Raw genomic sequence first — 50,951 nt, forward strand, 5'->3', positions numbered from 1 at the left:
TAATTTCTCGAGTGAATTGGAATTATTTAGAAATGATCACATGGCGTGGCAATGAATCTCGATTAATAGTGACACCATGGAGACACAGGAATCAGATATTGTGACCCCAAATTAAACTTTTCAGTTTCCATGCAATCTGCCGTATCGTCTTTTGAGAAGCTATGGATCATGCCAGAATCTGTTGGGATTTTATTTATGGTATTGGGAAATGGGTTAAGATTCTTGGGACATCCGGCGTGGGAGATCTCTCTATTGCCCAAAATGGAAAACGGAATCAAGCACAAAACTGTGGGATTGTTTTTACCATTCTTGTGATGCAAAAGGTTGGGAGGATTTTCACAAATTTAAAGTGGTGAATGGATGCACTCGTGACTTTAATCATGCATAACCAAGTCGGTGGTGCACCGACGTTGTGCGAGTAATATATACATGAATATTATGTATTGCACATATTTTTTTTCTCAAGTTTAGTCATGATATGATATAACATTAGATTTAGATAATGAATTTTTTTATATATATTAAAAATATGAAATTTAACAACGTTTTATAATATGAATAAAATAAAAATTTATAATTTAATAAATAAAACACCATCATTTAAAAAAAAAAAGTTAATTGAAGAAAAATTATACATTATAACCAAATGTGATGATTAATTTTGGAAGTAATAGACTTCACTTAATTTAGTTAAGTATTATTAGGGTCTCTCTTAATTAATAGCTAGCATAGATGTTTATGATTTTTTTTGAAATATTTTTATTTTACTGAAAAAATAAACAGTCAAAATAACTGAAAATAGAAAATCTCCATATTTTTGCTTCTACAATTAGCTCGTATATATTTTTTACATCATAAACTAATTTTTTTCTATTCGTATTATGAAGAATTTGACCACTTTTCCTTTTTAATTTATTCACCATCAGTAGACATTATTAATCTTCTTTTTTATTATTGTTATTATTATTGTATGGACTTTTGTATCTGGGATTTATATTTACCAAAATTATTTATCGGGAGTCATAATTCCAAATCATAAGAGCGACCCAACGATATTATTTGGGTCACGGTGCAGTTTAAATTATTTGAGCTACATTATATCATTATCATCAGTTAAATGTTTTGGATAAGATAAATAATTGATTTTATAATCATATCAAAGTAAAATCAATGTTTAATTCTGAGTTGATGCGATTATTGGAATTAATATATAATTGATATGATAATAAAGCGGTCAAACTAAATAAATAGGCACTTTATTTTTCCAAATACAAAATGTTGTTATTTTTCTAATATATATATAAAAGCAACGAACTAAAATTCACATTTCAATCACTTTAAAAAAATTATAACTTTAATTTTTCAGCTTCACGAAACAAACATGTAATTCCTGTTTATAAAATTTAATGAGAAAATAAACCTTTTGTTCTACTAATTTGTACCATAAAAAATGTTTCATTTTGAGTTTTGCTCCATTAAAAACTCAAATTTTGGTGTGTCAGTTTATTTTTAAAAAAAAATTGGACAATAAAACCGTCGTCATGAGCGACGGCTTTTTAGAAACCGTCGCTGATTTGCTGACACGCGGGTCTCACGTGTTTTGAATTATTTTAATTATATTTTATATTTTATGAACGCCCCTTTGTCCGATTTTTTTTTAATAAAATTGGAAAAAACCTTCGCTATTTGCGACGGATTTCCACAAACTATGTCATTATAATTTAAAGTAAGAATAAAATAAATGAGTGGACAGCAAGACCTACAAATAATGATTGTGAATGTTAAAATGAATGTAGGAGAATAAATGTGTTAATATAATGTGTATGTGACATGTGAACCTTACGATTTTTTATGAAGTAATGGGTGTTATAACACTCATCAATGCGGGTGCTCTTATGATTATTTAAATATATAAACTAATAACAAAATCTAGATTTTAAAAAGTTAAAATAAAAAATAATGATTAAAGTAAAGATGGTTTGACAGAAGTTTGGATATGTATACTATAATGTGACATTTCACAATATAATTAGACCGCGCGTGGGCTACATCTTCTCAGCTCCCACCAGTGTCGAGGTTTTTAACCAGAAAATAGATGAAAACCAAAAAAAAAACACAGGTTTTGTTTTTCTAATTCTGTAACAATTTCTTGAGCTACTTTAGTCTTTAGATCATCAACGACTTGAAGTTTTCCCGTAAAATTTATCAGAGTAACCTCAGACCCTGAAGTTTTGGCCATGAAAGTCTGCCCGAACTGCCAATTGGCCGGAGCCAAGTTCATGGAGGTCGACGTGCGGCGGTCGCTGGCCGTGACTCGGAAAGATAAGGCCTGGCCCACGAGGTTGGAGTTCGACTGCCAATTCTGGCCCCAGTTGCGGCTCATGTCCATCCACTGGGTCCGGTGCCTTTGACGCTGACCGCGGACGATGTCTCCGGCGCGGCGACGTTGGTCACCAGAACCCAGGTTGAAGAAACGGAAGCCGTTGATCGTGAATCTGATCCCTCCTTGCTTTCTGCAAGGCACCCTGTGATTCAAGAACAGTCACCAAATTAGCTTAATCTGTCATGATTTCGGAATGAAATCCTGATCTATTTTATACACATATTCGATATTTACTTGTCGAACAACATAAAAAATAAGGACGAGTATATGATATCATGCATATTTAAGCAAAAATATATAGAGAGAGAGCTGATTTTGTTATTATGTTCTTTTGGCATTATTTCACATATTTTACTGATCTAATTTTATATGAAGTAGTTAAAAATTTTCATATGGGTGCTGAAAATTGATAGCTAAGTACATTTGGTATATAAAATAATTTATAACTACGATTTTTTGAAAGAAAGTCATTATTCTTATACTGAAATATTAAATATTTATTCCCCTGTTTTCTAGTTTAATCTGAATAATTAAAATAACATTTTGAATTTGAGAAAAAACTAATTTTGGAATTTTTTTTTGAGGATTATAAGAGCTCATAATAGAAAAATGTTATGTCATGGTAGAGAAGTTCAATGATAAACACACATTTTTAAACAAAAAAATTCCATTAGCGATCTTTAGCAACTCCAGTCTTCAGCATATATAAACATGAGATACTATTTGTTACCGGTGGAAGTGGACGGGAACGATTCCGGCGCGGTACTGCGCGATTTTGAGGAACATGGGCATGGCGAGATCGAAATGTGTCCTAGGAGGATTGCACCATCCGCCATTATCATTGGGCAGCGCGAAGTTCGGCGGGCAGAGAATTGGTGGCTGTCACGGAAAATGGACGGGTTCCCGGGGTTGCACCACCTTGGGGCCTGGGCTGCGTCGCATTTTATCTCGAAACACGCCCCGCAACTCAGCCCATTGTTGAACAGCGCGGTGCTTAGTGCCGCCGTGTTCACGCCGTACCCTTGGCTGTACAATTTCCGTACCCACAAGCACCACCTAAACAACCAACACATTATTAAAAAAAGGCACAAGCTAGAGGTAATTGAACCATTTAATGTGAAGGAGAGGTACCCATTGTGCCGGAGGCGTCACTGCCGCCGTAGAACGTTGCATGGGCAGATTGCCAAGGGCCGGCGGCGTAGACGCCGGGATTCTGGCCTGAACAGATGCAAAAAAACAGAGGGTACTGGAAATACAGAGTAGCAGCTTGAATCCAGCAGCCATTTGGATTGGTGAATCTGTGGTTGGAGTGAGGAGTGGGGGAGGGAGATGAAGGGATACTTATGGAGGTTGGGGGGCTACTGGTACTGGTAAAGTTGCCCAAAGGGTAGGAGCCCCGTAATTATCCCCCCACCCCCAATTAATGCGCCTATTTTTACTATTTTCTTCAACCATTCTCCATGTGTATTTTATTAAAGTTCAATTTTATTTTAATACTTGGTGATGAAATTGTGTTTTCGTACTTCTTTATTGTTTATCAAGTAAATAAATAATAAAATAAAAAACACAATAACTTTGTCATTTTTAACTTAGTTCAATCCAAATAAAATCTACGTTTATAGATCACGTCCAGGTAAAATAAATTTAATAAATCTCAAATATTATAATCATACAAAAACTTAAACAATATTAAATTACTTTAATTTTTTTTATGACGTCTTTATAATAAATAAGTTCAATAGATTTTACTTGACGAATACTATTCAATTTTGACTCCAATTTCACTCGATATTCATTTGACACTATGGATTGTTTTCTCTCGAAAACGATATGAGCTTCTTCCAAGAAATGATTTCACGAAGCTTTGAATATGCATGTGATATTAACAATTAAAACTCTCAAAAGCAAAAAATTTCACTGTTTATTGCGACACAAAATGTTCATGTTTACTTTTTTTTCTCAGCATAATATATAGACTATTCATGTCCTGTATTTTCTATAAAATCTCTTCAATAAGTCATCATTATCAACATGCAAAATTTTAAAATATTAGCACAAACTTAACCACTTTTCCATTACACATTCATCAATTCTTCTTAAATATGGGATATGTCAATCGAAACAATCAATATCAAATCTCATAATATGAGAAAGAAAATATTCAAATAAAACACAATAAAATATTATCTCAATCTTCTAAAATAAAATTACTAGAATATCCAAAAAATTAAATAAGACAATTATCCAATTTTCAAAACAAGCCAATAAAAAAATTTCAATTAACGGGTAATTTTAAATATATTTTAAAAACAAATTCATTTTAATAATAATAATAATAATAATAATAAAATAAATACATTTTTCTCTATAAATTGATTTCATTGCGTTTTTTATCCTATAAATTAATATAGCTTTTGACATAATGGTAAATGTTTGATCTTAGCAAGAGCAGGTCTATTGTGAGACAGTCTCACGAATTTTTATATGTGAGACGGGTCAACTATACCGATATTCACAATAAAAAACAATAATCTTAGTATAAAAAGTAATAATTTTTCATTGATGACACAAATAAGAGATATGTATCACAAAATACGACCTGAGACCGTCTCACAAAAAGTTTTTGCCTTGGTATCAAAACAAAGAGTAGGTCTCTTGTTAGATGGTCTCATGAATCTCTATCTGTGAGACGGGTCAACCCTATTCATAATAAAAAGTAATAATCTTAACATAAAAAGTAATATTTTTTCATGGATGACCCAAATAAAAGATTTGTCTCATAAAATATGACTCGTGAGACCATCTCACACAAGTTTTTGCCCAAAACGAAATCATGAGTTCAAGTCTCCCAAAAAGCATATTTCTATATTTCTTGGGGCGAGAGAATGTTGGGTTAAGCGTGCATGAATTACAGTAATATTAAGATGAGTGATCTCTTGAGAAGTTCTCGTGCGTTAAGCTGCTGACGTTGCGCTGTTTGATCTGCTTTGCTAGATAGGTCGTAAAAAAGTGACACCAGATCTTAACAGTATAATACTAACTTTGCTGAGAACATGGCCGAGGCTATGGAAATGGTAAGACTCATCTCTACGGAATATGAGACAACACCAGCATAAAAAGATGAACCTTCACGGACTCATGGCCCGAATAGCCCGACCCATTATACACAAGTAAGATCACTATACGCTGATACAAATATAATGAAATAAAGTTGCGTTTTGACTAATAATTATATCTTTGATCCTGACATTAAATATCGGTTTTAATAGATTATCTTTGTTTTTTAAAGTTTTATTCTATTTTTCATATATATTGGATATTGCTGATGTAGCGTCATCTTTGTTTTTATTTATTTATTTTAGTTTTAGTCTATTTTTCTTATGCATTGAATATTGTTGATGTGCGTCGAGTATTAATTAATGTTTTATCCGATGTCATTTCAATACTCCAATAAAAAATATCAAAATTATAACACAAATAATGACATCATCATACTAACACTATCATTAAACTGTTTAAAATATTAAACTTGAAATATTATTTATTTAAAGGACCAATTTTACAATTTTTCCTAATTTTATATTTATTCATATATCGATTGAATGATACGATAATTAACTTATACGAAGTAAAACACATCATAACATAAACGTAGTTTTTTTTTTTTTTTTTTTGGTTGAAAAAATAGAGAATATATAACCATTAAATGTAAATTACCGTTTGAGACCAATTTGTCGTGCTGGTTTTATAATTGGCGAACCTAACCCTTAGGCCAGAGAGTGAATTATTATTTGGTCACAAAGGCGAAAATGCATTCAATTTGACTCTTAATAAATTAAAATTGTACAATCGAATATAATCTTTTGAAAAAAAAAAACATAAATAATTCGCATAGCATATATTACATGTTCCAAGTCAATTTGACGACGTATTTTAGTAGTAGAATTTTAGTTTATATTTTTTTCACACTCAATATTTTAACCACTGTACATTGGAAAAACCTGAATTCTATTTCAGGGTATAGAATCTTAAACTTTATGCTTTCATTCATCACTCTATTCCCTTCCATTACATTTTTCTAAATATATAATTTTACGTATATATTTATGTATATACATATACATCCCTTAAAATGAACCGAAATCTCTTATTCATCTGTGTATAAATTCTTAACTTGAAGGATTAGGATCGGAGATGATAACAAGAACGTTCTATGAATGTTTTTTTTTTTATTTTGATAATGTACGTTGTTAAATTTCAATTTTGGTCTTTTATTGATGACAAGATGTCGACATGGCGTTACGAATGTAGTGTTATGTCAACATTCTAAATAAAAAGAACTAAACTTGCCAACAACTGAAAGATATAGGATTAAAATTGAATTCGACTATATATATTGAATTATCAAATAGCAAGAAGTATACGTATACATATAAGTATTATGTGCATCATAAATTTAAGCTTGAGAAGGGATAAAGTCTTGTGAGAGATTTAAGCAAATTATTTCTCAAAATTCACCGGGTTGTCGCGCTTGTTATACGTGGCAGTTGAGAGCATTTATATACCGTTATAACTTATAAAAGGCATAAATTACATAATAAACGCATAAATAAACAAAATAATGAGCTTTATGTCAGCTAGATTATTTAAAATCAAATTGGTTGAGCTTGTCCCTAATTTTTTTATAGAAGTAATCATTTAAGTTATAATTTACAGTATATTATTAAAAAATTTAAATTAAAATTCTAAAAATTCAAAATGTGAGTTTCATAAAATTTATCCTTAAAAAAATATTTTAGAGCTCTTTCAATTTAAAAATATTGAATTCTTATCTAAACTCACCTCCATCTTATTTCCACCAAGCTAGTGATAGTAAAGACTAAGGATACTAATTAGATGATCGTGTAACATGAATATTGTAGTGTATATAAAGATGGATTGGTGTACGGTGTACATCATTAGTACAAGCTACAGTTATATGTAAAATAACAAACGTTCGATCCAACATCTCCTTAAAAAATATTTAAAACTAAGGATTTTTATGTATAAGTTGAGTAATTAAGAAAAAGAAATTACAAATTTTATAATATGACAAGATTATTCATGATTATGTGCTCGATTTTTTATGATAAAGGTCAAACTTAATGTATTTTTATATAATTCTATTAATTTTAATCATAAATTTTTTAAGAATATATTTCCATTATTGACGCATATAAGCATTCGTTTATATTCATTTTATTTTATTAATGTAAATAGACATATCATTTTACCTTATATTAAGATTTAAAAATTATCATATTTCATATTACATCATATTTATATAATCATATTTATCCTCATGCACCATTAGGTTCACCGTTTGAACTTTGGGATATTTTGTTATTTAGAATTGTATATTCAATCTTGAAAATTTAATTACTTTATAAATTTAAAATTTATTGATTAATTAATTAGAGTAGAACTCTTGTGAGACGATCTCACGAATCTTTATCTGTGAGATGGGTCAACCCTATCGATATTCATAATAAAAGTAATACCCAAATAAGAGACTCGTCTCACAAAATACAACCCGTGAGATCGTCTCACACAAGTTTTTGTCAATTATTTATGCATGTTGAATAGACATGAAGATTGAAATTTTGATTTTGTTAAATTGAATTGTGATTTTCATATATTAAACATATTTACTTTTTAAATAAGTAAATTTATTTCGAAGTGAAGATGCTATTATGTTAAATAATTACTAGTTCAAAAAAATTAAATATATATATATATATTATATGTATATATATATTCATAAAAGTACAAAATTTGCATCATCAATAAATTTTTTTGCAAATATCTATCAAAATCTTAAAAAAATCTACAACAGTCTATGAAATTCTGTTTAAAAATCTGTGAGATTCTATGAGAGTTAATAAAAATCTTCCAAATTTACATATATATATATATATATAATTTAAAAAAATCATTAAAAGTCATTAAATATCTACATTTAATACATCAGAGAGTTTCAAGTTCCTGCCTCGAATTAACCTATCGGCGTTATTAATTATACCAGAAAAAAATAATATTAGCAATACGTTATTAATTATACCAGAAAATTAATATCAGAAATAAATATTACAATAATAATTTAGACAAGAAAATTTAATCAGGGCCTGGATAGCGGTGAATTCATTTTCACTGTGCTTCGGAGACTACTTAAAAGAGCCCCGCCTCGGGATAAAGAGAGAATATGGTACCACAAGCATAGAAAAAGAAAAATGAGTGAATTCCACGTCTTGCTATTCCACGGTACATTTCCAGCCTATAGTATCTAATTTGTATATTTGATTGGTGCATTTGAACTGTGGATTAATCAAATTTGGTACCAAATCTTAGTCTCCGCCCACAGAATTACCATACTTTAATCCTATATATATATATATATATATATATATATATATATATACACTTCCAAATTTTATCGACCTAGAGCTCTAGGTTCAAAAAATTTACGAAGACAAACAATATTTTTTTTGAATTTATATATATATATATACTCAACCATATTAAAGAATTATTTTATTTTATTTTTTTAAAAATGGAGTGAAAATGACGTCTATCGACACTGATAAAAAAAGTTTTCAAAAGAGTAATAAATAGCATTAATTAGGCAAAAGTCTCTTTCATTTCCAAATACTAATGCATCAATTTTTAACGATTATTATTCCTGAACCATTAATTCTGAAAATCAAGTTATTAAACCACAATAAAGGTAGATTAGCATTTGTTAAAAAATATAATATATAAAAATTCATTCATACTCTGCGTAAAGAAAGAGCTCGTGGTCGTATTTTAGAGTGCGACAAAAATGCCTCTTTCTTTTAATAAAAACTTACTTGACGTTATTCATTAATCAAACAAATATCATCCTCGCAATTGTATTTTTCATATGTAATTTATTTTATACAGTATTTCTTTCGGAAAAAAAAACCCCACCCTGAATATTAGTAGACAATTATAAGAAAATTAATAAAATCTAAAATTCAAAAAAATAATTAAACAAAATTAAATTTGTATAAATTGCATTGGCGATTCAATTTTCCTAAGAACTTGTTTCACTATTAAATGCATTCTAGTATGATATTAACAAAATAGTGTTAAAATTTCATAACATAGACAATGTATATGCATTATTTGGTCACTTCAACAAATTATATGGAACACTCCTATTTTGTTGCAATGTCATTTGGAGAAAATTGAGATTATGTAAGACAAACTGATCATTTTGTTTATCTATTCATAATAATATGAACAATATCACATAAGCTTCAAATTTCAGTATTAACATATGATATTTATTATTTTATTGGCAATTTATTATTTTATTTATTTTATCGAAAGAACGATCGAAATATGATATTTAGATTACTATAAACTTGAAAAAAAATCGAGTCATATCATTACCATTTAGTAAAGTCTAAGCAAGTGTTCAATTTGCAATATTGTGAAATTATTAATATATAAGCTAGAAGCGCGATTAAGACGTAATACTAGAACTATTATATATTTTAAAATTTTCGATATTCTTTGTTGTTATCAGGTATATTTTAATAAAGGAAACTCATTAACGATATAAAAAATAAAAATTATGATTTCAGCTATAAGAAATATATGTTTGAAATTGAGATACCATAAACAACATGTTACGGTCAAGCCCATTTGTGATATTGTCCGCTTTGGCCCGAAACCTCACGACTTTAAAACGCATTACAAGGGTTACTACACGCTCATTTAAATGTCCAGCATATCTCCCGTTGTATAGCGATGTGAGATTTCGCCTAAGAGCATTCTCACCCCCTTTCGAGACTCAGTGTTCTCGCTGAGGTTTGCACATCATCCCAAACTCACGGGAAATCGCTCTGATACCAAAGCGGACAATATCACAAGTGGGCTGAGCCGTGACATTTGATATCAGAGCCAGTGTGTGACACCGCACGATGTGACACGTTTTAAAGCCGTGAGACCTCGGGCCAAAGCGGACAATATCACAAGTGGGCTGGACCATGACATTTGGTATGAGAGTCAGTGTGTGGCACCGCATGATGTGACACATTTTAAAACGTGAGATCTCGGATCAAGACGGACAATATCGCAAGTGAGCTGGGCCGTGACACAACACATGCAAATGAGACATGATCAACTCAATAACATGTACATGGATTAATTGTAACCTACGGATAATGAACACACAACCTCCCTTGCTGTTGTATCATTTTGAAATATGACATGAGAAATGTTTTAATAATTTAACAAATTCTTGTATTTTATAATATATTATCGTTATAAATACTAATAACTAATTTAATTGATTAAATCTATAAAGAAATTAATTTCTACCTTATAGGCACCGACATTATTATATATAGTCACATTATACTTCCAAGTTCCAAAGTCCATGTGCACTGAAATGGCCGGAAATAAGTAGTTCGATAATTCAAAATCCAACCACATTTCCTTTTTTAAAAAGTACTAAATAATAATAATAATAATAATAATAATAATAATAAAGAAATAAAGAAGCAGCACACGCCCACAGGCCACATGTGAGTAGAATTATTGATTTCGTATCTTTCATTGGCCACTCTTCGATTTCATCAACCAATATGTACACCCCCACCCATCTCCATGTGCTTTGTCCAGTTTTCCCTCATAAAAAACAATTTATACTTTTAGTTTTTTTTTTTAAGACAAATATTCTCTAGAATTTGGTTACTAATTTATGATGCACATATATTGTATTAAACTTTAAACAAAACAATCGAGATACTTTTTACATTTTGGAAAAAAACTAAACATAAAATTACGCCAACTCATAGTTTCCGCTGCTATAACGAGAGCTGGTGTTTCTTGACCGTTGAATATGAATAAAATCGAGTTTAATTGTTTTAAACCATTCAAATTTAGTTTGGCATCTATATTCATTCCTCAAATAATAATTTTTATTTTTATTAGAAAAAAATAAAACTATGGGAATCTATCCGGTTGAAAGTCTATGATTTGATTTTTAATGAAAAGTAGGGATGGATTGGTGTGGCCCTTTTAAATGGGTAGGCTGAATCTCAAACTAGAAAAACTAATATTTCGCATATGTATATATATATATATACATGGAAAATAATAGATGATTAACACATTTAACCAAACCACTAGGCCATGGGACCAATGCCAACACATGAAATGTAAAGTTTCCCACCAATATTACCTCTAATCCCCTCCTCCTCTACTACACGTGTACCCATGCAACGTGATCACATTTATGTATATAATTATTATAATACTATAATATTCATAAAAGCGTGGGAATTATATTGGAGATATTTCTCTAAACACCTAACTTTGAGTTGGTTGCTCGTTCAATTTTCAGTTAAACTGATTAGACAACTTTAATATCATAAATGTCACACATAGTATATGATAGACAATGTAAATATTATGCTTACTTGACTTTCGACCAACAGTTAAAAGTGAGCCAAATCCAATGAATAGTTTTATCTATGCTACGCCGAGTGGATTACATCAGATAGAATATTGTCGTTGCTAGTTTGACAACAAAAACAATTCGATCGCCTAGAAGTTGAGTGAACTCCTTGTAAAATTTGATATGTCCACATGATCTAATAGTTTCAAGATTGAATGTGAACGAATCGTTAGGTGAAACATCGAATAATCTCTCGTATAGTACAGATAAAGTCAGATAGTTGAATCTTCAATACATGATTTAGACTTTGATAAAATTTGATCGACCGATATGACCATGGTTTTTGAGAAAGATAGAATTGAATCAATTTTCATACTTTGAGTTGGTTTGGTATTCAATTTTCATTTAAACTGAACATAACTTTAAAATAAAATTTGAATCACCCAATGATACTTTTTTTTTTTTTGGGTATAAAACATGCATAATGATATTTGAATTTGAAATGCACTCCTTGTAATCTATTTATCCAAAACAATTCAATCATTCTATGAATTATGGCATAATCTGTAAATTCAGGTGTTTAGAGGTTGCTATTTATTTGATAAAATTCGTTCTAGTCATGAATCATCAATCTATGTATGAAAATAACACAAATGTACTTCTTAGTTCTTGCCACATATTATCTATGATATTGTATAGTGACTCGACACATGTCGAATTATATGTAGCTTTACAAAAGTATGTAATAATCTTTGAGTTTATCATTCTTGTAAGAGAGCTTGCAAGTGGGGTGTCTTTGAGCCCTCGAGACGACAAAATGCGATCTTTCAACGACAGAGCTGTGTGCATAGACCTTGTATCTGAGTCGCAGTTGGGTTCATGAGTGAATACGTCTGGTTTTTACCACTGTTTGAGCACATTAAAGTATACTGGTTCCCAGCTTGCTCCGCCTGAAAAACAATATAGGTTCAAGCAATGAACAAAAAAAACTATCAGGGAATGTTTCCAAATCTTACGACAGGCTGATAGCTACGTTTAATCCATGTTGGGACATTATTGACTGAGAAATTATGTTTCATATTCTTCACCTGACAGGAGATCGGGGATGTGTTGCAGCTCCACTTCGAAGTAGGAACACAACTAAGATAATGACACCACGAACAATTATCATTTAAGTCCACCCCTCGGAGAAGCAAAACAAGCCCAACAGTAAACCTATTAGAGTCGCATCAAAAAGACATTATTGAGGATCAATTTATACAAAGGGTGACATCGGTTTGATTATTACTGTCGATAATTTATTGCTAAGGTTATGTTTACACATAAAGACATGGATGGAAGAGTCGAATGCTTACCCTACAATGAGAAGAACTAAAGAAAGCAACCAAAGTACACACTGATACATCTTGAATTTAGGGGTACCCATCGAGGGGTATCCAGCAGGCGCATATCTCTGGTTAACCCATCCGAACTGGGGACGGATCAAAAACACAAAACCAAGAAGAAAACCGGATAAAAATCCTCCAATATGTGCGAAGTTATCCACGTGTGGGAGGATTCCAACGGCTAGGTTGATAGCTATAATTATCACAAGGGTCACTAGTGCGGCTACCTGAAGAAGAGGATTCATGCAATTCCATGTTTAAGTCAGAAACTGCTGGTCAAGGTAAACCACTTTGAGAGATGTAAAGAACTCAAGGTACAGGATACCTTGTTAGCATATATGGACCAATTGGTTATCAGCTCGGAAAGCATTCCTCCCAATAATCCAAATAGTGCACCAGAAGCACCGACTGATATGTTAGACTGAATAAAGAGAGCAGATAACAAACTTCCTCCAAACCCAGAAATGAGATAAAGCAGACCTACCCGTACTGTAAACCATAATGTATATGTTAGTAATAAGCCAACATCATGTTTTGAATAACGGGCATAACACAATTAAATGCCATGATAAAATGTTGCGTACCACATCCAAATTCTTGCTCAAGTCGAATTCCAATAACTAACAGACTCAACATGTTGGCAAGTAAGTGAAAAACTCCACCATGTAACCACATACAAGTGATGAGGCGCCATCCTTCATGTCCATGGACAACTTTATCTACGCGCAGAGCGCCCATCTTCTCCAACCTAAAGGAAAAAAAATGAATTGAATGGTGTTATAGATGCCATAACCATCAATCCCATACAGCATCATGATACTTTGTCGCGCCAGGGGGAGGAGACGGAACCGTAAAATTCCTAAGCCTCAGATAAAGATAAACCATGATTCATTGTGCAGAGTGGATATCAACATCAAATTTTCCAGTCTTATTAATAATACCGATTCATCTCACTCTTGATGTTTACTCTAAAAATGCATAGATCGAACAAAATCTTTCAGTCTAAAAAAATATCAGTAAAATTTGGACTAAAGTTACCCTTTCGAACTTATAATCTAAAATAACATTCGTCAAGACATATAATCCAATAACAACAAAGGGTCGACACTGGAGATCACAAAACTCCCCCAATATCAATCTTCAAACCTTCATTAAACCTAGAAAGAATTGGATAGAAAAAGTGCTTACGCTGAAGAAGAAGGCCCCAGGAGGGGATTTTCCTTGAAGGGCTGAAAAGAAAACCTTCCCAAGAAGCCAGCAACACAGGAAAGAGAATTCTTGGGGCAATTGTTCACATACATCGTTATGACAAACATCAGAGTGTTAGCCACTATAAACAAAGGTATCAACCAGGGAAACCGTTTCTTGAAATGCTTCACTTCTCTGTAAACAACGGCATTGGCACTCGCCGCCGCGGCGGGCTCGGGAGATTCCACCGACACAGGGTGGATCATGTTGCTCCCCGTCCGCGAGTGGACCCGGATTTGGATGCCATCTTCAACCGTGGCCATTGAAGATATATAACAATAAAGATAGAATCTTTTTGGTGGGTTTGATCTGATTTTGTTGGAAAAGTGAAGATGGTAGGCAGGGATTAGATGGCACGGTGGTTACGGTGGGTGCGGCGGCGGAGGGAGGCGAGTAGGTCGACAGCTAAACAATGTCCGAACCAAAAAAAACTCGTAATTCAAAGCACACGCTGGAATACTTTGGGGAATTCAGCTGGCCCGCATGCTTGGACTTTGAACATAAATCACGTAATCTTGTGGAAGTTAAATTACAAGTTCAACAATCCCTAAAGGTCAAGAAATAATTAAATTAGAATGAATAAATTACAATAAAAGTTACATTTAATATCTTTGTTTAACGGATGAGAACGTGTGTGACTTAACTTATTTCAAATAGTTAATAAAATTTTGTGTCATAAACTGGTTTGTAGGCTTTTGAGTTTTTATTAAAAATAAATTGTTAATACATATGGGATAATGAAGTTTAAAAATGTTATATATTTTATATTATAAGGTTATTTAATTCAAAAATAATTTAAAAAAGATATGATATTATGAAAATAATGATTTCGGACATATTGTGGGTTATGTGTCATTAAACTATGAAATCGCATATTTTGGCATTTCAAAATATTAAAAAAGATTTAAACATTAAATTAGGGTGACCCATTTTTGAAAAACTAGTTATATATAAGCACTTTTACCATTCTTTTTCGAACATTTTTAGATCTTATTATATATTTTTAAGCTTAGCCCAACTTCTTCTTTAACTCAGCTTGATTTAGATGCAAACATATTTAAAACTCAAAAAAAAAAATGCAAAAATTAATTCGGTAGATTTTAGGTGTCGCATTTTTTAGTTAAAACGTGGTTCAACTCAAATTGGTTAAATCGTGCCAATTAATAGTACACGTGTGCAAATAGCTCTATTCGAGTTAAAAACACGATTTAACTCAGATTTGTAGTTAAATATAACTTAATTTGATTTAAATATATAACTATAATATCTAATTTATTATTAACTTTAAAAATTCGAGTTAAATGGATGCCACTTACAAAGAAATATAGAATTTAAATCGACGTTTTTCATGATATAATAATATTATTACAATTTCAATTATACAAATAATAAAATTAAGTAGTTAGCAAAAAATTCTATAATAATTAATTAGTAGATATAATGAGTAATATAAGGAAACAATTAGATGTTTAATAATACAAGTGTTGAACATGTGGGGGCATTTTGGTCAATAACTTTGAAATTTTTTAATTTTTAAAGGAGCTTCGATTTAACACAACATTTCAAAACCAACATTTTTTGGAAAACGATGTTATTTCTCTCTTTCATCACCTTAATGAAATTGTGAAACGAACACTTCATTTTTTTAACAAAAAAAATTGATAAAGAATCATTCCAACAACTAAGTGCTGTATTTTTCATTTGCCGTACACAAAATTAAAAAAATGAAATATATTCGAGTTCTTGGCTATAGTGGCTTTTAAAGCATAGAAGGATACCAGCCTGATCACCAAGAAACAGTCCGGCCACACCAAAAGAAAGTCAATAATACACTACTACATCTCAGCGTGTCTCAAATTTTTAGGAAATATACGAAACACTAGCACCGATTGCCTCGAATTCGGCTCTTATAAATCAGAAACGCGTAGTGATCTGGGAAAAAAGACTCTTGAAGTCTGTGGTTGGTGTGCCGGAACCTTCAGGCTTCGATGCAAGGTCGAAAGCCTTGAATTTAGCCTCCTCGATGTTTAGCGCCTGTCCACAAGTTTGTACGTTACTTGCCAAGACTAGGTTATGGTGCATCTCGAAAGAAATAATGGCGAAAACAGTTTGTTGTAGATACCTGAATGCAGACTTCTGCAACGTCAGCTCGAGCAATCGTTCTTGTTTCTGTCTGAAGAAGTTCGTCATCCTTTCCAACAATTAACTCTCGTAAACCACCATCTTTATCCTGCAAGCCACCAGCCCTAGCCAACACGAGATGGCACCGACAAAAAAAAGCAAAGATATAATCACGCATCTATAACAAATAAATTGCTAAAAGTTCTACATGCAGTATCTTTCGAGTCGTAGAAGCACAAAATTTGGACATACCTAATTATGGTACATGGGACACCTGAGTCAGCCAAGTATTGCTCGGCCTTTCTTTTCCAAACCTGTGATCAAAACAGTATTTAGTTTCCTATCAGTATATTAATGAGAAGGAAAAATACTTGTGTCTTCAAGTGATGTTTCTTCGTCAAAAAGCGAGGTGAAGGAAAAACAAAAATGAGATGAACATGTTCAAACCAAGATGTTTCCATTTCCCAAACTATTTAATGGGTGGTTTGGATCAGTTCCTCCCATAGATCCCACCAACACAATTTGCTTTACCCCGGCAGCTTTGGCTGTACAATGTATGTAACAAATATTTTTAGAATCAACACAGGAAGAAGCTAAATAATATGAAAATTCAGTATTAGACTACTAGTTCTTACCGGCATCTATTTGGTTCTTTTGCCCAAACCAGTCAACCTGAAATCGGAAAAATAAAGGTCAGAAAGGTTACACATAAAGAAACCTCAAACACAGGGCTGAACCACAGGCCATAGTTGAAACCTGTTCCGGGAATGCTCCATCTTCAAAACAAAATTCAGGCCTTCCACCTGTAGCTGGGTCAAACCCTGGTTTCATCTTTGGAACTGCACTTGTGAGTATGATAAGAGCATCAATACCTTGTAGTGCAGGAACAATGCTTTCCATGTCTCTTATATCCCCAATATAAACATCATCGCCTCCACCAATTTTTTCCTTGCTATCTGGAGTTCTTACCAAACCTCTAGCAATGTATTGATCTCTTCTCTCTTTCAGTTTCTTGTAAACAATTTGGCCTAATGAAAAGAGAATGTCAGAAAAGGTCTTCGACTCGTGCTATTATAGAGTTTCATACCATAGAAAGTAGAAACAATATTAACCTATACAGAGATCAATAACTCGAGTGCTCGTAACTAGACCAGACCACGGTTCCAAAATCGATGATTACGATTCTGGAACTGGCTGTTCCATTTCCAATAAAAGGTGGAACCGGATCTGGAACCGGATCACTCAAGTATGATTTTGGCTCTGGTTCCTACTGGTTTTGGTTTCGGTTCCTAGTGGTTTCTGGTTCCGGTTTACAGTTGTAAGAGAACCGTGGTCGGGTCTACTCGTAAACAGAAACAATTTAGTAGTCAAAGCATTAAAACAAGGACAAATGATTAGAAACTGAGAGCTAAAGCATTAACATGGACTTGTCATTATTCTAGAGTCTAGACCATGGGCAACCCGAAGTTGAAGCATTAACAAGGAAAAAGGCCGAGTGTAATACTTATGTTCGATGTTGGTCTGTGAAGAGGATTTAACGAGGTTTATAAAAATGTATCACAAATTCTTTTAGCAATTTAGACGTGCAGTAACGACGAATACACATCAATTTCTTGCTGAATAAATTATGTATAGCGTCCGACCTGGTGCTTGGGGGTGCCATAAAGGACAACAGAGAGAGAAACTAGCTAAGAGATTATGATCAAACAATGACTCCAAAGGCTAAGGATCCACACAAGGTTTTGTCAATGACATACGAGAATATAGCTATCAAGTTCCGGACTTTACGACTATGTATAATGGACTGCTCTAACAAGATGTATGATGGACTGCTCTAACAAGTATTTCATATCCATTCTCACCTCGCCAAAGCGATAGATCCAAAAAACTGGAAAAGGTTACTGCATTTTCTTGCTAAATTTGATGTCCTTCATTACATTACAATAGATGGGAAAAGAAAAAAAATGACAAACTTTGATGGAGCATGATACTGATCTCACCCAAGTTTCTACTTTTTCCATATCACACAGACCATGAAGTAAAATGCAAAGACCTCAGCTCAAGAATCAAATCGCATAAATACAAAAGACACTCATCGGCCGTTACCATCCAAAACAAAACGCTAGATAGTGTTCAAGAAAGAATTTATTTACCAGTTCTACCACCGGCACCAGTAACAAGAACAGTTCCTTTGCCCGAAGCAGACATAGCAACCACAGAAATTCTCCCTTTTCTAGGAATCAAGAATGGGACTCCCGAAGAAATGGACGACTCTGGGAGTATATTTGAACTGAAGGCGATTCTATTGACTAAATTGGAGCCCCAACATTTATGGGTCGTTGCTGAACACAAAGGGGTGAAAGAGATACGTATCATCGAAGCCCACTCAGACGGATTCGTGTCCGCTCGTCGGCGGATGGGGAAACTCGTTTGTCCAAATGAACAGGTAGCCGCTCAAGCGTAATGACAGATGTTCGCTTACCAAAGGGTGGACTCTTTATCTTTTTTATCCTTTTTCGCCAGTCACCTTATCCCTTTGCACCAGGACAGAATGATCGCCCAGCTTCATAATCCAATTCCGAATTATATGTATGCTTTCTTCTTCCTTTTTTTTTTTTTTTTAAATAGAGTTTGATATTTTCATTTTAAAAAAAATCTATTTGAATCATTTAATGGTAAAAAAAATTAAAATTATAATCTTATAGTTTACTTCAAAAATTGCCACTAAATTCATATTCTTAGAGGCGCACATTGATCACCGAATACCGAACAAATAACACGAAGTAAAAAATAAAAATTGTCAAAAATAATACGAAATCACATGTTTTGATATTAAAAAAAATATAAAATAGCAAAATACAGTGTCAAAAGACAAATCGAAGCCTTTACGCCTAATAACTTACAACTACAACATATTTTGGCCACGTTTGGTAGGAGTGACTATCGGAGGACTAAGGAAGAAACAATTGTTTATCCGTTGTTTGCCTGGATTTTTAGTTGAGAACTGATATCTTCCAGCCCGTGATACGGACACTGTATGGCCACGAAAAGAAGAGAAAGTAATCCCAACTATTTGGTGGTATACCCAATCCTGACATAACATGAACAGTGTTCCATATTTAAGCTTCACCTCCCCAATTTACCCTTTATCCCACCAACATAAAAAATCAACCTCTTCTCATCTCTCTTCACTGGCTGCGTCTCGTGGTGCTGAAGGTGTCGATACTGTTCGAGGAAGTAATTTTCTGTCGTCTGCAGCTTTCTTGTAAGCTTCCGTCTGCTGAAGTTTCGTCTCATTTCTTTGTAATTGCGAGGGTATGAAAGCTTGTGCTATGCTATGCAAGTGAGGTTGTGTTATTTGTGAAGTTCCACAATTTTTTTTAAACAACGATTTCTGTCTTCTTTTATGCCAGTGGGAAGAAATTAATTTCATCTCTTGTCTTTACCAATCTGCACGTAATTGTTATTGGTAAGTCTAATTTTTTCGTAGTTAGATAGATAATTTTTAAATAAACATTTCATAACACAAAATGATTGGAATCTCTGAGAACTGATAATTGAAAACGATGCACGACAAAGAATCCGTTAAAGAAGAAAAAATAATCGGCAATAAAATGACAACTGTAATTGGGGGAATAAAAATGAAATTTAAAAGTTTACCATTTCGTCTGCAAGAAAGTCACCTTCTCAGTCCATAAGTTTCTGCGAACCCACGGTGATGAAATCAGATATGGGGAAGAGAGTGTTCCACCAACAGCGGACGTAAAGGTGAGAATTTGGTTTGACGAAGCAAATGTCGTGGGTCAAATTGGTACATCAGATTTCAACGTGAAAAATACTTAACTTATCCATCTCCAAAAAAGTGTACCAAACAAGAAGCATAATTATCTCAGTTAGTAGGGGTATATTGGTCATGACAATAAAAGTTACCAAATTAATCCAGCATTTTAAATTTGTACCAAACACCATGTTATTAATCCCAACACACTATTAATCCTTATATCTCAATTTTTAGTCACTCTATTTATTAATCATTTACTTATCCTATCACACGTACCAAACGCAGCCTTTATGGTGCATAATCTCGTAAACATCGGACTACTAGCCTCGACTTTACTACATTACATGGACTGCCACGAACATATATAGATATTATTTTGTACGTATATATATCCTAACGTAAAAATCGAATAATACTACATTATTTCAAATGGAGCCTAGAAATGAGTAATTTGGAGACCAAGGAAAAGAATTGGACGAAGCTGGTGAAGAAGCACAAGATGAAGAGCTAGCAGTGGAACCGTTGGATTTACTAATAAATGGCTTTCTGATCATCAACGGCACCATATCTTCAAGCAGGCCTTGTGGGCTCTTCAATTGGTCCTCAAATTCCTTGTCCATTGGGCTTGGATAGATGTTGTTAAGCCCATTTTCAGTTCCCGTATCTTGGGCTATTCGATCTGCGTTATGGGCTTTATATTGGGCTTCTGGCATGCGCCCTTTGTGTTTTTTAGTGGGCGGGTCGGGCTGATCCAGATGACTGTTGATTAAGGAAAATGGGTAAGGAAAGTGGAGATGGAGGCCTTCATATGTGATAATATGGGTATCCGGCTCGTCGATGGACCGCTCCACTTGTTTTTTGACACTACATCTCGGGTTCGTGCACCGGTAGTAGCTTCTGAGAAATTATAAATTTAAACTTCTGAGAAATTATAAATTTAAATTAATCTAAATTAAGATAATAATTCTATTTTACTAAACACTTTATTAGAGAAGCTGCATATATGATACCGCGCTATATATTTCAAAGAACGGTCAATATATAAAGAAAATTAACTATTCTCAATTGTATGACGATTAATATAATAATACTACATTGGTTTATATTGAATGTTTAAAGTGGTTTATTAAAAGGGATTACAAAATATTTCTATTGCCGTCAAATTGCAGCGATTTTTCGTAAAACATGGACGAATATGAATTATGTACAACGAGAGCTCAATATATAGGCGTGAGTGTTGGTTAATGTTTTTCGACATAGGAAAATCATGATAGAAAAACTTAATCTATATAAGAATTATATAAAAAGAATCAACTGTAGCTTGCATGATAAATATGTAAGCACTTTGTCGTTACTCAGTTCATGCCATATATAGCATCATTTATTATAAGCTCCCAAAAAGAAGTAAATTTCATATAATATATAAGTTCAAATTTTTTCAAAAAATAAGTGGCATGGAAATCAAGTTTTCACCTGGGATTTGGACTATTTTTGATGGATTTCTGGCCATATTTCCTCCATTTATACCCATCATCTGCCATTACATTACCACAGTTCTTGATTCGCAAAGTATACTTGTGGTTGTCATGATTGGCCTTGTTCATATAATCTCTTTCCAACATTGAAATTCTGCCCAAAAAAACAAACAGACAAACAGAACAACATCACAATATAACTATCCCTTATGTTCCAAGATTAAAAGAAAAAAATACGTCTTGTATCCAAACCTGCATTCCTCCGACAATTTATAATCTTGGTGCTGAAAACCGTGGATTCCATGGTTCGTGTATGATAAAGAACTCTCGATATCTTCGATAGTTGGACCCGAATACCCCATCGACCCAAGGAGACAGGACTCCAATACCGAAGGGCTGTGATTCGATCCCAACACGCCGTGATCATGATGAAGCTGAGGCAAAAAAAACGGAGATTCGTTGTCGAGAAGTTCTTCGACTAGCTCATCTGCAGGACCTTGAGTCAGTTTTATCAGTTCATCCATTATGGCTTTTCTTTTTGTGTTATTCTATGACAATATTTTGAGGTTATTCTTGCATGTAATATAGCATAGAGTTGCAAGGATAAAACTTTAGGTTAAAGTGGAGCAGATGAAGAGGTAGCAAGGTTTAATGTTAATTTGTGACTTGAAAGTTATAGCATAAGCTTTAGTTGGTATGTGGTTGCTAATTATACTGAATAAATTTGGAGATAAGGTGTTGTGTCTATTCATTTTAATTTATGGACCCTATATTTTAAAAAGATTTTGGGAGTGTATTTTACTAGGTTGACTTTTGAAAATTCCCTCTTTGTCAAGTGTCAACGCACCACAATATCCTCAAGTTTTTCTGTAGTTTGGTGCATAATTTAATACTTGATTGAAGAGTTTTTGTTGGGTATAATAATAATCCATACTTGTTAGAGCAATCGAAACATGTTTTTTTGTACTATTTTACGATTTAAAATATTTGAGTTGTATCATTACCACCTGCTATAGTTTTTAGTAAAGCGACAAACGCTGGACCTACAATTTTGCTTTTATCTCTATATTCGTGTGTGTGTATTTATAATTGAGGGGAAAATTAAAACAAAGAAAATAAAGTTGTGGTCTACTAATTTTTCTGTTTTGAGTTTTGATATACTAAATTTTCAAAGTTTTGTGATGGACTAACTTAGATTTTTTTTTCCTTTCGGTCCTATTTCATGAGGTAGCAGATTACCGGAAAATCCTGACATGACATAAAAAAAAATTTGACGCCGGCATATGAAATCACTGACTAATTTAATTTGACGTCAATAATTAAAGCAAAATTAAAAGTTAGTATATCAAACCAAACTTTTAACACTTAATGAACCAAAATAAAAATTGGATAAACCAATGGATTTAAAAACTTATTTTCCCGTTAAAATATCATCCGTTAAGTTGGCTAAAATAGGGGTTTGGTCATCGTAACATAATAAATTAATTGTTTTTGCACTTAATCTTTTTTTTCACTATAGTTATGATATGATGCTAGATATTGCTGACATGATACTAGATAGTGGAAAAAATTTCTAATGTCGTATCAGAACTCCAACAAAAAGGAAAAAGTGCTGCAAAACTTGTTTATCATACTAAAATCAAATATCATCAATCAAAGTCAGGAATGAATGCCTATATAGACTAATTTAGGTAATGATTTTTTAATTTTCTTATAGTTGTGGTTAATGTTATAGACAATATTTAAAGAAAACCATGAGTGAAGGATAGATTTTTTTTGGTTAAAAAAATTTATTGCAGATGGAGAGACATTGTAGATGATCAATCACAATTGAAATTGCAGTATCCATCTTTGTATTGGTTGTATTTTTTGGTGTTTTCCCTCAGCTGTTTCTTTGTCCTGTCATAATATTTTGACAAGGTGGGATTATATTAAGGTGGACCAAATATTTTATTTATTTATTTAATTCATTCTTTTTTTGAGTTGAATAATTATTATTTTTAGGTGGACCAAGCTCACCTAAACCGTAGATCTTGATCAAAGAGACAGCTGCTAAATAGGTAATTATGGTGATTTTTTTTATCTATTATTTCTCTCTTAATTTTTTGGAATAACTCTCTTAACTCAAGGAATAATTTTAGGGCAGTTGAGCTTGATTTTTAAGTGAAGCAACTATTAACAAACTCGATACTGCCATGATTAAATAAGAAAGTTCCAAATTTAGGAAATGTATTTGTTTATGTATTCAAAACATGCTTAGATTGTTTATCTCTTTTTTCTTAATACATTTTCATGTCACTTTCATATTTTCTCACCCAATTATTTTTTAGATCAAATTTTTATCATTCATAAAAATAACTTTATTATTATATATATTGTTTTTATCATAGCAAACAAATGTATAATTGCGGATTATACAATTGTAAGTTTTCTGAGTTTTTTTCCTAATAACTTCGATTATTTTTTGTTTTGGTTATTTTTCGCTTGAAACCACTAAATCCTCAAATATTATTTCTTTAGAAACGATATTATCTACATGACGTATATGACCAAAACTTGGAATTGTTATATTATCTTTATTCTGGTCACATGGGCAGCGTAAAAGAATATATGTGTCAAATATGCAATATTATGGGTTTAGAGATTTATGTAAAAATGACCATAACAAAAATCAATCAAAATTATTAGATGAAAACCAAAATTTGACGAATTATATAATTAAATTTGAATGTATGTCAAAAAATTTATTTTTATTGCACGGATAATCACAGCCTAAGTATATAAAAACATAATTTAAAAATTAGAAATGTGGAGTGCGTGTAGGAGGCGAGGGGTCAATAATTAAAACCTACCATTCCAATTGCTTCCAACACAGGGAAGACTTAATTTGTCTGTTGCATAAGAATTTATATGTAAAAAAAATATCGGGGGTTGACTTTTTAACAAGAGTCCGATAAAAATTAAATTCAGTGTGACCCAATAAAAGGACAAAGTGGCTGCAATTAATGAATGGCTGTCTAACTCGGCTAGTGATGTGGGGGAGAAAGAAGCAAAAAAGTCAACAACCTCTCTGACCAAATCCTTTTTTGTAAAAGTCAAAACCCTCCGGGTAACACGTGTAAACTGTGGGAGAGGTTGGCCCACACGTGTTGGGCATACGTACATACGCGTGGTGAACGAACCCATTCGGAGTGTAAAAGAGACGTGGGAGGCATGGATTTCGGACCATGTTGATCGGATTTTATTTTAACTCATCAAGGAGACATTTTGGTATTTTGATTATATTTTATTTTTCTTTTTTATAATTTTTATGATATTCGATTATTGATTCTTCATTTTAAAAAAAAAATTCAAGTTAAACTCAAATATATTACAAAGGAGTGAACCATCTGCTCCTTTGAGACATTTTTGTAACCATTTCTATCATATTTGATTTTTTGGTTCTTATTTTATTATAAAAAAATTCAAGTTATTGGACCATATAAAATCAATCCTACTGTGCAAGAAGCCATCGAGAAGAAAATATACAAGCATTATTTACGCTTTGTTGGATAAATGAATAAAGGAAGAGTGTTGAAAAGAAAAGAGAGTGTGACTTGTCCCACATCAGAAAAAGAGACAAGTTGAGTCTTCCTTATAAACTCTAAGTTTGAGTTAGGGGTTAGGGCCCCAAGAGGTACCAGAAATTTTTTAAAGGGGAAGACGCTAATGTGCTATGTCTTGGTGAAACACACACGCACGCTCAGCCCGGCCCGGTGCGGTCTTTGACAAGGGATAATCTTTTTGGAGAATAAATTTTTCAATCACTGGAGCCGCAAATTGATGCGCTTGAACAGAGGTACGTGCGCACGCGCACCTGTTGTTGTAACTCGGCCATCGGTCAGAACAGGACGCGCGCGCCTTACTGTCCGCGCGCTGCGCTGTTTCTGAAAACATGCGCGTCCGCCTTACTGTCCGCGCAGCGCGCAAAAGACAGTACCTTGCGCGCGGCCGCGCGTGTTGTCGCGTGGCTGCGCGCGACGCGCTGTTTCTAAAAACATGCGTGTCCCTTGACTATGTTGGCATTGCATCAACCAATGTGTTCTTTCACTAGAGTTGTGACTCTTCTTTGCATCCGGTCTGGAAAGGCGTGTCTTTTCTACGCAATCGGTGATTGTTTATAAATAAATCCAATCAGCCCATTTCGAAAGTTGTTGGTCATTTTTGCACTGCACTGCTTCTTACCATATTGCTGCATGAATCATTTCGAAACATTTGAAAGCTACTGCATATAATTTGTTCGCTGCTATCAAGACTTGTAGTGCTGCAAAGTTTTGATTTGAAATCGTTGTATCTTGGGGACGATTGTCTGCAACGTATAGCACTTTATACGGGCAATTTCGTCTTGCGGAGAAAGGAAATTCCTTGCCTCGACTTGCTGTTTCTATTGTTGCGGTTTTGCACGTGTTCAAGACATCCAGAGTAATATTTTCAATCACACGCCTATCTATTCGAAGATCGTGACAAACATAATTTCTAAAACGAAACATTTCATAAAGAGGGATGCAAGTGAGATCGCGCTAAAATCGCGAGAATCGTGAATAAGAAGTCCACATTGTCTCATGGACATTTAAGGACGTCGATCAATATTTTCCAAATAGTCGTGATGATATAATTCTTTTTGGTAAAAATTTGTGTGAGACGACTAACAGGTCGTATTTTATGAGACATATCTCTTATTTGGGTCATTCATGAAAAATATTATTTTTTATGCTAATAATATTATTTTTTATTGTAAATATCGGTAGTATTAACCCGTCTCACAGATAAAAATTCGTGAGACCGTTTCACAAGAGACCTACTCCATTCTTTTTACAGGGAGCGGCCTTAAGGCTAAACGATTTTGAGCATTCACGCAACCAAATTGCATCACTAATTTCCGCCACATTTACATGGTATTAAGAAATTAGTGTAGCAACAATAAGTCAAAAAACTTTCTTTTATGTATGGTATAACAAATTTTAAACGATTTCAAAAAAAAAAAAAAACAAATTTTAAACAAAATATGATAAATATACCAATAAATACAGATTAATATAAATTAAGCATATGTTTGTTTGAAATAAGATATCTCTTGTTTTATTTAGTTTATGCAAAATGTTATTATTTACTAAATTATTGGTTCTACAACATTTTTAACCCATTTATCTTATGCTTATTTTGATGGATAGGCTGTCCATGGGTTTAGGCCCCGGTATCCACTCATAAAACAGCTCAGCCCAGCCCAGCCCGATATATGACTAAAACTAGTCCAGCCGGTTTAAGATATTTTTTTTGTATGATTATTGATTAATCTCATGATTATGTGTGATGATTTCTATCAACGACTTACTATACTAACTAAAACATGTAAAAAAAAAAAGCTCTTTTTGCAATCAATTTTACATCTTTGATTTTGGTCCTTTAGAAGTTTTTGGAGACAATGACTAATTATTTCATTGCCATCAAATTATTATTATTATTATTATTATTTATTTATTTATTTATTTAAGATTAATTAATTTTTAAGCGAGATAAAAAACTATATTTCCCAAATTAATAATCGAGATAATGAGGGAACCGATAAATCAAATATTAATATAGATGACTTTAGTTAATAGTTGATGATTAATTTGATTTAATCAAAGTTTTATATACTTCATGTAAAGCTCAAGATAAAATATAAAATATATTAAAGAGATTTAAACTTGAAAGGTACATTTAATATTATTTGAGCATATATATGATAAAATATTTATTATTTTTAAATCATTTAAATAGTTAAGACCCAAAAGTACACATTAGGAAATCAATCAAAAATTTTAATATACAAAGAAAAACATGTATATATCTAGTGTTTATATGGAAATAAAGAATAAAAAGAAAAAATAAAGTATTATTAATTGAAATACCTTAAACAAAATCATTTAACAGATTTCATATAATTCATTTTATTTCTAAGTACTTGTGCAAACATTGGGGATTTATCAACTTCCTCTACAATTTGTAGTAAGGACTGTATGAATAATGTCTTAATGCAATAATGGCTACTTGATAATTAATTTAATATTCATTGAATTTCTTATAAAAATAATTTCTAGGTCAATTTTTTTTTTTTTTTTTGGAGAGTCACATGCTAAACAATATGTAGACATGAGAGGCTGCACCAATGTGAGTGTCAATGGGTTGTGTCCTGTTAGGCCATGAATCCGAGAGTGGTTTTGGGGCCGTGTCTCGCTGCTAGTGATGTCTCAATCCTTCGAAATCAGTCTTATCTTTAATTTGCAGCTAGTGTGTCACCATCAGAGACACTCTTATTTATTAAAATATAACGTCTATCTTTCATGACTCACCTATCCAATCAGATCAAACGACACAATGTCAGTAACATGACACGAGAATATTTCTCAAGGGATAACTCATCTCATTACTTTTTTCACCATTTAAGATATAGAGATCAGAAGAAAGATTCTCAAAAGGCTTTACAACTATATTTATGTTTCGAACTCTTAACCCAACACAGATCTAACCCATTAATTTTTGGGGATGGATCATGATTCTCCTCTCATAGTATATGCTTAAAACTCTCTGCACTTGTTGCATGTTACACTGTTGTTTTTTGTAGAAGAAAATTTGAAGCAAAATAAAATTTTATATAAAAAATTTATAGATTATATTCAAGTAAAGAAGTTTTAGGGGTGATTTTTATGATTAGCTAAATTAATTTCAAAATTAATTAGGATAATTCTGATGATAAACCATGGAGGAAATGGTTGTGTCACGTCCTATAAAATTTTCTGACATGTAGGAGCGGATATACGTTTATCTATTTGCTAAAAGTATTCAATAAGAGTGGTTTGCAAATAACTCCTAAAAATTAGAGAAATAAAAGTAATTTATAACATCGGTTTTACTGAAATTATTGCTAACTACTTTTAATCGGAGTGGTTACAAACTACTCCTAAATATTAAAGCAATGGAAACGATTATATATCAGCATTTTTCGAAAGCCATTGCTTAAAAGTATCCAATAGGAGTGCCAAAAATGATTTTTTTTGAAAAACAATCTTCAAAACTATTTTTTAGTGTGGATTAAAGATTGAAATTTGACAACATAGATAACTAAAAAAAAACAGCGAGAAAATGCAATTTTAGTCATATAATTGTTTTATTTTAGATTTTGGTAATGTAACTCGTCAAAATTTGATTTTTATCCAATAAATTTTATTTTATTTTTTGTTTTGGATTTTTTTCCCTCCAAAAGTAAGAAAACCCACTAAATATTATCTATTTGACAATGATGTTCTCATATATAACTCATCTCGAGAGAATAAAATATACATTACATGTTTCAAATTTCAACTAAGCAAAAAAATTTAATACGTTTCATATACTCTCATCAAATGATTTACAAATGAGAGCAATATTGAACAAAATTACATTTTTTTTTCAAATATACATGATCAAAATTGAAATTTCAGGTAAATAATAATCTGATCGCCGCGTTTCTCCACTGCTCTGCAACTTAAATCAATAGCTCATGCAAGAACGTGGAGTTCTTGTTACTTGAGGATATTGTCCTCGGATAAAGCCAACGAGCCAAATATGTTTATCCGTATGGATCCAGAAGAGAAGGCATGTAAAATTATATGCAAACAAACATTCCAATCATCAATATTGTTCCCTAGTACAATATTGTGCAAATTTTTTTGTCTTTTGTTTCCTTTGTCTGATAAATTTGGAGATATCTTCCAAATTTAATAATCTTTTAATTTAAGACGAGATTTTGAGAAATTAATATAAGCTAAATTTCATTTTGTTACTAAATATTTCAGACGCAGTTACAACCATTGGACGTGACGAACCCGACATTATCCCCCATTGGGAGTAACACTTCCGTGTAAGATAGAATTTTCCACATTTCCGAGTCCAGTTTTTGGGAGAAAGAAAAGAAAACGATGAATGACATAACCTTGTGCAAATTATATGAGAAGGAAACTAGAAATTTCACCCCTATTATGTCTGAACTACAGCATAAGCATAGAAAAACACTCTTCAAACTCCTCATCGATTGTTAGTTTCTTGCCACCATCTGCACCCAGAGAACAACAAATGCTTCAATACTTTATGTATTTCAATTTGAAAATATCAACATACAAACATTAGATTTACCTCGATCACCAGAGGAAAGAATATAATCACTGGGATCTATCCCACTCGAGAGAAGCAGATACTCAAGTTCCTTATAATCCGCATAATCCGGGTACCCGAGTTCCGAAAGGCTTCCGAATCCTAGGAGCTCCGCCTCGTGGTCGGATAACGTCACTGATTCACTGGAAGTCGGTTTTGTTACTGATCTGTATTCTATGCTCCCAGAAAACGCAGAACCAGGTTCGTTAGATGCTCGAGTTTTCGAATATCCGGGATCGGTTTTATCCTCATTACATGTCAACATGGTAGAGTCTAAGTTGCTGTATCTAATATATTCGCCGCCCATTTTCTTGGGATCCACGATGGGATCAGAAGAAGGATCAATATATTCAAGAACTTGACTCCATCGCACATGTTTTGGCCGAGGCACTCCCACTGGTTCAGCCTGCATTTTTCTTTTCTTATACAAGAAATCTACCCTGCAGGTATCCAAAACAAAACCCATCAAATTAAGTGGGAAAAAAAGAAGAAGAAAAAAATCGACTCTTCATTTGAGTTTCAGTATATTTATAAATTCGTAATTTTTTTCTTCCATTACGTATTCAAGAAAATACTATTTCCTGCTCTCCTGGCAACTCACAAACGAACAAGACTTCAAACTTGAAATAAAAAATAAAATTAGTGATCGGAAAAAAATCTACATACCTGTTTATTTCAGTTGGGCTGCTCATACTTACCTCTATCGTGATCTTTGAAAGCGAACAGTGATGCGCGCTATGTATGTATAATTATATATATATATATAAATATCGTTTGGTACTAAAATAAAAAACAAGATCTAGAAATACATTCAATCTCATTTTTTTGGTACAATAATTTGGAAAAAAAAAATAGATATATTATGCAAAAAACCTCGCTCACGCTTGTGCAATATCGTGAGGTAGATTATCTCTTGCTTTCTATTAAGTTTGGTCATAATAGAGCCAAAATATTTTGTGTCACATCTATTTTGTTTTGTTTCGTTTATTTTTTTTTCAATTCATTATTTCAAAATTAAAATTTAGTCTCTAACTAATTTTTATAATTATGATATGATTCTCATTAATTATAATCAAATTATAACATATGATCAATTCAAATTGTAGTATAATTTTTTATTAATTTTTATTAATTATGATATTATCATTATTTGAAATAAATAAAACTATTAATCCTAAAAATGGTACAAACGTGAAAGAAGCCTACATTACCTTCCACTGAACAGAATAAAATAAATCTGTATATATATATATATATATGTGTATATATAACCCCACATTCTACAATCTTCCCCTGAATATAATAAAATAAATCTCCCTCTTCTTTGGTTAGATTATATATATTCCTTGGGATTTTCCCATGCACAATCTTCCACCGAAAAAAATATAATAAATTTTTCGCTTCTTTTGTCACTGCACGCGCTTGTTACAGTGTTTGGCGTCTAATCCTCCACATAAATATAAGTTTTATTAATTATTTTTTGACTTTAAAATTGAATCTTCTAGTCACTGTTTAGCTCATTAATAAAATAATGAAAAATAAATAATATAAATATGATAAATTAATATATTTATATATGTGATATATTGATTTTTTTTCCGTAGAATTTCAATCAAGTATTACAAAATAGTAATAATTAATCAATCAATATTTTATATTTCTCATCTAATAAAACTTTATTTGATTAATATTTTGATTTATAACATATTTTTAAAAATATTTTTCAACGCTTAGTACAATAAATAAATTTGTAATTTTGGGATTCTATCATTAAATTTGTCTCGTTGCACAATTTTGATATATTATATTATTAGATTTCAATATTAGTTTTTTAATTTAAAAAATAATTTTTTTTTCTGAAATGCTGATATCACGTTATATACGCAGGGGCGGAGCTACATGCTCTTGTACCCGGGCGGCCCAATTTTTTTAAAAAAATTTATGTGTAAATTATGTATAATTTTGAAATAATATGATATTAGTTCGGGTAAATCAATTTAAAATATTAAAAGATTCTAAAATTTAAAATTTTAGCCTGGACAGAGCCATATTTCTGGCTCCATCTCGGTATATATGTCAACCAAAAAACTAAAATTCGCCCCCAAAAATTAAAAAAAAAAACAATCAACTTTAAATGGACTGCAAATAAACGGCACGAGAAAATATTAAAACTCATAAAAACAAGTTTGTCCCTTCTTTGATTCGCGTGAGTTTTAATCTCTAGAAATCGAGAGCAGCAGTACGGAAACCTGCGACTTTTGTGGCTTACGTTTCAATAACCATCTGAGGTCCACCTGAATTTGACCATGTAGCGAAGACGTGTAATTTTTTTTATTGGAGATAATATCTGAATTCAATTCAAAAAGAAAAAAATTCAGAATATAGAAGAGTTTTAAAATATATTATATTTTCAACCCATCTCATTCTTATCTTATACTTTTTTAAAACGGATCCCTTCATTTTCAAATTTTGTTCGTAGATTATTATAACAAACATTTTTTCACATACATAAGATTCATATTTTTTAGCAAGATCAGATGGTTACCTTGTCCAAACGACGGGACTGAGTTTGGAAATAGGAGTGAGATCATGTGCATGCCAAACTAGTTTGATTTGAGATCGATTGTCTTTGAGTTTTAAATATCATTTTATTATTCTTATATTGTATGTTACATAATATATTGATTAAAAACTTACTTTCAATATGTATGTGTGTGTATATATATATATATTGATTAAAACTATAAAATAAAAAGATACAATTGTATTATCATAAAAATTTGATAACTCGAAGTCAATATTTTATTTAAATATACTCGACAACTTTAAATTTTCCCCATTTGAAAACAAATAAAAAACAAATACCGTTTTCTAGGTGCGTCCTGCTGCATCGGAATATGAAATAGGTAGCAGGGATGTGGCGTCGACATAAATACACATGCATGCATGTGATTGCCAAACGCAGCGCGGATCCATTCATGCAAAACTGTGGGTTTGGTAAACTATCTCAGCCCAACTTGCCAAAATATCGAAGTTTCGATGTTTCAATATTTTGTTATATTTATGACATGTATTATTATATATATCTAATGCATCTGGCAAACACTTACATGTGATATTGTGTACGAGGTACACATGTACCGTTTGACTCATAGTAGTAATATTTTTTAATAATAAAATGTAAAAAAATGATAGTTAATATAATGTTTGATTTGAATTATTAATTTGATTGAATTTGAGATAATGTGATATTATCATTTTGTCTTTTTGAAAATATTTATAATATTATTTATTAAGAGTATATTGTAATTTCAATTCAATGAATTGATTGATATGAGATAAATGATTAATGTAAAGATAAATGATTGATTGATGAAAAAAATAACACAGTGCACAAAACATGATATTAGATTGGATAAAAATACGAATATAAATATAGATAACTAATATAGCGAACCAAACGGTATCATATTGTAGGACTTGTCATGTAAGCAATTGACGGACTATGACACTAAACATACAATCCCGAGACACTCGGAAAAACTTGGGGTATGGTAAAGTATGAAATATCATGTAGAAATGTTGAATTTTTATGATGTATTAACATCTTTGGAAGAGGAAATGTTTCACTAAACATAACAATGATTCGCGTCACAAGTTTAAACAAACCAGTTGATACACGAATTGTGGGGCCCTTAGCTCCTAATCGTTATTACAATGCACTTTGATTAGGGTTAACTAATTACAGGCGAAAAACGGGTTTAAAATTTTCTTTACAATGAGCCCAAATCATTTTATTTGAATATTAAAAATAGTATTTAATCTCATTCATAATATGCCCACACATAATCAAAATCAATTATATACAAACAACTCATATCCTCGGGACATGCCCCGTATATAGATACATATACATATATACTAGAAAAAAGATATAAACATAAAACCTCAGCCCAACCTGTGCTCCCTCCAGAAGTACCCTCTCCCGGTCTCCTAATACCTGGACTACATGCCATTGTCCACACCAAAGACAACAACAACCCCCATTGGGGTGAGAAAGCTCCGTATGGAACAACCAATCATATATACCACAGATATCTAAACAATGATATATGGTATGCAATGCATGTATGTCGTGGAGGTATCGGTCAAATGCCCATCCACTGAGCACATGTCAGAATCAATCGAATCGCTATCAAATCAATGCTCGAGCTGGCACACCGCCTCAATAAGGGATACTCGTATGATAGCGTCGACAAAGCGCCATCAAATCCCAAATCTCATATCCAATCATCGGGGCCACAATTGTCTATGCTTTACGGGTCATATAATACCAACATAGCATTGTTCACAACCCAGAATCCAATCAAATCATATCAGGGTATCCAAGGATCATAGCTCAACGTGCATGTCATGTATCGATGTATGCATCAAACGATGTGTGTTAACAAAACATTTATTTTACATCGATATCTCAATGTCATGTATGCCACATCAATCAACAAATAAGGCATATAGACATATCTCATTCCAATCAATCAAATCAATCCGACATATATCATATAATACAGATACCTGTCGTATGTTACCCGGTCGCAACATACCTCAATTCTTCGTTTCCAGTTGATGTAGCCTGAAGATATTGATATACACTTTATCTACATCAATAACATACTCATTCCAATCAATAACATAATCCAAAATCATTAATATGAGTTTCAAATATCATTTGAAACTTCAAAAATTCATATCAAATCAAATCATATCATAATTCAATTCCGACTTCGAATATGAGTTTCTTGTCGGTTATTCTACTACATATCAGAAATTCAACTTCAAATACATGCTATTCCAGCACTTTGATATTTAGAGCTGCTGGAACTAGAAGAAAATTACCTCAGTCAGAAGCCCTCGAGCGAAATCACAAATATATTTGTTTCGCGTTTAGACAGCGTTTCGAAGTCGATTTGGACGAAGAAAATCGAATTTCCAACTTCCCTCGAATTTCTGAAAGAATGATGAAGAAAAGAAGAAAAATTATCTTATCCCACCTCGCGCTCGGGCGGTAGAATTCTCGCGCCCGAGCGCGAGACATTCTGCCCCGAGTTATTATGCGCGCTCGGGCGGTAAAATTACCGCTCGGGCATGTTCTGCCCGAACACTATTTACATACTGGCGCTCGGGCGGTCATTTTCTACCGCCCGGGCGCCACACTTCTGTACATTATTTTTGTACTATATTGGCGTCCGGCTCTCCACTCGAGCTCTTACAACGTCAATTCATATTCAATATTCATTTTCTCAATTTCATTGTCATATATACATCAATACATCACATACAATTTCATAATTATCGATAATCACAGGATTTACGATAATACGATACACGGTCCTTACATTTCTCCCCCTCTTAAAAGATTTCGTCCTCGAAATCTCAAACATCTCTATATACATAACATTGGCAAACATATATATGTCACCAGTTATAGTACATATCAAAACTAAAATCAGTAAAAGGATCAGAATACATCGAATACAATGGAACAGATGATAGATCAAATAAATGCGGATACGAATCTCGCATTTGCTTCCAATTCCCACGTCGACTCTTCACACCATGTCGTGTCCATTGTACTCGAACTAAAATCGATTTATTTCGCAATATCTTTTCCTTTCGATCCATAATGAACAGGTTGTTCAACATAGGAAAGAGAAGGATCAGTTCAACCTCATCAGGTGCAAGTACATGTGATGGATCTTCATATTTCCTCAACATAGAAACATGAAACACATCATGAATAGATATAAGCTGGTGGCAATGCCAATCGATACGCAAGATCACCAACTCGATCCAGAATCTCGTATGGACCAACATATCGAGGAGATAATTTCCCTCGCATGCCAAATCGAACAGTGCCTCTAAAGGGAGATATTTTCAAAAACACTCTGTCACCTTTCTGGAATTCCAAGGGTCGTCTTCGTTTATTCGCATAACTCGTTTGACGATCCTGAGCAGCTTTCATCCGCTGCCGAATCAACTGAACCTTATCGTTCATTTCCTGTATCATTTCAGGTCCAGTCAATTGTCTCTCACCAATCTCATCCCAGAATAACGGTGATCTACATCGTCTCCCATATAGAGCTTCAAACGGTGCCATACCGATACTCGTCTGAAAGCTATTATTATAAGAAAATTCAACCAATGGTAAGGCATCTTGCCATCCCATTCTGAAGTCCATCACAATCGCACGCAACATATCCTCTAAGTTTGAATCGTACGCTCGTCTGGCCATCAGTTTGAGGATGATAAGCAGTACTCATAGCCAAACGCGTACCCATCGCTTCCTGAAAACTACCCCAGAATTTAGAAGCAAATCTGGGATCACGATCAGATACAATCGAGACTGGCACACCATGCAGTCTCACAACATTCTCAATGTATAAACGGGCCATTCTCTTATAAGGATAAGTCCGTTCATACGGAATAAAATGCGCAGATTTCGAAAGCCGATCAATAATCACCCAAATAGCATCACAGCCCTTGGGCGAACAAGGTAAATGAGTCACAAAATCCATAGCAATATGTTCCCAATTCCATTTCGGGATTTCAAGACTATGGAGCAATCCTCCAGGTTTCATTCTCTCGGCTTTCACTTGCTGGCAGACAAGACATTTCGAAATAAACTCAGCAATGTCCTTCTTCATACGTTTCCACCAGAATTGAGGTCTCAATGTCAAATACATCTTTCGACCTCCAGGGTGAATACTGTATTTGCTACAATGTGCTTCTCGAAGAAGGGCAGATTTCAAATCAGAATCATCAGGAACTACCAGCCGACCATTAAGTCGTAAAGAACCATCAGAAGAAATCTGAATCCAGACTGATGTCCAGCAGATACAAGTTCTTTCGACTTTTGGATCTGAGCATCGCTTCGTTGGGCCTTTCGTATTTTCGATATCAAGTTCGGCTCAATTTGCAATGCTGAGACAGTGACAGAATTCCAATTCGAGTGAAAAGTCCAGCCAGAAGTACATATCCTCATGTACCTTGGCGACACAAACAGAGCTACAGAATCATAAACTTTCCGACTAAGGGCATCCGCAGTAACATTCACCGATCCAGGGTGATATTGAATCTCACAATCAAAATCCTTCAGGAGATCCATCCACCTGCGTTGCCTCATATTCAAATCAGATTGAGAAAAGATATTTCAGACTTTATGGTCCGAATATATAACAAACTTTTCTCCGTACAAGTAATGGCGCCAAATCTTCAAAGCAACACAATGGCGGCCAATTCAGATCATGAACAGGATAACGTGTTTCATGAGATTTCAATTGACGAGACGCATAAGCAATCACTTTGCCATGTTGCATCAGAACACAGCTCAAACCTTTACCAGACGCATCTGTACACACCACAAATCCTCCGGTACCTGAGGGAATAGTAAGCACAGGTGCTGTGGTCAATCTCGTCTTCAATTCAAGAAAACTAGCTTCACATTCATCTGACCAAATGAATCGCTGATTCTTGTCAGTTGAGTAATAGGTTTAGCTATTTTCGAAAATCCTTCAATAAAACGACGATAATATCCAGCTAAACCCATGAAGCTACGGATCTCAGGAACATTCGTAGGTCTCGGCCAATTCAATACAGCTTCGACCTTCGCAGGATCAACAGATATGCCATGACGTGGCCCAAAAATACCACTTTGTCCATCCAGAATTCACATTTGGACAATTTGCATAAAATGACTAGTACGAGTTTGAAGTACCAGTCTCAATGTTCAGCATGCTCCTTTTTCGATTTCGAATACACAAGAATATCATCAATAAACAATAACGAATCGGTCAAGATAATCTCGGAAGACACGATTCATTAAATCCATAAATAGCAGGAGCATTCGTGAGACCAAAGGCATAACCAAGAATTCATAGTGGCCATACCTCGTACGAAAAGCAGTTTTGGGCACATCTTCGTCTCGAACTCGTACTTGATGATACCCAGAACGAAGATCAATCTTCGAGTATACAGAAGTACCCTGAAGCTGATCAAATAAATCATCAATACGAGGAAGTGGGTACTTGTTTTTCACAGTAGCCCGATTCAGTTGCCTATAATCGATACACATTCGCATAGTACCATCTTTCTTTCGAACAAATAAAACTGGAGCTCCCCAAGGTGATACACTCGGTCGAATATATCCCTTATCGAGAAGATCCTGTAATTGTTCTTTCAATTCTTTCAATTCCAAGGTGCCATGCGATAGGAGCTTTAGAAATAGGCGCAGTCCCCGGCACAAGATCAATACTAAACTCAACTTCTCGATGAGGAGGAAAATCAGGAATCTCATCGGGAAATACATCCGGGAATTCTTTCGCAACAGGAATCTCAGATAAAGAAGACTCCTTCTTCGAAATATCAATAGCGTAGATAAGATAACCCTCATCTCCGCTAGTCAAAATCGGACATTTCCAAGGAAGATACCAATGGAATTTTGGCTTGGGAACCCTTGCCATAAAAATTCCACTTGGGTCCATCAATCGGTCGAAATCGAACCACTCCATGACAACAATCAACAGTAGCTCGATTTGCATCAAGATATCCATGCCAACAATACAATCAAAGTCGTGCATTGGGAGGACAATCAAATTCAGAAATACCACATTATCCTCATATATCAATACACAATTATGCACAACTTTCTCAGACAAAATAATCTTCCCTGCTGGCGTGGCTATCGACAAAGTATCATACAACGGGGTACACTCAATATCGTGAGATGCAACAAATGCATGAGATATGAATGAATGAGATGCTCTGTATCAAATAAAACACGTGCAGGATAATCGCAAAGCGTGCAAATACCTGCAATCACGCCTCCAGGAGCTTCTCTCGCCTGATCCTCAGTCATGGCATACACTCTCACTTGAGGAGGAACTTGGGCACTCTGACCACCCGGTCCTCGATATCGTGGGACACTCGACTGCTGAAAATGGAACAGGAACAGGTCTCATCATACTGGGCCACCTCTAAATCCTGGCTGGGGTTGAGCAAGAAGTCGTACCCCTGTTCGGACATACTCGAGAGAAATGGCCTTCCTGCCCACACTGATAACAAGTACCAAACATACCTCGACACTGCTCGATAGTATGTTTACCCCCACAATGGCTACAGTAGGAGCAATCACAGGACTCCCTCTCTGTGATCCACTCGAACTCGAAGAAGACGAAGAAACAGAACCAGTCTTCTTGAACTTCTTACCTCTCGGCCGCAAAGTAGGCTGCTGAGCTGACACCGGAGGTAGGAGTATACTGTGGACCTCCTCGCCTAAGTCCAGCCTCGGCTGCCTTGGCTCGTTCAACTGCCTCTGCGTAGCTGGTAGGCAATCCAGAAACAACATAAGTATATAAACAGGATGTAATCCATTTACAAACCTGTTATATTTTGCCCGCATTCCCAGCTACGTGAGGTGCATACTTCAACAAGTAGAAAATTTAAGCATACTCGCAACAGTCATCGTTCCCTGCTGCAGATTATTAATTCATTCTCCTGAGCAGTATAATAGAAGGAGGGGAATACTGCTCCAAAAACTGGGCCTTGAAGACATCCCATGTGACTTCAATCCCGGCTCTTTCAATCCAATCTCAGCGGCTTCCCACCAAGATTTAGCTCGGTCTTTCAACTGATAAGAGCAAGTTTCAGTCTCCGAGCCTTGGAATACTCAACAATATTAAACAAGTGCTCGATATCCTTTAACCAGGCCTGCTCTTTCAGCACTCTCAGTGCCAAAGAACCTCGGTGGTTTCAATCCTGGAATCGAGCCATCACTACATCCATGGACAATCCTTCAAATTGCCCAACATCCTCAGTACTGCTACTCGCAGTTTCATTTGTGGGATCCATCTACAAATCAAAAGATGAATATCACAATCAATATCAATTTCATCATCATATCTCATATCATCAATCTCATCAATACTTACTCAATCAAATCAAGTAGGCAAGTAATACAAATAATCAAACACAAGCGCACAATTCATTTGTGCCTATTCAAGTGTACACAAACTCAATCGAGCATTCCCAGCTATGCTCTGATACCATCTGTGTGGGGCCCTTAGCTCCTAATCGTTATTACAATGCACTTTGATTAGGGTTAACTAATTACAGCGGAAAAAGTTTAAAATTTCTTTACAATGAGCCCAAATCATTTTATTTGAATACTAAAAATAGTATTTAATCTCACTCATAAACATGCCCACACGTAATCAAAACCACATATACAAACAACTCATATCCTCGGGACATGCCCCGTATATAGATACATATACATATATACTGGGAACAAAAAACATAAACCTCAGCCCAAGCTGTGGCTCCCTCCAGAGTACCCTCTCCGGTCTCCTGATATCCTGGAGTACCTGCCATTGTCCACACACAAAGACAACAACAGCCCCCCTTGGGGGTGAGCAAAGCTCCGTATGGAACAACCAATCATATATACCACAAGATCTAAACAATGATATGGTATGCAATGCATGTATGTCGTGGAGGTATCGGTCAAATGCCCATCCACTGAGCACATGTCAGAATCAATCGAATCGCTATCAAATCAATGCTCGAGCTGGCACACCGCCATATGGGATACTCGTATGATAGCGTCGACAAAGCGCCATCAAATCCCAAATCTCATATCCAATCATCGGGGCCACAATTGTCTATGCTTTACGGGTCATATAATACCAATAGCATTGTGTTCACAAACCCCGAATCCAATCAAATCATATCAGGGTATCCAAGTCATAGCTCAACGTGCATGTCATGTATCGATGTATGCATCAAACGATGTGTGTTAACAAAACATTTATTTTATACATCGATATCTCAATCTCAATGTCATGTATGCCACATCAATCAACAAATAAGGCATATAGACATATTCTCATTCCAATCAATCCACATATATCATATAACAGATACCTGTCGTATGTTACCCGGTCGCAACATACCTCAATTCTTCGTTTCCAGTTGATGTAGCCTGAAGATATTGATATAACTTTATCTACATCAATAACATACTCATTCCAATCAATAACATATCCAAAATCATTAATATGAGTTTCAAATATCATTTGAAACTTCAAAAATTCATATCAAATCAAATCATATCATAATTCAATTCCGACTTCGAATATGAGTTTCTTGTCGGTTATTCTAACATACAGGAATTCAACTTCAAATACATGCTATTCCAGCACTTTGATATTTAGAGCTGCTGGAACTAGAAGAAAATTACCTCAGTCAGAAGCCCTCGACGCGAAATCACAAATATATAATTTGTTTCGCGTTTAGACAGCGTTTCGAAGTCGATTTGGACGAAGAAAATCGAATTCCAACTTCCCCTCGAATTTTCTGAAAAGAAATGATGAAGGAAAAGAAGGAAAGAAGTTATTCTTATCCCCCTGATCACGCGCTCGGGCGGTAGAATTCTCGCGCCCGAGCGCGAGACATTCTGTACCCGAGTGTGATTTGCCGCGCTCGGGCGGTAAACATTACCGCTCGGGCGCCGCAAGTTCTGCCCGAACACTAAGTTTACATACCTTGGCGCTCGGTGGTCATTTTCTACCGCTCGGGGCGCCACATCTTCTGTACACATATTAATTTTTTGTACTATATTGGCGTCCGGCCTCTCCACTCGAGCTCTTACAACGTCAATTCATATTCAATATTCATTTTCTTAATTTCATTGTCATGATATACATCATATACATAATGACATGACAATTTCATAATTATCGATAATCAAAATGGGATTTATGATAATACGATACACGGTCCTTACATGAATAGTACGAATATCTTACGTACGAATATTTATTTTTGATCAATAGAGCGTATATCTAACGAACATGTTTGAATATTCTAAGACAAACTCGAACAATTCAAAATCTACCTATCTTGAGCAGGATTCGAGCATTAAATTCTTCATCAACTACAAGAAAAGGTGAGTTTGCCAACATGACATCAACAATGTGTACTAAAAGCACACCACCAATATTATTATTTATGGCATATAATTCCACGTGCACTTTCAAAAGTTTTATATCTTATACCAACAAAGGAGTGCAAATATTGCACGCCATAAATAAATATTTTAACGGATTTACAACGCACAAAGCATGTTGTTATTAGTCCTAAATTAAATCTAATATTAACAGCGCACCACATGTTGTCACTAGTCTTGTTTATTTAACATTGACAGTGCACTGTGTGCTGTCAATAGTCTTATTTATTTAGCGGCACCATAAAAAACAGGGTGTCTGTTAGGTTAAGCATACATGAGTAAGAGTAGTACTTGGATGAGTGACATTTTTACAAGTTTTCATGTGTCAAGCTGTTGACGTTGTTTTGCTTGATCTTGTTGGTTAATTGGGCCGTAAAACAGTGACACCATATTTTAATGGGTAATGTTGTCTTTTCTGAGGACTTGACCGACATTAGGGAAATGATAAGACAGATCTCTAAGTGATATGAGACAGCACAAGCAGATAGGCACATATCTCCTTGGACTCATGGGCCTAACAGTCCGACCCATTAGCACCCAAGTAGGTGCACTCTGTGCTGCCACAAATATAAGGAAATAAGGTTGAACCTTGAATAACGGCTATAGCGTTTGGCCTAGTGGTAAGCGCTTGATCCTAAGAATTGGTATCATAGTGAAGTTCATGAGTTCGATTCACGTTGACTGCAATGAGTGCAATTATTAGGAGAGAGATTGTTGGGTGCAATAATTGTCCCTGCTGGAAGATCAACCGAACCGTAGTGCTTGAGCTACTGTGCGGTTTTAAAAGATTTGAGTTGGCACCATTACCACCAGCTATAACTTTTGGAAAAAACGACAAGCGCTCGATCCTATAGTACCAGTGAAATTCCTAACCACCATAGCTTATCATGATGTGCAATAATGAGATGTTTATCAATTTCTTGTTGATATGTTATGTTCGATCATGAGAGGCTTTGGTGGTTAGATTTAAGGGTTTAATTGGTGCCGCCGCTGAATAAACATGACTATTGACATCCTGTAGTGTCAATATTAAAAAAACATGACTATTGATTGCCTGCGGTTGCACTGTGAATATAATATATAATTTAGGACTATTAACAACGTGCTTTGTGCGAACAAATTCGTCAGAATATTATTTACAGATTGTTTGCACACTGTCGTTGGTATACGATATAAAATTTTTGACAGTGCGTGCACATGGAAGGTTAAACCGTAAATAATAATATTGGCGTTGTGTTTTTAGTACGCATCGTGGAACCACATTGCGAAAACTCACTTTTCTTGCAGGGACACAATCTTTACTGATTTTGATATGTCGATTTTGACATAGTTTTAGTTAACTGAGCCCAGTTGGACTATTAAGAAGAACATTTTGTAAGTTATTTAATCACTTCCCTCCTAACACATCCACTGAACTTAACAAATAATATGTGTTTTAGATTGAAAAATATAATTAGTATATTTAAATGATTTTTCAAAGCGATTTGATCTTATTTTAGCAATTGAATTCGATAAGGAGCACATATATTTTAATATTTTAGATTTTCTTATTTTTCATTAGGAAAGGTTACAATATTTGTCATATTTGTGAATAAAGGGAGACATAATTTAGATAATCAGTCATTCGAGCCTTTAAAATTTCACATACGATTCAATTTTTATTATTTTTTTTGAATAATTGGTCACAAAAAACTTATATTTTCAGGTTTAAAATTTAACTTTTATAATACACTTGCTTTTTTTTAATTTTACTTTTAAATTATTTATCTTTACTATTAGTCTAAGAATAAAAAATATATCTCTACACAATTATTTCTATTATTTTTAAAAGTTTGGGCAATGAGATATCATTTATCAAGCAACTGTTTAAAACATTTACTTTACTTGACAAGTTTTTCCCTTTCTTTTGATAGTTGAGAAAAGATTCCAATTGAAAACATGCAATGTTGCAAATGAATGATTTAATTTGATTTGAGGGTGGAGTGTGCCAAAATCTCTGTATTATTGGCTGATGCAAGTTGGTATGCTAACATATTTTTTTTAAAAATAATATATTTTTCTCGGTCCTAACTTTGCCCGATTTGCTAAATTGATCATTTTAATAAATAAATAAAAAAACAATTATTTGGAAGATAAATAGATAACTCTAAACTTAAGTAAAGACGGTACATATATTATTTTCTCACCTATAAAGCTCAACTGACAGCGTTCTCTAGTACCATCCTATCACATCTCGCCCCCGCTACACAAGCAGGTTCTGATAAAATCAAATGCTATGTACCGGTAGTCGTTCTTTCTTGTACTCACTTTACAAAAAAATAATACAAAAATATTTGGAGATACATTTCACATACCATTTTGTGTGATAAATCTTCAACTCAATTTGATCTATGAACAAAACATTATTTTTTATTATAAAAAATTAAGTTTCATTTAAAGTATCAATCGATTTGACCCGTTTCATAAAAACATACGTGATATCGTTTCGAAGGAGATTTACTCGAAAAAATAATGATCTTGTGACATTCTATAAACCAATTTGATCAAAATCTTCCACAAGGAAATGAATATTAACACTAAATTATAAATAATTTAATGCACATATTTTTTCTCACCCAAATTAAATATATATAAAATAATTTAATGGCATATATATATATTTTTTTCTATTATCAAACCAAAGTAAAGGAAAGCATGGATACTCCCCATTCTCCCAAGTATTATATTAGTATATCAGACTCAACCAATGAATAAATCACCAAGTATTGCCCATTGGTAGTGCTCAGGCCACGCAGGCACGAGGGTGATTCATGATTGGGGCCGCTGAAAAACAGATTTGGGCCCACCAATTAATCTACTAGGCCCAAAAGCGACGTGAAATTAACGATGAACACCAATCTTTGTCCTTCTTCCTCGCATCGCACCGAAGCAACGCCGATTCTGAATTTTCCAGATCAAATTCCATCCACACATTCTGTTGATGATGATGGCCCGATGATGTAAGCCTCACACCACCAGCACGATCTGAGTTGCAAAACGTGAAGCAGTGTATCGAATCAATCTCCGCACTTCTCCCGGGACCGATACAGCAGCTGCTGCCCCGAGACGGTGATCTCCGCCCCATGAAACAGTAGGCTCACTGATGGAAGTTCGGGTAAATAAGTCGAGTTTGATGGTACCCGGAAGCATAAGTCGAACGCCCCTGGAACACGAAGTTCGGGTCCTCGAAAACCCGCAGGATGTTGGTGGTTTGGTTCACGAATTCGTTTCTCAGAGCAGTGTAAGCTGGGCCGAGGAGGAAAGTGAACTGGGTACCTGAATCGACCATTGTTTGCCCTGCTCCGGTGTGGTCTGGTTCGAATACGTACTTTGGTAGCTGGAGCGGCTTATCCGAGACCTTGATGCCTTCGAGCTGGACTGTGTACGCCTCCCTGTTGAAATATGGCAGCGGGTTGGAAATTTGGATCAAAGGGGTAGTTCAAGGTCACAAGCCAAGTGAAATTGGAGTCTCCGAAGAGTAGAATACCGGGAAAATCCGAGCCCGAAATGCAGTACGAGAATCTCTTGAATTCCATTTGGGAGACGAAAGAGAGAGCGCCGCGGTTCATGCCCATCAGCCGGTGGTCTTGCAATCCTCATCCGGATTGCTGCTGAACCCCGAATCCATGCACCCGAAAATGTGTTGGAGAGAAATTCGACCCGGCGATAATAAAAGTGTCCATCGACAAAGTTCCTTCAGAAGACGATGCGTCCGCGTACGACAGAATGGCGTGGCAAAGATTCTTGGAATCGCACGAAGCGGGTATGGAGAAATCCTGAGTTCGGATCGTGCACGTGGGCGAAGAACAAGCGATTGGAGAGTAAGAAACCGATCGGGTCGGCTCGAAAACGGGTTGGTTTACCCGGGTCGCGTTGCATTGCAGCCATGAGAGCTCGCTGCCTGTGTCGAGCACCATGGTTACATTCTGCGGAGGCGTGCCGACAGACAGTGAAATCGTGAGAGTGACGTTGTGGGTGAAGGGAAGCTTGCTCGGGACAGATGGGATCTCTTGGATTTTCAGTGGCAAGACGAGGACTCTGGTTGAATTTGATCTGTTAATGCGCATTGATTCAGCCGACCCGAAAAGGATTATTCGGGTCTGGAGCAGTATGAGAAACGCAGTGAAGGAGAAGGTTGAGTGGATCTTCATGCTGGAGAAATTAAGGGAACTCTATGTTGAGTTTGGGAAGATGCAAGTGAAAGTAGGAAGTGGTACAGAGGAGGGTGTGATGGCAAGATACGACTGCTTTTGTTGGCTTCGAAGTTCGACACACCCAGGAAACTAATCCTCTGTTCCAATGGGGGATTACCAGCTTTCTTGTGTAGGTGGTAAGGTCAATTCTTTATAAGATCTAAAAAAATCAAGTGTGATTCGTTCTGAATTGATGGAATAGACTTACGTTTAATAAATGTTCATGAATTTCATTTTCTTTATCGAAACACAAAGATTCATAATATTATTTATTTGATTAACGTGATTTATGACTTTTAAATCTCATGCAAACCAAAGAACTAATACTGTAGTTTCCACGTTTAAAAAAAAGACCTTTCAATTGTAAAAGTTTGTAGATATTTACTAATGATCGGAGAAAATTATAGAATTGGTTATATAAATTGGGTATTTTTAAATTTTTGACTAGATCTTAATAATTTTTATATTTTTTTTACTTTTAATCATACTGACGACACTTTTGAAAAAAATGAACTTACTGCTGACACAGTGTCATGGTGTCAAATGCTTCAGGTATGACACGGGCAACTCCAACGCTGCGTCAAAAGGATGTTTTACACCATTTTGGCGCAGCTTTCAATATCCAATGGGGCTGCGCTCTTTTGGTCCTCTCCCCCTGCACCAAATTTGGCGCAGGGGTATTTTTTATTTTATTTTTTTAATGTATATTTATTATAAATATTTGTATTAAAAAGTGTAAATATTATAAAATAATAGTATAATATTTATTTTAATAACTAAACATTTAATCCTAAAAATTTTAAAAAATATAATTGTTGATTTTTAAAATATTTATTTTTATGTTAATTATTAATATTTAAAAACTAATTCGATTTTATTTTTTTAATGTTTGCTTTAACTGATCATTTGTAAGAAGAATATAGTTGTTTAGATGATTGAACTTGGATTCATGTTAATTTCTAAAAATAAATTATTTGTATTAAAATTATGTCAATTTTAATAATGAAGCATTTGTATTAATTCGTATTATAAACATTAGAGTTATATATAAAAATCAAATAAATAAATTTAACTATTAATAAAAATAAAATTATAATTATAATTATAATAATAATATTAACATTAATTATAATTATATTGTTAACTTTATAAATAAATAGTAAATAAAAAGAATATTTTAGAAATTTACTTTTTAGTGTAAGATTTGAAGTAAATGGTTGGAGATGAATGTTATATTTGGTGCAGAAACTGCACTATTTTGGTGCTGAAATTGCACTAAAATAGATTTATGGGTTGAAGATGACCTTATTATTACTAACATGGTGTCGGAGAGTGATTGTTCACATATCCAACATCATATCATCGCCGTTGGGTGAAAAACTTTAAAATGTAAAAAAAATCAATTTATTGCACTACGATTAATGTGCTAGTTTAAGACTTTGACAACTTTACCTGTGATTGATTTTATCACATTTTTCAAAGGCTTCGTTTAGTGCGAAAAAATAATACATTTATTGATCACTAAAACTATATTAACTTATCTGTATAAATTGATTTATCATCATACATCTCCACTTGATTTCTTTTTTAAGAGAACTGAAAAATGGAACGTTTGTTGTTTAACTAAAAATTACAGCGGATGATAACGATATAACTCAAACATTTTAAAATGTATAACAATTCAAACATCATGTTTCGTTGTTCTACTTAACAAAAACAATTTTCACACATCAATTATCTCTCACAATAATTGCACTCTTTGCACTTAATGACAATCGAACTCGTGACCTTAAATCTGATACCAATTGTAGGACTGAGTACTTGTCGTTTTACTAAAAATCATAACTTGTAGTGATGCAACTCAAATATTTTAAATTATACAATAACTAAAACATAATCGATTATCTATTAATCAAAAATAATTATTACACACAACAACGTTGATACTATGCAATAAATCGAAAGAGTCCAAACCAAAATATTAGTCCTTTCGCTCAAATCTGTTTTCTTTCCAACAAATGGCTTGTTAAACACTCAATAATCTGTTGTCGAACTTATATGAGCCCACTAAGACACGGACTAATTAATGCATGACATAATAATATTAAATTATTTTAAAATTAAAATTTATTGATTGATAATTATATTATATTATATATTATTATATATATAAAAAAAAGAAACAAAAATTTGAACAATATTCTTGACCGTAGAAGAAGTTGTGCTGTTCCCCACAAGGGCTTTTATGAGGTTAGTTGCAATTCTCATTTAAGGGATTAATTCTAGCATTAAGTGCTTCTGTGGCTAATCAATGTTGGAAGCAAAATATCTTAACGTCACCTTTCAATTTTGATTAAATAATAGTAAGTAATATTAATTGTAACGGTGATAATGATAATAATATAATACTAATTTTATAAACCGTTGGGTGGCGAGAAATAGTTATACGTTTCCTAATTCTTTAGATATAATTAGTTTATGTTATTTTGTCAACCACACTTGTCAGTTTAGGAAAATAATTCTGAATTTTGCGCCTTGTGGTGAATTATCCAGAGAGATACCTGGAAACAACAATCAAAACAAGAAATCTAAATCAAGACAGAAATAGTAAGATCTAAGTTCAAATCTCAGTGTGAGATCTTATTAATATCTTCTATGTTTGATCACAAGTTCATTGGAAATAATGACACAAAGACCACTATATATATATATATATATATATAGTAATATTGTTTTTTGAGTCATCATCTTTAAAGAAATTTAACTCCTTAATCAACTCAAACTCTATCACTTATTTCCAATCCTAATCAAACTCTCTTTTGCTAACAACATTAGTAGGGGACACGAGACATATATAGAGACATTCCTCACATGTCTTGTGTATTTTCATCCTCTACATTATGATGTTATAAACATAAGTTTGAAAATAAATATTTTTTTTAAAGCGTAAAAATTAATTTTTTAAAAAATATTTAAAATAACCTATATCATTTATGGTTTTATTTTATTTTATTTATAATATATAAATTTTTAGTAATACCCCATTTGATGAAGTAAAGCGGAATGTTCTTTCCTCAAAACCCATGCCCACTTAACGTGAAGCTTTTTCCGAGATCCACCATGATGAAAGTAGGCGGAAATTAATGCTTGGCTCACAGACTACTGCCCTGCAATTGGAGGGTTCGCCCTAGCCTCACATAGCGTACCACTTCCAACACACGATTATTCTGATTCTCCTGTTGATGATGCTTCACAATCTTCGGACACCTCCAGTAGTATGCGACATGGGTGACCTTGGTCTCCAAAGTGCAACAAACCAAATCATACCTTGGATACATGAATTGGAATCCTGCCCGTGATCTAAGGGCAAATTCTGCTTCAACATCTGGCGGAACACAAGATCAACAACCACCACCTTTTAGCAAAGAAAAAATTGAGGTGCTTCAAAAAATGTTTAGCCAGACCATTCCAACCAACAATTCATCGGTTATTGATATTGGGAATGCACTCCACAAAGATACCAACCCTTCGCGTTCTTACTCTCAAAACACGTCCTATCCAACTTCTGGATAATTGATTCAGGTGCATCAACGCAAATGACTGGAAATTTATGGTTGTTCCATTTGTACTGCCCAGGGGGCGCAGCCAGGATTTATAAGTATCTGGGGCTGACTCCATTCTGTGTTAGACACAGTAATAGCTAGCTTCAGTGAAAATCGAACCGAATTTTCTAAAATCGAATTAATCGAACTTTTTTCCGACAAACTGAATCGACCAACATTGGACTTGTTGTACGCGTCGTTAGTCAATTTATGAATAGAGTTACGATATCTCACATGTATGTTGTACACAAAATTCTAAGATACCTCAAAAGTTATACATGAAAAGGGCTGTGCTCTTCAAAAGGTCCTCAGAAAAAGACATTAAAGTGTGCAATGATACTGATTGGACTGGATCTTATATTGATAGACGTTCTACATCAGTGTTACGTATATTTGTGTGGGGTGATTTGGTAACCTCGATAATCAAGAAGTAATCTGGGATGGCATGCACGTAGCAGTGCAAAGGCGTAATATCGAGCTCTAGCTCATGGAGTACGCGAAGGAATGCTTGCTGAATTAAATCTTTGGGACAAATGACCTTTGAAAGTAAGGAGTGACATTTAATATGTTATTAGCAAAGCCAAAAATCACGTCCCCATGATCGAACAAAATTTGAAAGGACAAGAACTTTATAAGTGAGAATGTTGAGAATAAAATCATTGATATGAGTTATGTGTCCACTCGCATGCAAACAACAGACATACTGAATAAGGCACTTCACAAGCCAAGTTTTGAAGACTTATGTTCCAAACTAGGGATGATCAATATATACGCCCAACTCGAGGAGGAGGGTTGAATGTTCGAACATTTAAGAGGATATGATAGATCAATATTTGGATTTTCACTTTTATTTGGTTAGAATTCTATCAGGAGATTAAACTTCTTGTTCTAGTAAACCTTAGATAGATGAAACTCTATAAATAAGATTATTTTATTCTTTATTTTTAACCCTAATAAAATCTGCACTTTCCAGTCCACGCTTT

General features: G+C 33.9%; 4 protein-coding genes and 2 pseudogenes across 4 annotated transcripts; all 6 read right to left on the bottom strand.

The window, feature by feature from the left end:
• Window positions 1-1,944: 1,944 nt before the first annotated feature.
• On the bottom strand, window positions 1,945-3,807 carry LOC142535146 (expansin-A6-like; annotated as a pseudogene).
• Window positions 3,808-12,422: 8,615 nt separating this feature from the next.
• Window positions 12,423-14,957, bottom strand: LOC142535145 (RHOMBOID-like protein 1). Its single transcript, XM_075641687.1, has 6 exons — window positions 14,426-14,957; window positions 13,822-13,985; window positions 13,563-13,726; window positions 13,208-13,464; window positions 12,941-13,067; window positions 12,423-12,802 (listed from the first exon to the last, which is right to left on the bottom strand). Exons 1-6 carry the CDS (start codon window positions 14,746-14,748, stop codon window positions 12,680-12,682), a joined length of 1,158 nt encoding a protein of 385 aa, XP_075497802.1. The 5' UTR covers window positions 14,749-14,957; the 3' UTR covers window positions 12,423-12,679.
• A 1,197-nt stretch (window positions 14,958-16,154) lies between these two features.
• Window positions 16,155-19,163, bottom strand: LOC142535148 (uncharacterized protein At5g02240-like). The gene is made up of 7 exons (XM_075641690.1): window positions 18,760-19,163; window positions 17,363-17,634; window positions 17,242-17,278; window positions 17,054-17,151; window positions 16,859-16,920; window positions 16,608-16,731; window positions 16,155-16,519 (listed from the first exon to the last, which is right to left on the bottom strand). The coding sequence occupies exons 1-7, from the start codon at window positions 18,980-18,982 to the stop codon at window positions 16,400-16,402; spliced, it is 936 nt and encodes a 311-aa protein (XP_075497805.1). The 5' UTR covers window positions 18,983-19,163; the 3' UTR covers window positions 16,155-16,399.
• A 265-nt stretch (window positions 19,164-19,428) lies between these two features.
• Window positions 19,429-22,547, bottom strand: LOC142535147 (putative WRKY transcription factor 49). Its single transcript, XM_075641689.1, has 4 exons — window positions 22,115-22,547; window positions 21,861-22,016; window positions 20,658-21,284; window positions 19,429-19,504 (listed from the first exon to the last, which is right to left on the bottom strand). The coding sequence occupies exons 1-3, from the start codon at window positions 22,384-22,386 to the stop codon at window positions 20,813-20,815; spliced, it is 900 nt and encodes a 299-aa protein (XP_075497804.1). The 5' UTR covers window positions 22,387-22,547; the 3' UTR covers window positions 19,429-19,504; window positions 20,658-20,812.
• A 7,127-nt stretch (window positions 22,548-29,674) lies between these two features.
• On the bottom strand, window positions 29,675-30,794 carry LOC142535149 (uncharacterized). Its single transcript, XM_075641691.1, has 3 exons — window positions 30,737-30,794; window positions 30,053-30,510; window positions 29,675-29,972 (listed from the first exon to the last, which is right to left on the bottom strand). The coding sequence occupies exons 1-3, from the start codon at window positions 30,760-30,762 to the stop codon at window positions 29,908-29,910; spliced, it is 549 nt and encodes a 182-aa protein (XP_075497806.1). The 5' UTR covers window positions 30,763-30,794; the 3' UTR covers window positions 29,675-29,907.
• A 14,189-nt stretch (window positions 30,795-44,983) lies between these two features.
• LOC142535144 (aspartic proteinase PCS1-like) lies at window positions 44,984-46,467 on the bottom strand (annotated as a pseudogene).
• Between the last annotated feature and the right edge of the window lie 4,484 nt (window positions 46,468-50,951).

The sequence above is a fragment of the Primulina tabacum genome, unplaced genomic scaffold (genome assembly GCF_025594145.1).
Source record: "Primulina tabacum isolate GXHZ01 unplaced genomic scaffold, ASM2559414v2 Contig814, whole genome shotgun sequence".
In the NCBI taxonomy this organism is placed as follows: Eukaryota; Viridiplantae; Streptophyta; class Magnoliopsida; order Lamiales; family Gesneriaceae; genus Primulina; species Primulina tabacum.

What these genes read in the sequence shown, in the direction of transcription:
- LOC142535145 (XM_075641687.1), bottom strand. Translation starts at nt 14,748, where the DNA reads ATGGCCACGGTTGAAGATGGCATCCAAATCCGGGTCCACTCGCGGACG. An exon ending in GGTCCATATATGCTAACAAG is followed by an intron (nt 13,465 to 13,562) that starts GTATCCTGTACC and finishes CCTCTTCTTCAG; the next exon opens with GTAGCCGCACTAGTGACCCT. An exon ending in CATCCCCGATCTCCTGTCAG is followed by an intron (nt 12,803 to 12,940) that starts GTGAAGAATATG and finishes ATTGTTTTTCAG; the next exon opens with GCGGAGCAAGCTGGGAACCA.
- LOC142535148 (XM_075641690.1), bottom strand. Translation starts at nt 18,982, where the DNA reads ATGATACGTATCTCTTTCACCCCTTTGTGTTCAGCAACGACCCATAAA. An exon ending in AAAGAACCAAATAGATGCCG is followed by an intron (nt 17,152 to 17,241) that starts GTAAGAACTAGT and finishes TACATTGTACAG; the next exon opens with CCAAAGCTGCCGGGGTAAAG. An exon ending in GTCCCATGTACCATAATTAG is followed by an intron (nt 16,732 to 16,858) that starts GTATGTCCAAAT and finishes CGTGTTGGCTAG; the next exon opens with GGCTGGTGGCTTGCAGGATA.
- LOC142535147 (XM_075641689.1), bottom strand. Translation starts at nt 22,386, where the DNA reads ATGGATGAACTGATAAAACTGACTCAAGGTCCTGCAGATGAGCTAGTC. An exon ending in AAATTGTCGGAGGAATGCAG is followed by an intron (nt 22,017 to 22,114) that starts GTTTGGATACAA and finishes TTTTTTGGGCAG; the next exon opens with AATTTCAATGTTGGAAAGAG. An exon ending in AAAAATAGTCCAAATCCCAG is followed by an intron (nt 21,285 to 21,860) that starts GTGAAAACTTGA and finishes ATAATTTCTCAG; the next exon opens with AAGCTACTACCGGTGCACGA.
- LOC142535149 (XM_075641691.1), bottom strand. Translation starts at nt 30,762, where the DNA reads ATGAGCAGCCCAACTGAAATAAACAG. An exon ending in AGCCCAACTGAAATAAACAG is followed by an intron (nt 30,511 to 30,736) that starts GTATGTAGATTT and finishes GGATACCTGCAG; the next exon opens with GGTAGATTTCTTGTATAAGA. An exon ending in TCTTTCCTCTGGTGATCGAG is followed by an intron (nt 29,973 to 30,052) that starts GTAAATCTAATG and finishes CTCTGGGTGCAG; the next exon opens with ATGGTGGCAAGAAACTAACA.